The 52427-nt window shown below is 33.1% G+C and overlaps 1 long non-coding RNA gene across 1 annotated transcript; it reads left to right on the forward strand.

Annotated features, from left to right (window-relative positions):
• The first annotated feature begins 14868 nt into the window (after nucleotides 1–14868).
• LOC140443329 (uncharacterized) lies at nucleotides 14869–52009 on the forward strand. Its single transcript, XR_011951195.1, has 2 exons — nucleotides 14869–15181; nucleotides 51737–52009. It is a non-coding gene; the product is annotated as an uncharacterized lncRNA (long non-coding RNA).
• The last annotated feature ends 418 nt before the right edge of the window (nucleotides 52010–52427 follow it).

A 52427-nucleotide genomic window follows, 5' to 3' on the forward strand; every position in this document is an offset into this window, starting at 1 on the left:
AACAACAGTCGTTAGCTATATTAGCAGATATATTTAAAAAAAAATGGTAAAATGGGTATAATAAAGAAAATTAGTGGTGGGATACCCTTCATGTGTTGAGAAAGCAAAGTTTGGTGTGAAAGATATGAATTACTCCAAATCATATTGGAAGGTAAAGTGCAGAGCAAAAGATCAGTTGGAAGGCGCCAGAACTCGTGGCTGAAACACCTGAAGAGATAGTTTGACCGCTCATCCACAGAAATCTTTCGTGCGCAGTTTCCAAAGCTACAATTGCCATTTGAATCGCCAACCTTCGAAAGGAGACGGCGCAATAAGAAGAAGGGATAACCTTTGGTTTTGGCATATACTCGATTCTGCCAGGCACGGAGTTCACGAGACGAGCCAAATCTTCTGGTATAAAGGTAAGGTAGTTAATCTTCCAAACGGTTATGTCATGCATGCGTAATGTACAAATTTAAGCTTCGCCCGTACAAATTTTAATAATTTTGGACGAACCGGAGCGCAGATATTTTCAAGGTCATGGATGCTTAGAAAATCCACAAGCTCTAAAACTCTAAACCAGTTTTGAATAATGGCTTCTATCAATTATCTCTTGCTACTTGGGTTTCGGCGTGATATTAATACTTTCAGCTTTGACCATAGATTTTCTGTAGGATTATGTCAGGACTATTACCAGGCCAAGGCAGGACAGTAAAGTCATAGTTTCTCGACCATTCCATGGAAGTTTTAGCCATACGACAGGGCTCTCTATCCTGCTGGAAACTAACTAGTTTTTTTTTATAGATTTCCTTTTGACAATGAAAAAAACTCATTATAAAATAAACGAAATCACGCCAGTGATTTAGTAAATATTATACCTTCAACCAGTTCTTTACGACAACAACACCCGATTGTATAACAAGTATACAAGGATGCGGGGTCTGTTTATCATAGGTCATTGTTTAGAGCACCCAACATAACCAAACTTATGTTTAACATTTAATATAAGCTTAGGTAGGCATCAGACTGCCGGACCGACCACAACCACGACCGTCAAAACGTCAGTAGGGTGTAACAACATAACCACATTTTTGTAATATTATTTTACTGGGCTTTTTGTAGAAAATTAAATTATTAGCAGCGATAATTTTACTGATAAATTGTTTGTCACTTATTTGATGTGGAGACGTCTTCGCAGGCGTATGACATTTTGGGGTGCGTGACATTTTTGAAGTTATACTTCTATACGCGTGCTCGACGTTGGAAATTTGTATGGGAGTGAATCGGTGAAATCATTACATATGTAAGATAATGAGTAAGAGAGAGACAGAAGATATATTTTCTCTCTCTTCCTCTCTCGAGAATAAAAATGTTCCTTTTGTATATATATATTTAATATATATATATATATATATATATATATATATATATATATATATATATATATATATATATATAATATTGTATATATAATATAATATTTATTAATATTATTATTTATGTGATATGTTTTGTATTATTTATTAAATGTTCGTAATTATTTTAGTCTTTTGTATTTCAAAATAATAATCTCAATAAATCACTGTATGACCGAGAACTGTCAATTTTGAAATACGTTTGTGTCATGTCTAATTTGCAAATATTTTACGTGTTTGGTTCATACGCTGGTGTATGTGAGTTCGAATCCCAAAATGAATTTCCTTTTTTATTTTTGAAATATTTAAAAACCCCACGTTAATTTTATTAAATATATGTAATATGCGCAAAAATGCTAAATTTTAAAATAAATAGAAAATTTACAACATAATCCTAGTTGTTGGTTTTTCAAGTTATACTTCTATACGCGCGTTTGACTTTGAAAATTTGCACGGGAGTGAATCGGAAATTTGCACGGGAGTAACAAGCCTCGGTAGACATGCTAAATTATAAATTAAAACTTGTAAATATCTCAAGAAAGTTCAAATGTGCACTTATATACAGAACGAACAACAATTAAATATTGTATTTGTCATTGTCAGATAAATTGACAGTTGTATCACCAAACAATATTTTTTAATCTTTGTGATATCTTAGGTTATGTTTTGTCAAAAGTAAGGAAATCAATCAATCCTATCGTGACACGTCATTTTTATAGAAAGTTTTAAAGATCATTAATGTAGTCCTCGGTAGTATAGTAGTCAGTATCCCCGCCTCTCACGCGGAAGACCGGGGTTCGATTCCCAGTCGGGGAGGACTTCTTTATTAATATTATTATTATGGTAAATTAAACATATGCGTAAGTAGAAAAGTTATATTTGTATTGTATTATTATATTAATAACAAAATAAACAATGAATTTTACTGCAGAGTATGTGTAAAAAAATTTTTGCATTTAACTCCTTTCATACATATATGAAAATAAAAATATACATTTTCATCAAAATATTGATTCAATCCTTCATTTACTATACTCCTATTACAGGTCAAAGGTTTATATACAGCAAACGATGCACCATATATCTGTATACCTATTTATTTTTCTCTTTCTGCTCTCTCTTACCTATAGCATTACATATGTAATGATTGTGCAGATTGACTCCCATATAAATTTGTAACGGCGAATGCGTATATAGAAGTGTAACTTCTACCGGCAGTCTCACTGGACTGCATTGTATTATATTCCATTATATTAAATTTCAAAATTGTTATCGTATGAGCAAGCCCAAATTTTATAGGATAATTACAAATTTTGAAATGTCGATGGTCCATGTCATTGCTCAAAATAGTATAAATGAATGCGAAATGTTTCATATTCATCGACCAAACGATCAAAAATTCCAACAAGTCCGAATTTCAAAACTGGACGATCGCGGTCGGTCCTGTAAGTGATGGACGGTCCACCAGTCTGACTCTGCGCATACATTTTCATAAACTCGTAATGTTGATCGATCGTGGACGGTTGCTTTGGTCGAGCAGTCTGATTCCTCCCTAAATCATCGAGTTAGAAGCTATGAGCATTAAGCGTTGATATTGACGCATCGAGCAAAAAGACAGAAGAGGGAATGTAAAGGTAGTGGGGGCAAAAATATTGTTAGACGTTGGAAGTGCTATTTTGAGAGGCCACATTAAACAAGGAAAGAATCACTTTCCTTGTTTAAGAAATCAAACTTAGTTGGGTTATGTTATTGTTTGTCCCAACTACCACATGAAAGCTTATTTATGTTGAAGTTTTTTAACAATTGTGTCACATTTTAGACTATTATCGTTATTATTAAATTAAAACTTTCTCGTCTAAGACTCATTCTGAAAAATATTTTATAGCTACTTTAAATTTGGCGCCTTTGCATTCCCGGATATGACCTCCATATTAAGAGGCCACTTTTGTGAATTTTGGTCTCCTTTTCATAACTATTAGATTCCCTCTTTTGTCTTTTTGCTCGATGTATTAACGTGTATATTAAAAACGGCGTCAGAAGGTGTGGTTAACGATCATACCAATATGGCGGTCAGATCAGAGCCGGACTCAATAATACTAAAACTACTATACAATTATGACTAGTTATTCAGAAAATTTAAACATAATCTAAAACAGTGCAATATTGTTTGTATTAAGTGATTTATTCACTTAAAATTAAAGGGGTTGTCATTGAGTAGCTATTAAAAAATCATGTGATGTACACTAAATTCACTAACTACGCGAGTATAAAAAATGTAGGAGACAAATTGATTAAAACGTAGGAATACAAGATGAACATAGATTAAAAGTGTAGCATTTAGCAAAAGTGTGCTTAATGGAAGATGGAAAATGCTCTGATCATTGGCAACACGGTACATAAATAAGAGTACTACGGCATGTGCTTCAGTCTGGTAGAGGTGTCTTGGTTGGGGTTCAATAGAGCTAGACTACAAGAGATTCGCGAGCGAGGAAAATACACGTAAGAGAAGAAACTTTTGGGCCCCACCCTATTTTTTAAAGAAGACGGAAGGAATCCTTGTAAATACGAAAATGTATAGAAAATTAGATGAGAGCGATAACTTGAAAGATATAAAGTGACGAGAACGGAAGGAAAATAAGATAAAAACAATACAAGAAACATACAGATGGTTACTAGACGGAAACAAAAAGAGTATGAAAGAATAATTATATACCGCTGTAAACACTGAAAATACGATATATATATATATATATATATATATATATATATATATATATATATATATATATATATATATATATATATATACATAATAAATAAAGAATAATTAATACAATTAAATAAAAAGTTGTACATGCAAGAGATAATAATATAAATAATATTTTAAAGGGTAAACTAAATATACGGTATGAAATAAAAGAAATACGTTCGTTTTACAACTTATATATTTGATCAAGTTCAAATTAACTGAACGCTGTGCAAAGTTCGTTACATGCTTGACAAAAAATTAGTTGAATTAACAAAGTTCTTCTTCTTCTTCAGGTGCCATTTCCGCTACAGAGGTTGGCAATCATCATAGCTATTTTAATTTTTGCGGCAGTAGCTCTAAATAGTTGTTTTGAGCTGCATCCAAACCATTTTCTCAGATTCTTAAGCCATGAAATTCGTCTTCTTCCGATGCTTCTTCTGCCATCTATCTTTTCTTGCATTATGAGTAGCAGGATGCCATACTTCTCGCCCCGCATCACATGTCCGATATACTGTAGCTTTCTTTCTTTAATTGTAAGTTTAACTTCCTTCTCTTTACCTATTCTTCTCAGTACTTCATTATTCGTAACTCTATCTACCCAGGTAACCCTCATAATTTTTCTATAGGTCCACATTTCAAAGGCGTTAAGTCGTCTCATTGTGTCTAGATTTAATGTCCATGATTCCACTCCATAGTATAGTATGCTGTATACGTAACATTTTGTTAGGCGTACTTTAAGGGCTAAATGTTAAATCTTTGCCACATAAGACCTTTTTCATTTTCATAAAATTAAAACGTGCCTTTCGATTCTGACTTTGATTTCTGCAGTGTAGTCATTATTTTCTGTTATAAGTGTTCCTAGGTAAGCGTACTTTTTTACTCTTTCGATCTGCTGGCCCTCTACTATCAAGATTTCGTTAGTATTATGGTTGTTTTTACAAATTTTCATAAATTTCGTCTTTTTGATATTGAGCGAGAGTCCGTACTCCCTACTACACATTACTATTTTACTTATGAGTCTTTCCAGGTCTTGTAAACTATCGGCTATTATTACTGTATCATCTGCATATCTGATGTTGTTAACTAAGTCTCCATTTACTCTTATGCCAACTGTTTCATCTTCCAGAGTTCCTCGAATTACCTCTTAGGAATAAGCGTTAAATAATATAGGTCTCCTCTCTTTATTTCCATTTCTTCAGATGTCTCTTTTTTAATTCGTACTATTGCTTGCTGATTATAATAAAGGTTTGTTATTAGCCTTAAATCTCTTTCATCTAGGTTTTTATTTTTTAGAATTTCCATGAGTCGGTCATGTTTTCAAACATGTCGGTCAAACAAAGTTAGAAAAGTTATTATTAAACAAACAACAATGAATATCTGCCAAATATCACAATCGAAATACTATGTAGAAATAAAAAAAATATGTTACCGTATTTAATATTGAAATTTTAAGATATTTAGATTTAAGATATTTGAGTACTCTCAAGAATAGCATGAAAAAAATATCTCGAAATTTGATTCTGTTAAATCTATCTATCTTATCGTTTTTAAATTTCCAACTTTTTCCTATTAACATATTACAACAATACCATTAACTCTTCAAAGGACATTGAATAAAGTCAAGATAAACAGCAGTAAACAGAAATCTTTGAGGTCCATTATCATCTAAAATGTTTAGCACAATAATAGAAAAGGTTATACAGGAAGCAGACATTAATAGAACAGGTCTGATCTACCACAAAAAAACATCACTGCTTAGCGTTTGCGAACGACTTGGTAATCTTGTCTAGAAGGAAAATAGAGCTAATGGAAACATTCATGAAACTGAAAGAGAGAGTAGAAACAAAGCTAATGTATATAAATGAAGTACAAAAAAATGTATATGGAATGCACAAATAAGTAATTCGTTCGGGGCCAGTACATAACAATGTAACCAAGAAATACTCACGACGGACCTGTATATACAACGTAAAAAGACGATTTATCAGTTTTGCATATTTAAATAGAAAATGTGAAATGATTCTTTGTTGGTGACGAATTTATCGTTTCCGATAGAGAATGAATAATTAGTCAGTCTGAAATAAATCTTTGTTGAAAAAGTTCTCGCTTTTAATTTAAGTTTATACAATGATAACTGCAAAGGTAACACAATATAAATTCAAAGAAGTTAAAAGATTTGAGTACTTACTTAAGGACATAAAAGACTGTAATAACGAAATAGTGATTCTGAAAAAACACCAGTTTTTTTTATTAGTTTGAGAGCACAACATCTTGTGGCAACATATTAGCGGTAATGAAGGTTCAAAGACTTAGATGTGCGGAAAATGATTCCATCTAGAATTCCCAAAATGGTACTACCTAGGGCATTGGCAGGCAAAAGGCAAAGAGGAAGACCGAGGTCAAGATGGAGCAACGAAGATATGAGAAGACTTAACGCAACGAACTGATCATTAAACGATAATTAAAACTTGTTTTATAAAGGATAGACATCCTATAACAATACAGCGTGAACAAAATAACTGTCCAAAAATCAATAAGATTAAATTAACTTAACAAAATATTATTTATGGTTAAATATTATAATAACATAATTTTATCAGCTCTTTATAATTACTATAATTAAATTAGCTAAATTATATAAAAAAAAACTTAAAATGAAAAGTCTTTCCTGTACAACTACATTCAAATGTTGCGTGAAGAAGCTTTCTTGGCAAGTCATGCGCGAAGCGAACCGATTTTGGCATTTTGGAACATTATGTATCATACCTTGTTTTCATTGTACCATGCATGTATACTAACTAACCCCTACCAGATTCTAACTCGATGACCCCTACTAACCCAATCGTCCTACTCTGTACTAACCCATGGTACAAAAATGAATACAAGGATGTACAAGGTATGATCAAAGTATGATATTGCGCATGACATTTGACAGCTGGCCCAGGAGTCTGACGTAGTAAAGACCGCTCGAACCCATTATCACAGCTTAACGTACACATTCATTTTGAAATTATGGTCAAAAAATGATCGTTTTTTTTAAATGTTTTGTTTTGGTTATAATAATTGAATAAAAAATATATTTTCAGTAGCGTAAAACCTTTACCTTTCCTGGTGGTTCAGGCGAAATATTTATTTTTGTTTTCATACATATACTAATAATATACGCACTCTTTTTGTGTAGGTAAATAGTAGTAGATTTGTGTATTTTGATTCACTGTCACTCATTTCCAAGCAGTTTTACTTAAATAAAAACAAAATAGATTACAATAAAGAAAAATCTGATTTATAATTCAATATGGTATTTTAGATTTATTTATTTTTAAATTTATTAAAATAAAAAATATACACATTACTATAACCCACCAATTATTATACAGATTGAACGAATTTAAAACGGAACATACGAAATCAATGTATTTCGGCTCAACTCCGCTCTAGGTGGTTGGCCAACAAAAGGTTGTCAAATAATTATATTATAAAAATCCAATACTTCAGCGGGCTGCTGGATTCGGAACTCATTCAAGAACAAGTCAAAACTCCACCCAAATAGGTTGCCTAGAATCACTGAAAAACTAGACTAAACAAGCAGTTATTATGCTGTCAAACCACTTATCGCTTCCTTATAGTCCAAGAGATAGAGCCGAAATTTTGAACTGATCAGTAATATGACATTTCTCTATTGGAATATATTCATTGTAACTGGGTTAAGACTTTGCCTTACAGGCGGACGCCCTTCGTGGTACAGGGGGTGGCTATACAGGGATAAAGTTGTCATTTTTTTCGGAAAAATTTACGATCGATAATATGGCTGAAAATTTGCCCAGAGTAAAATCTTGGTATAACTAGAAACTAGACGAAATCCCAAAGGCCGGACGCGAGAGTAGATACATAAGGTGTGGCGGACAGGGGTGAAATTGCAATTTTTTGAGGAAAAATTAACGATAAGTAATATGTCCGCCATTTTCATGGCTCATTATTTAGCCCCTAAAAACTTTAAATCCAAAAGGGCGGACAGCTGGGTTGGTACAGAGAGCCACAAAACGGGGTCAAATGTACCACTTGCCTGCGCATTTTAGGTCTCGGTAACAATTTTCAAACTGATTTTATTATGATATTTTTATACCGATTGATTTGAAAATTTGTATGCTCACTTCTGTTACTATTCTGAGAAGCGTCAAGTAGAGTTTTCCTCAAAATTTTCCAAAAAAATTTCCGTAAATGAAAATTTTCGTAATTTTTTTAGGTAAAATCTAATTTGTAGAAGAAAAAAATGTGTATAAGAAAAAAAAATTTAGAAAAACTTTTCTAAAACATTTGATAAAACTCTACGTCATCGTCTTAATCTTTTATAGAATATTTTGTAGTATTAAAATGATATTATGATAATGTTTTTTTTCCAAACTAAAGTCATATTTACTTTACAAATCACATTTTTTTCTTAAATATAAATATTTTACGAATTAATTTTTAATTGAATAAATGTTTGATATTTGATATTTTATTAAATTAAAGTAATTTTATAATGTTAATTATTAAATATTTTTGGTATAACAAATAGTAATTTAACTTATTTTTTATTACAATAAAAAGGTTTTTAAATTTATATTGCATAAATAATGATTGTTCAGATATAGGAAAAATTTGATTTATTATTACATTAATAATCAAATACAAAATATATTATTTCTATTTATCAATAGATAAAATTCAATTTTGTGGCTCTCTTCAATTTGTAGAATTCCTTTAACATTTTACAAATAATTATTAATAAAAATCAATTTAATAGTGGAATTATCAATTTTTTAAGTTTTGAAATTTAATTTGTAGATATTTTCAATATTTTTTTTAACTTTCAAATTGATTGAATTTTTTTTCATTAGTTAATTATAATTTTACAAATTCTGTTTGGACATTAATTTTGCATCATTATTATTGTAAAATATTAAAATAATAATGATGCGCGTTCATTTAGATCAGTAATTCTAGACGCATGCGCTAAATGTTATAAGTATCAAGATGCTTTTATTCAACTTGGTGAAACTGACTTCGATTGTAATGAAGTTTTTGAAACCTTAAAAACTTTCGTATGTCACTTATATGGAACAGGACTGACGAGAACAATTCCAAAAAGAAAAGTAAACGATGTCAGATTTTCACTATTTAACCGGCAGTATAAGCTGCATGATGTGAACGAACCTTTAAAAAAAACTAAAAAATTTCGATGCTTCAAGCTTACCACCATGTCAAGATGAATTACACCAACATCTACTGCGAGCTCATTATATTTCAAATATTTGGACAAATGCTCATAAAAAAGTACCAACAGAATTGATTGTTGAAGAACATGGTTGGGAGTTTGAAGATGAAACATATAAATTCAAATGGTTTAGTGGACTTCAGATGCCAGAATCAGTTCGAGAAGTAGTGATTGAAAATGAAGCAGATAATGAATGTGATATTATTGAAAGTGAAAGTGACGAAGATGATGAATGTAATGACATCAATGAGAATGAGAAAAATGACGAAATTTTTAAAGTTTTTCTAATTTTTTTTTTCTTATCGGAAAAATCGTTTGAAAATTTTTGGAAAAAAATCATGGTATAACTGACAGAAAATCGAAAGAATTCTACAAATTAGATTTTACCTCAAAAAATTACGAAAATTTTCAATTACGGAAATTTTTTTGGAAAATTTTGAGGAAAACTCTACTTGACGCTTTTCAGTATAGTAACAGAAGTGAGCATACAAATTTTCAAATCAATCGGTATAAAAATATCATAATAAAATTAGTTTGAAAATTGTTGCCGAGACCTAAAATGCGCAGGCAAGTGGTACATTTGACCCCGTTTTATGGCTCTCTGTACCAACCCAGCTGTCCGCCCTTTTGGATTTATAGTTTTTAGGGGCTAAATAATAAGCCATGAAAATGGCGGACATATTACTTATCGTTAATTTTTCTCCAAAAAATTGCAACTTCACCCCTGTCCGCCACCCCTTATGTATCCACTCTCGCGTCAGCCCTTTGGGATTTCGTCTAGTTATACCAAGATCTTACTCTGGGCAAATTTTTAGCCATATTATCGATCGTTAATTTTTCCGAAAAAAATTACAACTTCATCCCTGTATAGCCACCCCCTGTACCACGAGGGGCGTCCTCCTGTAAGGCAAAGTCTTAACCCAGTTACAATGAATATATTCCAATAAAGAAATGTCATATTACTGATCAGTTCAAAATTTCGGCTCTATCTCTCCGACTATTAGGCAAGCTCCTCTTTCCTTTAAAGGAGACTGATAGTTGAACAATATTTTATACAATCTCTATCACCGGGTATGGATTTATTTTTGTCCAAGTTTTATATTGGTCCACTATTTCAAATGCAGTTCAAACCGATATATATTAAATTGTATGTTCCGTTTTAAATTGGTTCAATCTGTATGCAAAATTTACTTACCAAACAATATAAAAATAAGGCACAAATTAGTTCAAACGCAAAACACAATAAATATCGACTTCAGACGACTTTACACCGACAAGACAGAAGGCTTGTATAAAAACAAAAGTTCGACAATAATACGGTTATCAATGGGGACGACTGCAAATTATGAGATAATAAATATATTTAAAAGTAACTTAATACTGACTGAGTCATCTATTTTATAACAGAAAAATAATTTAGATATATGCCTACATATTATTATGTCTCTTTATACAAATATCCAATTCGCCAGGGCTTAAAAACTTTGATGGGTAAAATGTTGAATACTTTGCTTCACCACTTCCTGATGTTTATGGTTTGAAGATCTTCCTCTATATCCTCTATCCACCTTTTATTGGGCCTACCTCTTGTCCTATTTGCTTGGGGTTTTAATCTCTGGATTACTTGTACAGCTGGATTATCTGGCATTCTTTTTAAGTGGCCAAGTCAGTTTAATCTTTGTAACTTTACAAATCTAACGATATCTGCGCTCTGCAGTAATTCATTCAGCTCTGCATTAATTCATTTTTATTCTTCATGAACCATCGCTATTTTTGAATGTTTGTTATGTGTTAAAAATAGGTGCTTTTAAAAACATTTGGATAAACTGAGTGATGTGCATAGTTATGCAACTAGAAAAAACTCCATTATAATATCTTTCATTTTGTACATTAACGAAGACCCAGAATTCATATGAATATATCAGTTTAAAGCTTTTTAATATGTTTGCTGTAAAATACCAAGATAATTTTATGTGTGAAAATTACAAAAGATGTCATTTAAAATATTATGCAATATTGTGTGACCTCACTACTACTATTCACTATTATATTCGATGGCCAGCTAGCTCATGCGATCTAAATAAAGTTGACTTTATCATTATTTATTTTGATTTTGTGTTTAGTTCAGTATATACGTACAAATTTTGTGTACCCTCATTACCACTTTTTTGTATCTCTTTAAACATCTGAAATATCAAACTCTGGAGTATAAGCTGATTAACCTGTACCTACGTGTAATTCAAAATTTTATTTATGATTAAATATTAAAATAACATAATTTTATTATCTCTTATATATATATATATATATATATATATATATATATATATATATATATATATATATATATATATATTAATAAATTTATATATATATATATATATATATATATATATATATATATATATATATATTCAGGGATTCTACAGTATTCACTGCCTTCCCTCGCTCAACCGTTTCCATCTCTCTCTGTTGTCCCATTCTCCATCGTTTAGGCCTCTCTTACTCATGGCGTCGTCTACTTCGTTTCTCCAGGATTTTCGGGGTCGTCGTCTTTTCCTCCTACCTATGGGGTTCCATTCAGTTATTCTCCACTATTCTACCACTTTAGTCTTTTTTGTTCTATATATGTTAGTATGTTTGTTTCTATTGATGTTCTTTGCTTTATTTCGTCATTACTTCTCCTATCCATTCTTGTTACTTTGCAGCATCTTCGTAGGCATTCCATCTCTGTTGCTACTATCTTACTGCTGTTTTTCTTGTTTATGACCCAATTTTCAGCCCCATATGTCATAATACTTCGCACTAATGTTTTATAAATCTGTGTTTTTGTCTTCATATTTAGGTGTATATTCTACCATACTGAGTTAAGTTGTCGGATTGCTGTTCTTGTTTGTCATAATCTTTGTGTAATTTCTTCCTCTGTTGTTGCCTTTTTCGTGATTATAAATCCCAAGCATTTGAATTTATCCTTTCCTTTGATTGTTACGTTGTCATCAATCTGTAGATCTTCCATGTCTTCTTCACTTGTAAATAGGTACATACTGTTTTCGCGAGGTTAATATCTAGGCCAGCCTTGGTATATTCTCATCTCTTTATAATTACTATAATTAAATTAGTCAAATTGTATAAAAACACTTAAAATTAAGTCTTTCCTATACAACTACATTCAAATGTTGCGCGAAGAAGTGCTCTTGACTACGTCATGCGTGACGCGAACCGATTTTGGAACATTGTAGTAAGTCTACTAACCGTGATACAACCAAAGAATATAGACGCTTAGCGTCTATATTCTTTGATACAACTAAAGGTCATCATAGCTCATAGAAAAACCGATCCGATCGGTTGTTCTCTGGTCTGGTATAGGAATAACAGAGACACAGGTCAGAGAACAACCCAACACAGAGAAGCGACAGTTCTTTGAAGTTACGTGGCCAAGCCGCCAATGACAGCTAACAACCAGAAAATTAATAGTCAGTGGGCATATCGCACAATATAAATTCTTCGAGCGTAGGCGCAAAATTTCGGGCCAATGTTTTTTAAATGCATTCATTTTTTCCGAATCCTGAAAAAACTAATAAGTATTTTTGAAAAATTTAAACGCAGAGTGAAAGACTACATTATTACTGAGGGCCGAAAGTCCCTGAAAACTTCTATAATGTTTATTCTATAATGTATATGAAAATATTGAAGGTACTGCGTCATGCGCCAATGTTTTTCTTCTATTTCCTTTTACAATAACATTATCTTCAAAATGCAGTTCACAAATCCTATAATTATTATAAAGTGAATCCATTTTGAATAACAAATCTTCTCGTCTGCAAGCTTCTATCCACACTTTGGCACTACAAATTTTTAACAGAACAAATTTTAAACAAAGAACTTTTTCTGTATTTATAAATAATACTTTATTACTTACAATTATAAGAGTATTAGCACTGTTATTCTATGGTATTAGTATATTCTAAGTATATTGTAAGTAATGAAATATTTAACTTTTTTCAATATCTAATCTTAATAAATTTTCAGTTTTCTCCTGATGAAGTCACAAAAGTGTCACTAAATATTGAGATATACAACAAATAAAGTTTTAATATTTTTTATTTGTAATTCCCATTTAAAACTCCTAAATATTTTATGTATTTCGATCCATATATTTGATCTTTTTTATTTATATTTAACGAATTAAAAATTGGCAGACAACTTTTGTATATAGCAAAAAGTAGATGAGTACCTATTTAGTTTTTTCATAATTTAATGTAAGTTTGTTTATTTGCAACCATGTTTTTGCAATTTTGAAGTCTTGTTCTGTTGGAATTTTAAGATTTTCCCAATTATCGGTCTAATTATGTTTCCAACAATTTTTAGTTTGAGCATTTTAGTAATTTCTTTGTCTCGTTTAAGAGCGTAGACGCAAAATTTCAGGCCAATGCTTTTTAACATTTTTTTGGAATCCTGAGAAAACTAACAAATATTTTTGTAAAATTTAAACACAGAATGAAAGATTACATTATTACCGAGGGCCGAAAGTCCCTTAGAATAAACAAAAAGTTTTTTTGAATGAGATATTTGAAATTAAAAATCACACTAAATTTTCTCTTTTTTTTTCACCCCTGTAACTTATTAAAATAAACATTATAAAAGTTTTCGGGGACTTTTGGCCCTCAGTAATAATGTGATCTTTCATTCTGCGTTTAAATTTTTCAAAAATACTTATTAGTTTTTTCAGGATTCGAAAAAAATGAATACATTTAAAAAACATTTGCCCCAAATTTTGCGCCTACGCTCTTAAATCAAATATTCCCGTGTATAAAACCCTCTATATATTTTTATTTCTTAAAAATACTATATTCGTATTGTTGTCTTCGAGCGCGCCGACATTTGGCCACCATCTGTTGATTTTATGACCTGAGCCTTCGGAGACTTGCGTCTTTCAATAAAAGAAATAGCACTGTCACCAAATTTAATGTTTTCAGTTTGAACTAGGTATCCTTTGGCAGACCAAAGTTTATTTTTTTATAGCTCGGACACACACGTCGGCGTCGGCTTACTGTTCGAAAGTCAAACCAATACTATTATGTAATTAGTAATAACTAATAATAATTACAAAGCAATAGTAATTACCTGTTATTATTCTTAGGAAATCTAAATAAACTTATTCCTTTTCCTGTCACAGATGAACATCCGCGAATCGCACAAATATATCCAGCCATTTTAAATATAAATTAAACTTTTAACTATAAACTATAACTATAAACTTATATATTTAACTATAAACTATAACTATAACCTTTTAACTATAAATAAATTATATAAATGGTCAAATGCACTTGTTGTGTCGAGTATTTACCATAGATGCCTACGGACTATCGAAAACAACCAGAATTAAAGAATAAGCACGTGTTTTTGACAGTAATACAACCAGAATCGGGCATGCGTATACAAAAATGGTACACGCTTTTCGACCGCTATGTCGCTTCTATGTGTTCGGTTTTTCTATGCACAGGTCTCTGTGTTGGTTCTTGGTGACAACAAGTTGTTATTTATACTGTGTTTGTTTGGTTTAGGTTGGTTATGTTCACTAGTTCACTCTTAGACAATACTAATCATTATCCAACAAAAGATTTTAAAGTGTATACAAGTGAAAAATAGAAAAATACACCCACCAAAAGCAGTTGACAAAATGCCATGTCGAGGTCATTGCAGTTACCAAGGATGCACAAACTCAAAGTCGAAAAATAAAGAAAAAAGTTATCACCGTTTTCCTAAAAATGAGCACAGGTAAAATTATACTTTTTTGCTATTCATACATCTGTGTTGCTTGGAATATAAAGGGCGGATATTCATTTTTTCGTATTTTAGGTTAATATCATTTTTATAGTAAGGACACAGTATAGTTGTTGTCTATACTGTGGTAAGGACATGAAATTGATATCTTTACGGCTTTTAACTTTTGCAAAATAAAAAGGCGTACATAAATACTTCAATTTACGTAAAAGGGACTAATGTGAGGCACCTATCCATTCTTGTACCAAAGAATATAGACGCTTACAGCGTCTTTGGTTAACATAAAGCTTTTTATGCTTTAGCACGTGCAGTTTAAAAAATGCTGTAGTCCAACTGAAATTTTTCTCAAAACCTAACCTATCAAAGTGATTCTTTTGGTACAGTAAGCCCAACATGTGCGTTGGGACTTACAAGAATGGAGTTGTCTATTATTCACAGATGAAGCAAGGTTTTATCTACCCTGATACAAGAAGAGTAAGAGTTTGAAAAGGATTTGGTGGACAAAAATGGCTCGGGCATGTATAAGGTGTTCGTCCATATAGTGATCTTCAAGCTATGATCTTCTTCAAGCATTGGCTATGCTCATATTAAAAAGCTGATAAAATGTTTCTCAGTCGGCAGCTAGATGAAACAATTCCTGGGCCGTTTGACGTGTTCATTGTCTAATGTTATGTAGCCAGAACAGTTATTTTCGTTTTCGCCCTGATCAACTGGAGTAGGCGTTATTTATTATTCATTATAAGGCCGAAATAATCAACTTTTCTCATTTTGATGATATTGATCAATTCTCACTCTTTGTGCATGGTATGTAGCATACATTTGTTAGATATGTGCTGTCCATGGGATTCTGAGCATGCGACGGTAACACAACAACTTTAACACTTCTAATTTATTAATATTTTTTATTTTTGTTGTCCAAGTTTCACATCCTTAGAATAAAGCGGACCAGATGTAGCACTTCAATACTCTCAGACATGTGGTCAATGACAGACTTCTCCAGCCCAATACAGAACATCAGTTAATAAAGCTTTTTTATGCAAGTTCTATTCTGGTCAAGATTTCCTCGTCACTTTCAATGCTGCAGTCAATCCAGATATCTGAAGTGTTCCACACTTTTCAGGATTTTGTTATCTAATTTTAGTAGTGAGTCTTTGATATTAATCTTTCTGACCACCATCCATTTTGTTTTCTTTGCATTGATTGTTGCCCTTTTCAGTGGATACGTTGTTTACAGTATATAACAGGGTTTGAAGGTCTTCTAGTCTAGGCTCTCTGCCTAGACTGTATCTGATGTTGTTAATGATTTTACCACTGATTTTAACACCTTCGCGACGATTATTTAACGCAATCTCAAAAACTAGTTCAGTGTAAGCATTAAACAACATCAGTGACATAACACATCCCTGTCATGACACTATGCTTAATAGAAACTTAGCTGAAATCTCTTGATAATATAAGTGGTCTGATTGTAGTAAAAATTTTTGAGCAATCTAATGTCATATCTGTCCAGACTAACTGAGTCCAAGCTTCGAAATAGTAGTGTATGTGGTACTATATCAAATTTTATCAAGCTGTGATGTGGACTAGAATAATTTTTCATCATGGCACTGTTATCGTTTTTGTAGAAGCACTTTGAATCAATACCAATATATTGATCATATCTTAGAATCTGTTGTTCTTCCATTTGCCACTGCTACAGGTCCTAATTTGTGTTACATAGCTTCATAATGAGGATATTACATTTTTACTGCAAAAAAGATACAAAAAATTTTGTATCTTTGAAGCTGAGTCTTCCTACTGCTGCCCAAGTCATTCAACTTCATCTAGTTAGGTATATACTGAACAATATATATAGGAACTGAACAAAATGAAGTTAGAACCTTCATATTATATGGAATGTTGGGTCTTGTGGTGCTTAAAATAAAATCAAAATAAGCGATCAGTTAAATAATTTAAAAGTTATTTTATTTGTTTATCCAAAATTAATTTTTTTGCAACAATAGAAGTCAGAAAATAATGAATTTACAGTAATTCTATGGGAAACCCATGAAAGAAGATTTATTATATCAACATTATTAAACAAAAATAAAGAAAAAGAATTTTAAGTACATATTGCAAAATCATTTTGCAAAAACATGTCGATTTCTGCTTATAAACAATTATAATAACTTTTTAACCATTGCCTGCAAGAAAATTATTTTTTCATAATTGGATAGCCTGCATTTTTTACAAATTCAAAAAAAAAAGAAAAAATTTTCCTAGGACTATTTGGGACATATAGTCAGTTCACAATTTGTCGATAGCTCACTACAAGTTTAACCCTAACTAAAGAACTGAAATACAGAGAGGATAGGTAATACGATATAATAGTAAAAACCAACCTGAAACTGACGGCTTAAGATGTTTTCAACTAACCCACCTTGTATCTGAAGGAATAAAATACACCAGTCAACCTTATAATCCGATTACGAAGGTATTTTGCTTACAGATGACCGACCAGTGTCGTACAGTATATGATTGAAACATTTATTTGTTTTAATAAAACTTCTTCAACAATGAGCAGTGCTGATTGCAACAACAGGGCAGTAAAATGTTATTCATAAAGGTACTGTAAAATATATCGCCACTTGTCTAGTCTGCTAGTAATAAAGTTACCAGCATTTAATTGTAAAGCGGTCTTCTTAGGTGGAAAATACATTATTTGGTCGATTTCTTTGAAATTTCGATTTTGATAATTTTGATCACCACAAGAATCAACATTAATATGAAGGTTTTAAGTTCATTTTTTAAAAAGATAACATTTATAAAAATCCGAAATTCTGATTTATTTTGCAAATTTTTAAGCAACAAATAAGAAATATTTTAAAAACGCTATTTTGAAAGTTTTTATATGACATAAGTTTCTTACTCCCATATTTTGTCAAATGCTTCATATTTTGCTGATAGACGAGAAAAAGCGAAAATTCTCCGTTTTTTGACCTTAAATTTTTATTAACTAATTAACTCCAAAAAATCGACGGCATGAGACATATAGATTCTTGTTATAAAAGTCCATACAACTTACACATCTAACTGTCGTTTGCCTGGAAGGCCAGTGTCAAAAATTGTTTTTGCTTATTTCCCTGCACTATATATTTTCAGAAATTCACCTTTTTATCAATCCATTCTATAAAATTTAAGTATATATATATATATATATATATATATATATATATATATATATATATATATCTTTAAGGAATATGACCGTTTAATTTAATATAAAAAAATGTGCGCTCGTAAGTGAATGGGATATTTTCGGTCAATTTGGAGATAAAAAAGATAAGAGTTGTGCTACTTTATCTATTTATTGAAGACGTTTCGCCCAATGTTCATTGGGCATCATCAGTTCATCTAAAAGAGTATTATAAGCGATACATCTATATGAAAAACAATTAAGTAAATGATCTTACCTTTAAAAGATCTGTAGCATTAAGATGTTATTATTGTGAAGAAACATCAAAAATTAATCTATTAAATAAATCAGCAAAAACACAGAAACATAGAACGCCGGAAGATTCCCAATTGAAGTAATTTTATATTATTTTTTTTATTAATTTAACTTTTGAAAACATTGATTGATTCTAAAATCTATCAAAAAATGTAATTGTCAATTTTGAAATGTTATATTAACAAAGGCAAGGTTACTGATCTTGACTGTTATGATTAGACTTCGGCAAATATGCAAATAAAAATGTAGAAAATATGCGCATAAATATGCACGTGTTTACCCGAAAATATGCAAATATTTTACAAAATATGCATACAAATAAATAAAAAAATCGTAAAATAGTAACAATTTTATTTAAAAAAAAAAGTGTACATAACTAAATATTTCCTACTATTCATTAAGATTTACATTTATTTTAAGTAACTACATCATTTTTAAGTATGAATAAATTAGAATTATGGTAACAATAAATGACCAAGTGGTGTTCAAAATTTTCTAACAAAAACTTGTGGCTTCTGTCTGAGTACATATATTTATATATGGAAAAACTTCGTTCAACATCAACTGATGTAACGGGAGCATTTTTCAAACTAACCAAAACATTTGGTTCTAAATTAATTGTTTCCGAAATATTTCTAGCTAGAACACTGACTACTTCAGAAAGAATATGGTAACCTTTATTTTTTTCCATAGTAGCTTCAAATTTTTGTAAAATATCTTTTCCAATATTACCTCTAACGTTCCGACAACATGACGCAAATTCTTTTATTAATGCTGTACTTTCGAACAATGACAGTTTTGGTGATTCTAACTGAGTAATTGTTTTTTGAACAAAACTAAAATTTGATTTTATAAATGAAAGTTCTTGTTGAAGCAAGTTACTCTGAAAAGTTTGTTTATAATCCAAAAGAGATTGGGAACTTTCATCTGTTAACGTTCTATGTTCTTTATTTTAACAAAATGATCTGCATAAAAATTAGCTGCTTCTAACCATGTTCCCCATCGCGTTAAAATAGGTTGTGGTGGAAGAGGAATGTTAGGTAGCATTTCTTTATAAAGTTGAATTCTTATAGGAGATTTAAGAAATACTTTTTTGACACTGGATATCATGGTATTTACAAGAGGAAACTTTTTTCGTATTTCCTCTGCAACTCTGTTTAATCCATGCGCTACACAAGTAACATGTATTAAATCTGGGAAAAATATTTTTAAATTTTGTCCTGCTTTCACCATATAAGGAGCAGCATCCGATAAAATAAGCAGTAATTTATTAGAAGGAATAGTTGTCGGAAGAAAAAAAGTTGCTAATGTTTCTTGTATAAAACGCGAAATTGTTAAAGCATTTGTTTTCTCAAGTTGCTGGCATGAAATAAGATGAGATTTTGGTAAGGTATCTTCTTTAAGAACACCAATCAATAAATGAGCAATATACTTTCCTGAGGAATCAGTGGTTTCGTCTACAGATATGTAAAAATAATTATCTGCAATTTCTTCCTTAATATTAAATAACACCGACGAGTATAGCCCGTTCACATTATTTCTTCTTAGAGACCGATCACTTGGAACATTAAGTTTGCAATATTTTTTTAGAAACGAACTAAAATTTACATTTGCTAATTTTGAAAGCGGTATGTTTGCAGACACTAATGCGCGACACAAGTCTTCATTAAAAGTTTCTTGCTCATCTAATTTTTTTTGAAGTAGATTGGAAACATTTAGCCATTGAAGTTTGATGTTTTCCTCCTATTTTTCCTTTTTTTTTTGCAATGTGTGAAGCAGTTCTCACATGTTGGTCTATCTGAAATTTCTTCTCACATGCTATCTATAAATAAAAATAAAAACCTTTATTTTAACCCAACCTTTAAAATATAAAAATATACAAGGTGTTTTTGGTTAATCAAATAACTGGTTTGGAAAAAAAAACACTCGCTAAGTGTTTTAAATGCAGTATTAATCCACAAATTAGTTTTTGTTACTAACCATTAGTATATCATATAACTTATTTTAAAATTCAACAAAAGTTTTTTTTTGTTAATTCAATTACAATAAAAATAATTGTGTTTTAGAATAGCTGACTTCATAAAAAAAAGTAAAGGTGAAAAATTTTTCTAAATACACACCATTGTATTGTACCATGGACAATTTTTTCTCACTAAAGGAAGCTATTTTTCATTTAAAAACAACCTACGAGTACTAAATTTCAAGTAAATACGTTTATTGGTTTTAAAGTTATTGTTGTTATTAACTAAAAGAATTTAATTTTTTTTAATTTTAACACCCTGTATCTCGAAAAGTAAATAAGTTTGACCCCTCATTAACTATATCGTTTTGTTCAATTTTTCGAGAAGTATCTACAGTCAAACGTTGTAAGTGTCATTTGGAAACACCCTGTATGTATGAAATATTAGATATTTAATAGAAAATATTAGATACTTACAATTTTGCCACAGACTGAACAGTAGATTTTTCCCATATCCATAGACAGCTCTTTATAAGGTTTAATCCAAGTTGAAGCACTGGTTGTTTTAGGCATTATAAAATCACAATCTTCCTTTTTGTTACGCACAACGAGTGTTTACGCTTTGAATATCAAAACAAAAATGATTTACAAATCTGAGCATCAAATTAGAAATGTTTAGGTACCTAATTCAATAAACTGGGAGATTTTGGAAAATCCCTAAATTAGGAACAAAACTATTAGCCGTTTACCTGCTGTTAAGATACAATAAATTGTAGATAGATTTGGGGATTAGATCATAAAATGCAAATGAGCGAACCCTTAGCGATTATCCAATAACTGAATGCCTCAGTGACCGAGACTTTCTAAGAATGTTGAGGGCTACTTAAATTGATCTTCTTTGAAATTGTAAATGTTTTGTACCTGTAGAGATTACGTACTTAGATCATTTCTTGATTAAAATGACTACAAAATTTTATACAAGAATTGAAATAAATTGGTATGTTTAAAAATTTTCAAATACAGTATAAAAATCTGAACTTTTATGCACTTTATGCAAACTTTTATACAAATATGCCAAAATATGAAATATTTGCATAAAATATGCACAATATGCAAAATATGCAATATGCATATTTGCCGAAGTCTAGTTATGATCATATCATGCAAAATAAAGTATTTGAAAGCTTGAATGTCAGAACTGACAATCAGCTGGTGAGATTTAAGGAAAAGTTTTGTAGATGCCAACATAAATGTTATGATATAGTAGTATTGTAGTATTAGTGCATGGTAAATTTGGCTTAAGTTGCTGATATCAGTTCTCTTATTTAATGCATTAGGTTGTTTTAAAATATGACACATCTCCATAAACTGTCTCTTATTAAGGTTACGTTCTCTACAGAGAATTCTAACTTCATCAAAATTCACAGTATGTTTGGTGTTGATTGCATGTTCCGGAATTATCTTCCCTTTTCCAACTGAAACCTCCTTAGAGGTATTATTTACTTTAGCACTCTGCTGCTTTTGTCTTTCAGCGAATAGTTCCTTAGTTACTACTTGCGCCTGATAGTTTAGTGCTTTCCGTCTTTCTTTCTCAGCTCTGGAGTTTTCAAAATTTCTTGGAAGGAACAGTCTAGATCGTCATGGTTGTAGCTATCGTCATCATCGCCATTAAGACTGACATCACATGAACTATCTCTCACAGAAAATAGCTCACTTTTCGAAGAACTAGAAGTGCTGGATTGGCGTCTCCTTTTTCAGGAACTCCTTTGTTCGGAAACTGTTGGAATCTTTGATGCTTCAGCAGGTTCGGAACCCATTCGCATGTTTTCTTCTGGATCAGGACACTGTGAAGGATGGGAAGGAGCGAATGCACAGTCAGGAATAGATTCTGGATCAAAAGGATAAATCCCAGTAGCTCAGAATCCAGACATGACATTAACTGGGGACGCAGCTTTTGGCCATACCTTGCTTAAGATTTTTCAAAATACCCGTCTATTAATTGCTCTGTTTTCTTCCCCTTTATTTGTCGACCAATGTAATTAAACTTCATCGTTCCAATACGACTCAAATGGTTTAAATACTGACTTGTCAATAGGCCTTGTTCATGAGTCGTATTGCTAGGCAAGCAGTACAGTCTAATAATCTGACCTTCAGCATCGTCACAAATATCTGGATCTAAATGTGACGATGCTCCATCAAAAATCAAAAGAACTTCTCCTGCAGGTTTGTATTTAGAAAAATGAAGCAGTCACTTGATAAAGGTCGATGTAGTCATTGAGCCCTTGTCTGTCATTTCTACCACTGTTCCAGGTGGCAAATAATCTTCCCATTCTGGCTTGCGTCGCTTTCTTTTGAAAATGATCATTGGAGGAATAACCTGCCCAATTGCATTTCCACATGACACGATACATACATTTTCCCCATGTTCAGGAGCAACAAAGTGTAGCCGTTTTTCACCTTTCTTTGCTAAAACTTAAGGAGACTTGTGAAGAGACAGACGACAACCCGTTTCATGCATATTATAGATGAGTTGTGGTTTGCCAAATGCCTCTAGTTCGGTCATGATATTTTTTAATTCCTCGAAATGATCATCGACAATAAACTTATTCAATTTTGCAGCTCTTCCTGGATTCAGATGTTGCGCCTTCCTTCTGGCAACCTCTGGGTTCCTCAATAGGATTAACTTGAGCCATTTGCGCCCAGCCAAACCTTTTCCCTCATTAAACGGATTCTGCAAATTATTTTTTTCGCAGAACTCAAATACACTGCGTCGGAGAACTTTAGCTGTAAGTGGATACCCGACTTCAGCAAGCCGAAAAATTCTTTGAGTAAGTTCTCTTTCTTGAGCTTCCTCTTAGCAAGGTTTCCGTCCTAACTTCTTAATTGCTACACCGCTACTTACGTGGTTGCGTAACGTACGCCTAGGTATACCATAAGTTTTAGATGCAGTTTTGACTGACATCCCTTTATTAACAGCTCCCATCGCTTTTTTTAAATCATTCTCACTCCAGGTAGCACGTTTTTTCTTTGAATCTATCTTAAAATAAAAAAATTCAATAAATAAATACACTCATACTTCTAAATTGTAGGCTTATATTTTTATAGTTTTTGAAAAATTATTTAGATGTACAAGTAAAATGCCGGATAAACAGAACGAAATTATATAACTTCCATCATAGATTAAAAAAAATGTGTTTTAATATTGCTTAGTCAATGTAATTTTTTTTTATTAGTCTACTTGTATTATTGAATGTATTTGCTTATCTGTTTTTTCCTTTCATAATTATTATTCTCTGTATTTAAAACTGTAAGTGATCCCTTGTAGCACAATAAATATTATTTTTTTCACAATAAATATTTTTTTACACAATAAGTATTTGGCTTTTGCCGAAGTGTTACCAAGTAGCACATCCGATTAGTAATTTGAATTGCACACTTGATCTTAATTTCCAAACTGTATTCAATAGTACAGAAAACAGGAGTATGCCGAATAAGGCCCACCCGGGCCTTGTTTGGAGCACTACGGGTGGGCCTTATTAGGAGCCACCGGCTTAACAGTAATTGAAACTCAAGATCTGTTAATAACTCTGTAAATATACGCCGTTTGAGAAAACTACCATATTAAAACACACAATTTCCTGTTCATAAATACAAATTCACAGTACAAAATTATTTATAACAAGATGGATGTAAACAGATGTAACATACCTTGCAAATACGAACACAGCTCTGCTTCCTTGGTTGCGGCAACACAAATGAACATAAAAAGCCTAACACAACAATGGCTGCCGAAGTAGTTATTGTCTCGTTCGCTAAATACCACTACCTAATTGATTGCAAGAGAATTTAGTATGTACTTTTTCAAATTATTTGTGAGAACATGAGGGTGGGCCTTGTTCGGAACTGGGCCATTTGGTACATGTACCTTATATATATATGTATATATATATATATATATATATATATATATATATATATATATATATATATATGTATATATATATGTATATATATATGTATATATTTTGGATGGGTTGGAGTCAATAAAAGGGCTATTGGTTAACTATTTTTTTATATCTCGAGCTTTCAATTGTGTTTACAATTATTATCAAGAACTAAAAAAAAATATCTTACAAGGTTGAACTAGAAAAAAAACAATTTTTGTTAACTAACCAAATAAAAATTAGTTTAGTAAATAAAAATTGCTGCTAATACATCTTAAAAATAATTAATATAAAAATGTCCTAATCTAATAAATGCTTCCCTGAAAATTTTTAGTATAATTTTGAAAACATTTTTTTTAATACAAAAATAATTGAATTTATAAATAAGTTAAAATAGCAACCAATTACAAATAAGCCTCAATGTCATAAATACCAACTTATAATTTTTATTTTTGACAATTATATTGCCAAAAATAAAATTTCGTTTAAACATTCTTTTTTTTTTGTTTAGTAACAAAAAAGAAGAAGATTTATTCACCGTTGACAGATGTCTGAAAAAATGTAACAGATATATGGGGAATTAAATATGACATTTTACAAGTTTTATATATAAATCATAAAGAAAGAAAATAAATTTTGCTTAGATTTTGAATTTCTGATCTTTTGTTTAAATTATTATCACTTTTGCTAATACAAACCATTTCCAAAAAAGTCCTTTTAAATTTATTACTTTCACTTTAAATTTATACTTAAACTTTACTTCTTTTTTCTTATTCTTATATATATATATATATATATATATATATATATATATATATATATATATATATATATGTATATACACTTCTCCAAGAAATTAACGCACCACTTCAATAAATCAATTTTATTTGTAAACAGGCAAAGAATAAAAAATAAAACTTCACCAGATTTATTCTACATTTTATTAGTAATTATAACAATTTGTGTCTAATCATCGGAAAATGTTAAAGTACAGGAGAAAAAAAAATAAAACGGAAAATTCTAAAAAATAATGATAAGAAAAGTAAACTAAAATTTAAAAAGTCTTAATAACAAGTGTTTCCATCTCTACTACGTATAACAGCCTCACATCGTTTTCCCATACTTAAAATTAATTGCCGTATTTCATTTTGGTCTAGTTCTCTCCAAATCTGGATCAATCTCTCTCCCACTTCCTGTAAGTTGTTTGGTTGGATCGGTGTCGCTCTTAATCGCCTACCAAGGATATCCCAGAGATTTTCAATCGGATTTAAATTCGGACTATGTGATGGCCATTCCATAGTGTTAATTTCTACCTCTTCTAGATAATTTCTGACGATCTGTGCAGCGTGAGGTCTGACATTATCTTGCATTATTAATAAATTTTCACCTATATAAGGAGCGAATGGTACTACATGTTGCTCCAGGATCTCCAATATGTACCTTTCAGCTGTAACAGTTTCATTTTGTATGACCAATAGGTCCATACGTGCGGTCAAAGAAATACCACCCCACACCATAACGGATCCTCAACCAAAAAATGTGGTGTGTGAGAAGTTACACTGAGCATATCGATCATCGCAACACACGAACACGTCTACGTTATTGTACAAACAAAATCGGGATTCATCAGTAAATAGCACTCGTTCCCAGTCTGGCATTAGCTGGCGAACAGTTTCAGTACTAATTTGTATAGCATGCACGTCTTGAAGCTAAATTTGTAGACTTCGATGTGTTACAAAACGTTGTCGAAGAGCAGAAATTCTTAAAAATCGATCTTGAATAGGGGTAGTTACCCGGTTTCGTCCTTGCCCTGGTCTGCGAGTATGATCCCCTGTTTCGAGACGACGGTTTCGAGTGAGACGAATGTGTGGGACACATTAAACCGACGACCAATTCTTCGGTAACTCCAACCTTCTTCCGACAGTATCACTGCTTGGACACATTCATCTCGGGTTAAATTACGTGATTGAAGCTCCATAATAAACACAATTAACAATAATCAACAATTAAACAGTAGCGGAATAAAATTCGTTAACACTTGGAAATTAGTATATTTATGGAATTAGTACATTTTTTGCTTCCTTTTGTTTTTTTGCAAAAAAAACTATAGCGATAAAACACAGTCAATAAATATAGAGTGTACGAATAGCATATACAAGGGGCTTGCAAAATATAACATTACAATGGAAATTTAACGCTAATAAAATTTCTTGGAGGTATATATATATATATATATATATATATATATATATATATGTTCGAATAGATTTTCGCGATCAGATAAATGAAAATCACTAAGTTCTGAATTTACACGCGGTTAAATTCTCAACGCGGTACTTCCCGAGAACTTAGTGATGTTCATATATATATATATATATATATATTGTTACGAACATGCTCTCGGCATGGCCCAGGTAACGGTTGCATTGCATCTCTAATACTCTTCTAGAAGCTTCGAGGTGTATCGAGTGCGAGAGAGAATAACCGGTCACGTAGGCGAATTAGAGGTGGGACAACGCCAGAATATTCTCGAACCTTGTAACTGTAGTATATATATCTCACGAGTGGAGTTGGTTGTTAAGATACTACCGAACTGTAAAGTTATAAATAAATATATGTATATAAATTCGAACCGCTCGTTTTATTTAATCTCCCTACAGTGGTGTCACGGTGTGAGGATAATTGATTTATTTAAAAATAAATTCAGCAGTGACTTTTGAAAAAGACTTTTGAACATTTTAAAAAAGTACGCGTGCCTGACCAAAGATGCTGCTAGTACAACTCTCAATAAAACAGTTGCGTGAGCAGCTAGAAGAACGCGATGAAGATTGCAGCGGGTCCAAGAAGATCCTCCAAGAACGACTGAAGAATGTTCTTAACAAGAATGGAGATGACCCAGAGACATTCCATTTTCAGTCAACAGAAGAAGCAGTTTTAATGAAGATCGAAGAGAGTTTCGGAAAAAATGATAAGAAATTTGAAAACGTCTCTCAAATGATAGAAGAATCTTCTAAAAGAGATGATAATAAATTAGAGAATGTTCCCAAAAGATTCGATTAAACATTCGAAAATGTATTTAGAAGATTCGACGAGACTTACAAATAATTGAAGAAATATGTATTCAAAACAATGAGAAATTTGAAGAAGTCTCGAGAAAATTCGATAAGATACAGAAAAATGTAAACGACAAGATAGGAGAAGTAGAAGAGAAGATAAAAAAATTAGAGACCATGATAACTAACACGAAAGTGCTACCACCAGTTAATACAGTAGCCTTAGATCCGGTAGTGAAAGAAGAATCACCGAGAGACGAAATGACAAATCATATGAGATTCAAATTGCCACCATTTGATGGAAAGTCCTCTTGGTCCATATACCTTAGACAATTTGAAGCTATTGCGACAGCCAATCATTGGACAGAACAAGAAAAAGCTGTTTCCTTGACTGCCGCTTTACGAGGTGATGCTGCGGATATCCTAAGATCAATTCCTAAGGGTCAAGAAAAATGTTACCAGACCTTGTTCACTCGACTAGATAAACGTTACGGAGATGCCCATCTACAACCAGTCTACAAAGTACAAATAAGAAGTAGAATCCAACGAGCAAGTGAGAGTTTGCAAGAATTTGAAGCAGATATTGCTCGTATAGCGTTGTTGGCATATCCAGAGGCACCAGACAACATTTTGGAAGAAATTGCTGTAGATGCCTTCGTCAATGGGTTAAGAGACAGTGAACTACAGAAATCTTTACGACTAGCAAGACCGAAAGTTTTAGATGAAGCGCTCGCTATTGCCTTGGAACATGAAACAGCTAGTCAAGTTTCACGGAGCTATCGAGTACGAACCTCTGAAGAAAGCGACGAACAAAACGAGAAACGTCTGGAGGAAATCGTACGGAAAGTAGTTCGTAACATGATGCCGAAGAGACACGAAACCAGATGTTCGAATGATGGCGACGTAGGTCACATTCGCCGTAAATTGCAAGAAAATAATACAACAGTCAGAAAGCTAGAACAAATGGAACACAGGGCTGGAAAGAGTCATTCAAATGCTGATGCTCAGTCAATACGGGCATACAGTGCAAATCGTAATCATTGTCTTGAATTAGAAGAACGACTTTGCCCCGTGAGACGAACCGCCGTCATTAATGATCAATGGCAGCCTCAACAGCTACAAGACGCTCAAGCAGATGATCCATGTATAAAAAGAGTATTGGATTGGATGCGTCGAAGTAAAAGACCTTCTTGGCAAGACATTAGTGCATGTAGTCCAGAATTCAAGTGTTACTGGAGCCAATGGAATTGCCTAGTGCTGAAAGATGATCTTCTGTATAGAACCTTTGAGAACGATGATGGTACAGAAACTAAGCTTCAGTTGATTGTACCTAAAAGTAAAGTGTCCGAAGTTTTACGTCAGTTGCATGACGGTTCATCAGGTGGACACTTTGGTATTACGAAGACTCTGCAAAAGGTTCGAGAACGGTTCTATTGGGTGAACTGTAAAGATGATGTAAGAAGATGGTGCCGGAAATGTGAACTGTGTGCAACCAGTAATGGTCCAGTTGGTAAAAAGAGGGCACCCATGAAACAGTACAATGTTGGTAGTCCTATGGAAAGAGTAGCAATCGACATTGCAGGTCCACTTCCAGAGACGAATGATGGAAATAAATATATCCTGGTAGCCATGGATTATTTTACGAAATGGACTGAGGCCTATGCGATACCAAATCAAGAAGCTGCTACCGTTGCAGAGGTACTGGTTAAAGAATTCTTTAGCCGATTTGGTGTTCCGTTGGAGATCCACTCAGACCAAGGGCGAAACTTCGAGTCAAACCTTTTCCAAAACGTTTGTAAATTGATTGGTGTCAATAAGACCAGAACGACACCCCTGCATCCGCAATCAGATGGAATGGTCGAGAGAATGAACCGAACAATGGGTAAACACCTGTCCAAAGTTGTATCAGAACATCAAAGAGATTGGGACCAGCACATTCATTTATTCCTAATGGCCTACTGCTCGGCCGTGAATGAAACTACAGGCCAGACTCCAACCTGCCTGATGTTAGGTCGTGAAGTTCGTTTACCCTGTGACCTAGAGTTTGACTGCAGACCTTCCGAAGAACATGTTGCAAGCGAAGATTATGTGGACCGTCTGAAGTTAAGAATGAAAACATTCATGAACTTGCCCGACAACACATCCAGATAGCCAGTGACAGAATGAAAGATCAATATGATTCTCGATGCAAGAGTGAAAGCTATGAAGTAGGTGATCTTGTTTGGCTTTATAATCCACAACGTCATCGAGGCTTGTCTCCCAAACTGCAAAGACAATGGGAAGGTCCATATGAAATTAAAAAGAAAATAAATGACGTAATATACCGAATTAAGAAGTTGCCGAAAGGTAAACCAAAAGTAGTTCACATAAATCGTCTTGCACCATATGCTGGCTCAAATGAAACACAAGAAGCACGAACCCTTCAACATGAGTTCAAAGATGACCGGCGACCAAGCTTTAATGAATTTATGTCAAATTACGCAGAGAGAAAGAGTGCTAGATTTGGCGTGACCACAGAAGTTCAGCAGGATCTTTTTAGTGTTCCGCATAACGTCTCTCTAGCCCACTGAGTTGCCCAAGATCTTGAGAGGACTAAAGGAATCTCATCCGTATTTTATAAGAAATTCGGTCGTTTGGACGAGTTAAAAAACCAGCAACCTAAAGTTGGAAGAGTACCGAGATTAGAAGATGGTTCTCGATCTTTGCTGTATATTGTGACTAGGAAGTCGTATACAGACAGGGCAAGCTACGAGGATATATGGCGTGCTCTAACTAATTTGAAGAAAATTGTGTGCAATTACGACATTAAGAATTTGGCCTTACCCAAGATAGGCCATGCACTAGATAAACTGGACTGGAAGATTGTCAGAAGCATGCTTGAAGTGATCTTCCGAGAGACCGGCGTACGAATTACTGTGTGTTGCATTAACCCGATGAGATCGTATCCTTCAAAGTCAGTAGACTGTTATTTCTTTCTAAAGGGTTCATGCAGAGCTGGAGAGTCCTGTAGATTCCGCCATCCTGTGCCTACATATAGAGTTGCTGATCGGGACGATCAGATTTAAGAGGGGAGCAGTGTTACGAACATGCTCTCGGCATGGCCCAGGTAACGGTTGCATTGCATCTCTAATACTCTTCTAGAAGCTTCGAGGTGTATCGAGTGCGAGAGAGAATAACCGGTCACGTAGGCGAATTAGAGGTGGGACAACGCCAGAATATTCTCGAACCTTGTAACTGTAGTATATATATCTCACGAGTGGAGTTGGTTGTTAAGATACTACCGAACTGTAAAGTTATAAATAAATATATGTATATAAATTCGAACCGCTCGTTTTATTTAATCTCGCTACAATATATATATATATATATATATATATATATATATATATATATATATATATATATATATATATATATATATATCTCATAATTGTACATTAAACTAAAATTAATTTTATATAAATATATATACAGTGTAGGTAAAAGTTTATGGTCGGTATTGACCTTACGTGAGATGGAGTGAGAAACATATGTTTAAAGAGGTCCGCCCTTTAAATATTGCCGAAAATACATGAGTGGAAATAATAGAAAAGGGGAAATTCAACGTTGCCAAGTTTATTGGTTTTATTTGACCTGTTGTCTTTTTAGCATTTGAACAATGTTCTAAGATAACAAAATTTGGGCGAAATGGATTTAAATGGCAGCTTACTGTTTTTTATTGGGAATATGCCACAATTTTACTTTACAATAAGTGTAATATAACATTTTGATTTCCACTTTCGAAATCGTTTTATATAAATAAAATTTATTAATGATTCGTATTTTAAGTACGATTTCCGAATTAAAAATCTAAACATCAAAATAAGCTTATTTTAAAGTCAGATTGTGCCTTATTTTCAATAAAAATAATTAACTGCATATAACGCCACAAACTACATAGAAAATTATTTGGCAACATCTCGTGTCGCGTGGTCAAAGCCTCGAATCAAAGTAGGGACACAGGTAACGAGAACGAGTAGAGATGGGTCAATGCTTTTTAAATGCATTCTTTTTTTTTTCGAATCCTGAGAAAACTAATAAATATTTTTGAAAAATTAAAACGCAGAATAAAAGAATACATTATTACCGAGGGCCGAAAGTGCCTGAAAACTTCTATAATGTTTATTTTAATAAGTTACAGGGGTGAAAAATAGAGAAAATTTAGTGATTTTGAATTTCAAATATCTCATTCAAAAAAACTTCTTGTTTATTCTAAGGGACTTTCGGCTCTCGGTAATAATGTAATCTTTCATTCTGCGTTTAAATTTTTCAGAAATATTTGTTAGTTTTCTCAGGATTCGAAAAAATGATTTTCGTAAACAAGTAACTATGATTGTTTAACAGTAGTTTCAAGTAAGAGAATACCTACATAAACAAACATAATAACTATTATCGTTTATGTGTATATTTATTGAAGTGAAAGAAACTATTGAAGGATATATTTATTATAACTTAAAAATAAACTCTTCTTCTCTTCTTCTACTTCTTGGAGATCTTTAGATCTATTAAATCTGAAGCAGCCTCTGGTTAATTTCCTGGGAGGTAGATTGCCAACTATCCCTCCATCTTTTAAGTGGTCTTCCTGGAGGTCTTGAACCGGGCGGTTTATTTTCTAGGGCAATTTTTGGGAGTCTATTCTCATCCATTCGTTTTATATCACTGTACCACATCCTTTTACGCTGCCTTCCCCATCTTACAATATCTTGAATTTTGCACTGCTCTCTAACATTTGATTTTGATTTGATTTTGAACATGTGTTCACATTTACAATACTTTATGAATATAGTGGTTAAGTTAGGATATACATGGCGATGGTTTTTCCACCATTGTAATGGACTCTCGATACAGGTGTACGTTTAGATGAGTCATGTCCAATTAATTACACCATGGACTTAAGTCATCTTTATCGGTTTCTTTTTCTTGTACTGGTTGATTTTCAATAGTACAATCTTCTTTTTCTTTTTTTATAGAAATATCCAGCTTCTTAACTCTTTCTTTTGTTTTTTTTATCTATATTTTTTTTTAGAAAATCCCTGCACTTTAAATCGTAAATCCATAAATGTACATAATGACAATGTGCCACTCTGTTCTATCCCTCTAAATCTTTTTGCTAAACCCGATATTAGTAATTGTACTACGTCGGATACTATGGATGTAAGGTTACCGTCTGCTAAAATTTTATTGCAAGATTCTTGCAGGCGCGTACCATAACAATCACTGAACTACCCTTCAAGTATTTTTGGCCACTCATTGTACTTGTTATTTCTTTAAAAGGCCGTAAAATTTGGGAAAGGTGAGAACAAATAATCCAGTCTTCATTATTTAGATTTGGTCTAAGTCTAAGACTGTATTAACTAATACCAATGTGGAACGGATTGCCTCTTTTAATTCGGTCATTCTTTTTAACATGTAATAGGTGAAGTTCTACCTAGTTTCCACGTCTTGGATTGGCCGTTTGGAAACTTTGTTATGTTGTAATTGATACCTTATAAGCCTTTCTGACGATAAGGTACTTTTTTTGAAATGTGTTTTTGCCGAATTGTCGAAAAAAGACTTTTTATTTTATCTATTTGTACACGACAGCATTCAAGTACGTCCTCCACCAATAAATTTAACGTATGAGCAAAACAATTTAAATGTTTTCATTCCAAAACATCTTTAATAGCTTTGACCATATTTGAGGCATTATCAGTTACTGCAAAATTTACTTTTCGTTTTAGACCCCACTGATAATAATTTCACTAATTTCAAAAGCGATGTTTTCTGAATTATGGTTTCCAGAAAAATGGCAGCAGCCTAATAAAACCGTTTTAAATTCCAAATTTTCGGTTAAATATTGTCCTGTTAATGCGATATAACTCTCAGTTACTCCATATGTCCAGAGGCCAGTAGTAATACAGATATTTTCTACTTCTTTAACAACTTGTGATCTAATAATTTGCTCAGTTTTGATATAACATTCCTAAAGTAATGAACCTGACGTAATGAACAAGTTTTTCTTGTTGGCGGTTTATATCCAGGAATCCAACCTGCAAACTTTTTAAAAGCTCGTTCTTCAACTATGAAAAACGGATGAAACGAGTCTTTGCATAGGTTTAGTAAATCCATATCTATTTGTTTCTTTTGTTCTAAACTAAACGCTTGGGTGGCGGTGGCAGTATGTCAGTTCTTGTAGTAGAAGTAGTCAAAACGGACAGAAATGCGTCAGGAGAAGTTTCAATCATTGCAATATTCAGAAAGTGGACCAAAAAAGCTGCATCTTCTACAAATGTGCATTTTTTGAAAATAAAATTATTATTCTTATACTAGGTCAATAATTTTGACTAAGAAAAATAATTCTTAATTGAATATTTACAATAACTAAATCCTTTAACGAACTATCAATAAAGATTTGAAATCGAAAATGCAGATCAATCGTAAATCGAAACTCATTCATTAATAAGAATACCTGGTTATAAAAAACAAAGGAAAGAGTTAAGAAGCTGGTTATTTCTATAAAAAAAGAAAAAGAAGATTGTACTAGTGAAAATCAACCAGCACAAGAAAAAGAAACTGATAAAGATGACTTAAGTCCATGGTGTATTTTTGATGAATTAATTGGACATGACTCATCTAAACATACACCTGTATCGAGAGATATAAAAGAAGTCGACATGTATTTGTCTGATGATATTACCCACAAAAAATTTCGAACGGAGATTGGAACTGTCCATTACAGTGGCGGAAAAACCATCGCCATGTATATCCTAACTTAACCACTATATTCATAAAATATTGTAATATTGTAACAAAATCTGTTCCTTATGAACACATATTCAAAACCTAGTTTAATTTTAAATAAAAGAAGAACACGTTTAATAAGAAAAGTGGAAAAACTTGTTTTTAAAATGTCAATTTAGACGATTCGCGATTTAATAATGTGTAATGTAAATGATAACACTATTTGTATTGTTTAATTTATTTTTCAAGTTATAATAAATATATCCTTCGTTAGTTTCTTTCAATATAATAGCCAATATGTTTGTTTGTGTACTCGCTTATTTGAGACTACTGCTAAACAATCAACTAGTTACAGTTTACAAAAAACGGTTCCGATAAAAATGTCAACGACCCACCTCTAGTTTCATGGGTATATTAGGATCGGAAGCAGAGATATGTAAAATATCTCTGATCGGAACGAATCGTCTCACTAATGGCCAATGGGTGTCAATAAGAAATATGGAGGGGAGACCAAGGGGAAATATGATTGTTATCTTTGTCTATTCGCTGAAAATATCATTTTATATCTGTGTTAGATATGCTAAATTTTACCATACCGACCATAAACTTTTACCTACACTGGATATATATATATATATATATATATATATATATATATATATATATATTGCTATATATATTTATATATTTATTTTAGTTTAATGTACAAATATGAGATACGTAATTAAAAAAAAAAAAATACCAAAAAAAGTTTATTCTAAATTTTTTACTAATTAAAAGTTTTACCTTTTCTAGACGAAATCTTTGGGTTCTACGTTCAGGAAATTTAGCTCTTCAAACTTGCACAGAGAAGACTCTTTCATATAAATTTCTTTGCAGCGATCATTTTACTGATAGCGACATATTATCAGTAACAAAACGCGGTAAGAACTCATTAAAATCTACCGCTGTTCCTAAAGATATCGCAACCACTGACGTATTCGAAGCTTTGCAAAATAGTACTCGTAATTCTGATTCAACGGTTAACAATAAAGATTTATTCAGTAAAGACTCTCAATTAAATAAAAAAGTTCCTATATCAAAAAGTGAACCATGTCTTCAAAATGGTGACCACACTTACGCTTCATTCGCTAATAACAACCTTAATTTAAATGGTGATCGTATTCAGGAAAATTCGATCCAAATTCAATTAAATAAAAAAAATGAGGAACTGAAAATCGCACAAGATGCATTAAAACGATCAGCTTTAATGATTGATTTTATTAGAAGCAAATATGAGCAAAAAATTAAAACTAAAGATAAAACGATTATTAAACATAAAAATAAAGTATATAACTTAAGTCGTAAATTAAATAGACATACCAGATATTCAAAAGAAGCAATAGAGTTTAAAAAGTCAGTTGATAAGCTTGATGAAGAAACAAAAGAATTTTTAGATATGCAAATTAACCATATTAAGAAAAATCAATGGACTGAAAAAGAGAAACAATTTGCTATATCTTTATTTTATCAATCTACAAAAGCTTATTGCTATCTTCGAGAAAAACAAAAATTTAAATTACCATGCGTATCACAAATTAGAATTTGGATTAAGGAGTTAAATTCGACAGCTGCGACCATTGAAAAGACACATGCCGTAGAAGAAGAAGAGTTAGATTCGACACATAGTCCAGTGGTCCCAGACGAAATTGACACTTTATTTCAAAATATACTAACAAGCGAATTTTGCTGAGAATGTCAATTTTGGGACCGTAAAAAAGATGCAAAAAAGTTTGCCACTCCTTCTGTCATCGCTTACCTTAGTCTGTTGACCAATGAGCACGTCGGTGGACATCGCCCCGCCTTTTACCTCCTATTCAATTTACGATTGGCCGATGGACTTGGCACACTTGCACATATCGATACGAAAGAAAGATTCTTATCGATCTCCTATACCCTTCATGGGGCTGAGATCCCCACTCGTCCTTTGCTAAAACCTTGTTTATACCAATTTGCGTTTTATTTGTGAGAAACTACCTAACCCACTAAATTGGGATAGAAACGCAGAGGAAACTTCGATTGGACACAGTAGAAGCCCTCTGTAGAGCACCTAGGGAGCTGATATGAAGTTATTTCTTTCTGAAGACCCTAACCTCCATATGGTGACACTACCCTGAGGCTTGCCCATAACACCTCCCCTCGTACGGTGGAAAAACGGAAAACATCGATTTACCAAGTTGAAAAAAATGTTTCAAACAAGAAATGTAGCTGAAATAATTTAGAACAAAAGTGTTTGTTTGTAATATTTATGTAGAATGAACCGTTCTCTCAGAAACATGCTTGAAGCGACCGGTGATTTTGAATGTCAGTTCAAAAATCAAAATTCACTTTAAACTTGAAGATCGTAGCTTTCGTTTGCATTTTTTACGATTCTCATGAGATCAATAAAATTTATCACTTCCATTTACCGCTCGCTAACAACAAATCTTGAAATATCTTGACTAATAATGAAAACTCTAAAAGTATATATTTGTGAAAAAGATAACATATTTTAACACAATATAACATTTTAATTTATTGAACACTTTTTGCTAAAACGATTTACCAAAATGTAAGTTTAAAATAACAAATCATAATTACCTAATCCGGTTGAAAATAAAATTGCAAAATAGATTTTATTTTAACATTGTACTGTCCAATTTTTTTAACTGCAAAACAAATTTCTACTGTTATATACTTCCAGGGTAGGATCAAATTAAAACATTTTTGAAGATTTTTTTTAATTCTTTATTTCCTTTGTTTTAATAGGGTTTGTGACTCTCAAGTTACAATGGGAAAAAAGTTAATTTTTATGAAAGTCCACAAAGCAATTAGAATTAGGCGTAAAGCACAAATGTACATTACATTTTTCACATACATATCACTTTTGGCACTCCTATGCATACCGGTTTCTTGCAATGATCGCGCTTTTCTGAAAATTTAGGCCAGTGGCCTATTCCGTTTTTCCGTATGTTTTTCTCCGGTAGAGAAGCGATAGGTCTTCTTTTCCGTTTCTGCTCTATTTCTTGTTCTATTATAGATAGACTGGGCCTTCCCCCCTTCTTGAGTCTCTCTTTACCCTATTGACAAAGAAAAGCGGCAATAGATGCTTTGAAATCTAAAACACTTAGTTCATCGTTTTTTCTTATACCAAGTAACCGGGTGTCTCTTCTATAAAGTAACCATTTACAACTGCTAAATCGAATATATGGAACACAATGCGGAGGTACCACTTTTTTTTTATATAAAGCCATCAAAGAGTCCATTAAGTCCACTCCGTCCATACATTTATTGTAAAACGTTACAATGTAAGGACATTCCACAAGAATGGTTTCTTTCTTTGCTTTGTCCCATCTTTGAACTTGACTTGTAGGATACGTGCCTACAAACGATCTCAGTAAATGCACCGGCTTGTTGTACCATTTGACTGCTCTAAGGGTTATTCTTTCTTTCTTATAGACAAGTTCTTTGAAACTCACTCTTCCTTTCTTTTTCATTTCTTTGTCGGTAGAGAAATTACATCCTTTCAATCTGTTAGGATGCACCGTACCTGCAGAGGGAATACCGAACTTGTCTAGTTCAATTTTCAATTGCATACTTGTAAACCAGTTATCAAAATATATCTTATGGTAAGCATTTCTTGGAATTATTGTGGCCAATAGAAGAACCACATTTCCACTGACTCGCAACATTTGGTAAATACTTTGGATGCCTTTCTTTATCAGCATATATAATTTAAAAATTTATATACAATTCCGTTGGTATCGCATAGGAGAAACGCATTAGACAAAAAGTTATCGTCATTTTCTTTACACAACTGCGCAAATAACCGCGTATTCAACGCATTGTTTCGGATTCGGTTTACTGGATCAATGACAAATTGGAGAGATCCATACAATATTAAATTCAAACTTTTAGCAACTAAATGTTGTCTCTGGATGACAAAGTGCAGAAAACGATCATGTGCCAATAATAATGCTTCATTATCAGGTAAAATTAAGTCGTCCAGCTGTATAGAGAAATGAGTCGTTTGAAAATAATTACATAAGTTTTCAATATCATAACTCATTTCATCAATACATCTTCAACCTGTGTTGTTACTTAAAGAAATTATTTTAATGATATCAGATGCAGCTTTGTGCAGAACAGTTTTCCGGATTTTGATATAAGCAACAAGATATTGTAAGACGCTCTAAAACCATCATCGTTTCTTTGTGACGTCGAAGCGAAAATTATGTCCAGCGTGGGTCTCGTTTAAACTTTTTCTTTAAAATTTTGAAAATATTTCAAATCTTTATCTGTCTTAACAGAGTGACATATTATCAGATGATCTTCCAGCTTAGATGGCTTCATAGCGTCATTGCTAAAAACTTCGTTGCATAAAAGGGATAAACGCATTTATTGTTTGTACGACAATGACTGATAATTGAAATTTCTTGCCATTGACCCCCATTTTTATTTTATAGACCCCCAATTTTTTTTCTCCCACGTAGACCACTTGTGGATGCTCATCGACCTCTGGGGTTCGTTATAGACCACTTTGGGAATCACTGATCTATATCAAATTCTTTATCTTCTTTTTTAGGACTAAGTTCTGGCTCTCTAGTTAGCTTTAAATATTTCTTCAAAATTTTGTACTGCCTCTGATTATAGAAGTTTCCCCAAGATGAAGAGGAAGATGCCTCTACTTTATGCCGAGGATCCAAAATAAGAACTATACAGTATATCTATGCAATTAGTTTTGGTATAGTGTTTCAGTATTTTATCTCTCGCAGATTGAATGCAGTAAATTAATTGCTCAGCGGTAACGTCTCTATCAATTTTATTATCAAGTTCATGAGCCCATATTTCCAGTTTGTCTAAAAGTAAGTTAAAAGTCACAGAATTTTTTTCCGCCTGTACCCTGTAGTGCCAGTATCGCCTCTAGTACTACTACTACCACTATCCTGTGTTGGTAAATGCTGCTGCTTTTTTTCTTTTGCTGCCACTATCGCATACAGCTAGTCTAACTGGTTTCAGTTTTGTCATTCTCAGTATTCACACTCGTACTAGTAGTCGCGTTAGTCTTACTGATTATTTCATGTTTATTTAAACCGTAAAGCTTTCGTTTCTGTCTATTGCTTTTTGGTAAATATCCTGAGCCAGAGTCGGAACCAAATTGCTCAGCAGACATACTATTTACGGAAGAGTCACTATCACTCATGGTAAAATAAGAGATAATTTTAATATAATGTACTTTTTATCACCAATGTTCACAAACTCACATCAAAAATATAACGAAACCGGTACAGAACCACTTTGTGATATTAACCTTACTTAATTAAACGGGATAAAGCATGCACATCAATTTGGCGATTGTCAGTCAACAAATGCAGATCTGGAACTCTCCGGAACCGGGAGCCAGTGGCAGTGGAGGCCCCAGATGGCCGTATTAGCACGTAAAGCAATAAAAAAGATCGGCGGGGAACCACCGGACCGGGTAATCAAGAAATTTCAAGATCCTGAAATTTCTTGAGTCAAGACAAAATGTCAAGTACACGTCAAGACAAGATTTTTTTAAATTTCTTGACTTTTTTCTCAAGACAAGACAAGAATTCTTGTCTTTTCTACCCTTAAAACTTTCACATCAGAAACGGTCTCATGTCGCGGGAAATGCTTCCACGAAGACGACATTGTGTGGAATTGTCTAGTTTTGATACACGTACTTGTTCAATCGAAAGTAAGTAGTTTTAAACGTTTTATTTGAAGTATAAGGCCGCTGCGAGAATTGTAACCCGCCAGTAGTACTCGAGCGGAGCGCCAGTTACCTGTTTTCGAAGGTCTCCCTTGAAATTGCAAGTCTCACCTATATTCTGATAAGAAATTAAGGAGGGTGGCTAATAAATTAATACGAATACTATTTTTATTGGAAGTAAGCCATAATTTAAGTTCAAAATAATAAGTCAGTTCACGATCGAACGTAGGTCCTTTACTGGAGCTGTCAGAAATCTCCATCAAAGATTGTGCTAAAACAAATTCGTTGTTGTATTTTTTATCAGTAATGTTAAATTTTATGTTAAAAGCAGTGCATTATAGTTTGTTCTCTAAAACCGTTGGACATTAATTATAGAAAAAAAAATAAAAATAGAAAAATAAAAAAAACGTACATTAGTGAAACCAATTTGGCTTTTCAAATACTAAAAAAAATCGAACTTTATAGTTAAACTAGTTGCCAAATGGATGGCTAAAGTGCAGTACCTCGTAAAAGTTTTGCAGAAAACTCAAAACACTAATTTTATTACGCATTACATTTGTTTTGCAACCGGAACTTGTAAAACGATTTTTTATGCGATTGCCCTCGAAATGATAGATTCGAAATGCTATTTCTATAATCCAATCACCAAAATGTTATTATAAAAATGGCAAACATCATGCAACGTTTATTTATTGAACAGCTTTATAGAAACTTACTTTATTTGTGGCAAAATCCAAAAGTTGCAAACGAAAGATGCAATTTTTACCTTTAAACTACATTTTGATTTTTGTCGTTAGGGCATTCTGATCAAAAGATATCGAATTTTAACCGTCGAGTTGATACACATTTTATTTAACATTTATTTCGCACGCGCAACTGACATTCAAAACCGCCGGTCGCTTCAATCGTTGTTTCTGAGAGAACGGTTCATTCTACGCAAAAAGTGCTAGAACATATTTTTGTCCAAAATTATCTCAGCTACATTTTTTGTTTAAAACATTTTTTTCTAAGACGTACAGATTCTTGGTAAATCGATGCTTTCCGTTTTTCCACCTGCTAGGGGAGGTTTTGGGGGAAGTTCGGGGATAGGAGTGGCAAACTTTTTTCATTTTTTTTTTGGTCATAAAATTGATCCACGGCAAAATTTAACTTGTTCATATCGTTTTTAGAGATCAAATCTCTGCGGACTGGACTATATCCTCCATTTGAAATCCTCCATATCCATTTGAAATGATGAACGCTTGTCCATCCACTCAAAATTTTAGTCCCTTTCAGCAGCTGTATTGCCGGTAAACATTCAAATGTAAACCCTCGTAAACACGAACACTGCATTTCAACCCTGAAATTGTAAAAAAGATTAACGATCTCTTTGTTTGTTGAAATAGTAGATCGACTAAAGATTGAAATCCCCTACGTAAACCACTATCTCCTTTTAATATTCAAGTTGAAAACTAAAGAATCATTTCAATTGAAATAAATTATGGAAATGTAAAGATAGTGAAACTAATTCAGCCTTTTTGAGGCTGGGTTAATGAATAGTGAAACTAATTCAGCCTTTTTTGAGGCTGAGTTAATGAGGGAAATCAATACTTATTAACTTCGCGACTTAATCAAGATCGTTTAGAAAATTTATTTGGAACTCTTAGAAATAGATCTGGTCACAATTCAAATTCAACTGCGATGCAATTCGGGCAAAATTTACAATCAAGCTAATTTAACATCTATTTCAAAATTAACTAATTGCAAAGCTGACGAAACAATAGCGCTACTAGCAATTTCGGATTTAATTGATGTACAAAAATCCGTTGATCAATTAAATAAAGATATTGGAAAAAAAATGATAGACAAGTATATTAACCCAGTCACTGTCAGGTACGCCTGAACAGTTATGCGGGTTAGGTATGAGGAGCACACACACTCTTCAGGTATACCTGACAAGTTTGTCAGCTCACCATGGATTGTATTTTACACAGTCTCTTCATTTTTTTTTGTAATTGTTGCGCAACGTAAAAACAGACGGAAAAAACGCAAACAATGATATAAGGAATGGTTGCAGAGAATAAATAAATTTACCCGTATCAATCTCTTTAATGAATCAACACATGAACCATCTGACAATTTTGTACGCATTAACGAATCAGTATACAACGAGTTGCTATCACTTATCTATCTTGATTAAGAAGAAATATACAGAATGACAGCTACTTTGAGATTCTTAGCAACTGGATGACCGTATGAGTATCTCAAATATTCTACTAGGATTTGACCACACAATCTCTTGGACAAATTATTCCTGATACATCTATGACCCTGTCAAAAGTTCTGCAGAAATACATTAAGGTATGTTCTCTATTTTTTCCTTTATATTAAGTTTTTAAACTATCAAATATAATGTTTAACAATAAGACACCTTATAATAAATAATACGGAAGGAAACACTGAAAGTAAACTTTTAATATAGGGGAGCGTAGTCTATAGTGGGACATTTTTGAATATTTAAGTCATTCAGGTGCATCTCTTATTTTTTTTAAGTTTTGAATGTATAAAATCAATGCTTTGGGTATCCTCGATTATGTGTTAATTGAAGTTTTAGATAGAGTTAACAGAAAGGACTGCATTATCATTGACCCAGTAAGAACCATTGGTCCCAGTATGGACCAATATTGGTTCATAGTGGGACTCCTATTTGTTTATATCGTGACACATATGGTCCATACTGACTCTGTTATAGTTGAAGCAAGAGATAAGTAGGTACTGATGGGGAATCAATATTAAAAAATTTATTTGTATCAAAATTAACATTACAAAAAGCATTTAAAACATTTTATATGGAGTAAAATCAAACTAGAACTGTAGCTGATTTGCTGAACGTTCCGTTGAACCTATTGCGCTAGGTTTTGGTAAAATCCTAACATTTATTATCTTGTTCTATGGTGTCAATATTTTCTTTTTCGGGATATGTAAATGTATTACCCAATGTTTTACGAAGGAAGGATATCACATATTTACCGTTAATAATATCTTCGCCACATCCAGTATAATGACGAACAGTTTTCTTGGTAGGGTATTTCACAATAACAAAATCGCCAATATGAATATCTGGCTCTAAATCATTGTCCTCGTCATCACAACGTACGTTTGATTCCATGTCATCGTCTGTTTCGGACTCTTTAGAGCTTGATTGTCCCGTTTTATATCTTTTTTTTGGTAATAAATCGACACCATATATGTTCTTATTTTTTTTTAGTTTCAATTTTTTGTAATGCTCCAAACACTTGTTTTGTGACTTTCTATTTCTGATTTTCTTTTAACAGGTTGACTGCCAAGCTGAAAATTCTAATTTTTCCTGTTGCGCCAAAGTAATTTATACTAGAAAGGTGTATTAAAAAACAGTTCGGCACAAACTAAATTTTGTTATAAATTAAAAGAAAAAAAATACGGCCAAAATTTAAAATCGGCTAAAATGACCGCTCTGGCGTAGGCGGACAAAATAACCTGTCTACGCCAGAGCGGTCAGCTGTAGCGGCCACCTCTATCCTTATGCTAAGGTAATAGTTCGCGCGTTTTAGCTAGTTAGTTAGTGTAGACTATTATTGCAAGGGTGTGGCTCGTTGTTTTTTATTGTGTGTGTACTTGTATTGCAAAACTACATTATGTTTACAAATCGGCGTACTTTACGTCTATTGAAATTAGCTGGAGAAATGCCTCAAACAGATGGTAATACGTGCATTATTTTATTGTTTTTCTGTAAATATAGGTTAGATTGTTTTATTTCAGAAGAGTCAGAAACAGATGACGACTTTGGTTCATTTAATTCTACAGATTTATATGTACCCTCAAGTTCGGAAGAAATGGACATATCATCTAATTCAGACGATGATGAAAATATTAGTCCAAATAAAAAGAAAATGCGGTTTGATATAAACAAAACCACTGATACTTGTGAAGCTCAAGCAGGTCCATCAGGTATTGGTAATGGGGTAAATATCAATCCACTGACAACCGAGCCGCTTAGAGATGTCACCAATATGTCCGACGATGAGTTACTACCAGAAAATAATGAGATTGGAAATGATCCAATGGTTGATAGAGGCGATTTTGTGATTGATCAACCAATTAGTAGCCCAGTTCCAACAGAATGGACAAATCCTGTTAGTAATCACCAACAATTCGATTTTACTGAGACATGGGGGCTCAACCCAATTTATGCAGCAGCTATTTCTTTAGAACAAGTTTCACCGTCAACCTGTTTTTACGCATTTCTTGATAATGAAATAGTGGATATGATAGTCAATCAAACCAATTTATATGCAACACAGCAAGTGTTAGGAAATGATGTTTCACTGAATTCGAGGTTACACGCCTGGCAACCAACGAATAAAAAGGAGATGTATCAGTTCATCGGTCTTCTGGGTTACATGGGATTAGTTCAAATGCCTTCACTATCACATTACTGGAGCAGAAAACCCTTATTTCGTAATGATATTGCTTCAACTGCTATGAGTCGAAATCGCTTTGAGCTGTTGCTCAGAATGTGGCACTTTTCAAATAATGAAGAAAGCGAAGAGGGAGATAGACTGCACAAAATTCAACCACTTGTCGACCTACTCTTAAGAAAATATCAAGACACATATACTACAGGAGAAGTATTTTGTATCGATGAAAGTATTGTTCCCTTTCAAGGAAGATTAGTGATGAAGCAATACATGCCTCAAAAAACTCATAAATATGGTGTTAAAGTAATTAAGTTATGCTGTGGTAAAGGCTATACTTGAAATTTACAAATTTATGCTGGCAAAGAAAGAGACAGAGGAGCTTCAGTTCCTACCAAAGTCGTGATGAATTTGTCAAGAAACCTCCTGAATGCAGGTCGAACTGCCATTACTGATAATTATTACACCAGCCTTGAACTGGCTAATCGTCTACTAGACAACCGTACACATTTGATTGGAACTTTGAGATCAAATCGTAGAGGTAACCCAAAGGAGGTTTTGGATAAGACATTGAAGAAGGGCGAAACATTTTGCAAAGCAAATTCAAGAGGTGAATGTGTGATAAAGTGGCATGATAAACGCGATGTTCTTATTTTGTCTACTAAGCACACTGATACTTGCCAACTTATTGAACGTCATTCAGGACCCATAAGAACACCGGATGCTATAATTGATTACAACGCTGGGAAATCATCAATCGATTTGTCAGACCAGATGTCCAGCTATAATTCCGCTTTGCGTCTATTGTAACTATTGTAAACGCTTATATAGTATTCAAGACACTTTCTAATTCAAACATCATCATCATCATTTTGGCTTTACAACCCTGTGTGGGTCCTAGCCTCCCCAAGAATTTTTCTCCAGTCGTCCCTATCCATCGCCTTCCTCCGCCAAGCACGTATTTCCATATTTCTCATATCTTGATCTATGTTATCTAGGAATCTTGTTCTGGGTCTTCCTCTTCTTCTTTGACCAATAGGTCTATCAAGGAGCGTTTTTCTAGCTGGGTCGGTTTGCTCCATCCGCATTACATGGCCTACCCACCTCAGACGTCCTATCTTTGTGTTTTACGATATCTGGTTCCTGGTATATCCTATAGAGTTCGAAGTTGTATCGTCTTCTCCAGACACCATTTTCATTTACCGCTCCATAGATGCGCCTTAGTATTTTTCTTTCGAAACATCCTAACATGCTTTCATTGCTTTTTGTTAGTCCAGGTTTCTGAACCATATGTTAGGACTGGGCGTATTATTGTTTTGTAGATTTTTACTTTTGTATTTCTTGATATAACTGTAGATTTAAAAAGGAGATTAAGCCCAAAATAGCATCTATTAGCCGTGCAAATTCTGCGGTTTATCTCTGCGGTAGTGTCATTTTCAGTATTGACGAGCGTTCCCAGGTATACAAATTCGTTAACTGCTTCGATGACGTCATTTTCTATAACAAGTGGCCGTAGTGTTTGTGGTTGCGTACCTATTTTCATGTATTTTGTTTTATTGGTGTTTATTATTAAACCCATTTTTGTAGCCGCTTCCTTTAATGCTACGTACGCCTCTCGTGCTGCGTTTTCCGTTCTCCCAACAATATTGATATCATCAGCATATGCTAAAATTTGCACAGATTTGTTATATATTGAACCGCCAATTCAAACATGACGATTACTAAATTCAGAGAAGAAATTGTATCTGACTTAGTCAAAGGTGGGCCCATTTATGATCAAGTCAAACAAGCTGAAGATGAACCACTGCCACCAGCAACTACAAGAAAGACTTTACGAAATCATACATTGCTAAAAAAAGATGGAATTGCTACTTCTGTAAGGAAATACTGCAGAGGTTGCTACAAGAAAAAAACTACAGGAGAAATATCTAAAAACAAAGTAAAAAAAGTTACTACATATTGCACAGACTGCCAGGGGTATCCTCATTTTTGTCTGCCTTGTTTTAATTTCAAACATTTAAAAATGTAATGACTTTTAAAACCATGTTATTTTTCAATTATTTCAATAAAAACTTACTTATTTCTATCTAAAATCATTGATTTTTTACTTATAATGTACAATTTTTTTTGTGGTATACACATATAATACATAGCGCATATGTAAGTAAATATATTTACTCATATATCCATACAGGCCAGGCGGTCATGTTGCCTATGCATTTTTAACGAAATCGGCGGTCATATACCCTTTACAGACACTTTTGTTAAACAATGCACGGCGGACAATATGATTGCCATGGCGTGAGTTACTAGTACTATGAGCGGGCATAATGACCGCTGTGGCAGTCAACCTGTTAACTGTTTTTTTCTTGTATTTGTCGATCCTCTTCTTCTATTTTATCTTTTATAGGAGTGTCTGTAAGTACTAGTGATTTCCCCTTCTTTCTTTTGGTGGTATTTTTTCTAGGAGGTGCTTTTAGATGAGGCCTAATGACTTCAGGTGTTAATAATATTGATGCTCTAGAATGAGAAGGTCCAGCTACTGGAAGTACATCAGAAGGTTCAAAATAGGCAGTATTAATTTTATTTGAATCAACTGATATTCTTTCTATGGAAACAACATGAACTTCAGTGGACGACTTGGGCGGAGTGTTTGCCCAAGTTCAGACGGTCGATCTGTGTCGTAAGACATCACGAAATCTTGGTGCGTAAAAATGTTGGAATCCAGCGGACAAATTCCAGTTTTCTGAAAACCTTTTAAAATATTAGTTGGGGTAAAGACTAAAGGAAATGCTTTTTACCAACAATTTCACTAATGTTATAAATTGTTAAAGGTGTACCCGGGTGATTAATCATCCATTCGTCACATGCTGTATTGTAATATGATTTGAAGGGTTCACAGCAGGAAATATCTAAAAGCTGCAGCCGATGACTGCTGTGGGGTGGTAAGGTTAATAGTACTATGCCATTATCTTTTACTTTCTTTAAAACATTAACAACTGTATAATGGCTTTCATGATTGTCCAATATAATCAATATCTTTTTCGCAGGAAAGCAGTTGGTATGTTTAATAATATGATTCAAACATTCTGAAAATGTGTTCGAAGTCATCCAACCTGTAAAGAATATGGAACTACCAGAACCAGGAGGAGCGTGTTGTAACGTTTTTGGAATAAATTATTTTCTTGGGAAAACCATAAATGGGGAAATAAAAGTACCATTTGCAGATATTACACAACACACAGTTATTAAAATACCCTGAGGCTTGTGCACAGTCGTAACTCCTGTCTCGTCTAAATTATAAATGTCACTTGCACAAAATTTATACTTTTGAAGCACACTTGTCAGATTTTTAAAAAACTCACTAACATTGTGTTTGTTAAAGCTTGTCGCACGAGACAAACTGGTAGCTTTCAGCGGCACCATTTAAATTCCAAGTGTCTGGTAAACCGATTGAATTTGTAACGGTAAAAGAATAAGCCAAAATTCTAGTCTCTCTTTCAGTTGGATCATAGCACATATAAGAGGCATCAAGTAAATACTGTGCCAACATAGCTTCCTCCGCTTCAGTAAATAAGGATTTATACCCATGTTTTTGTGCAAAATCATACTTTTCTTTTTCATCATCTGAGAGAGCCTTATATTTTGAAACATGACGCTGTAAAGCCGACTTTGATATAGAGTGTATTGCTGCTGCTTCTCTTATAGTTTTGTGACCGCTGATTACTTGTAGGACTGCTTTCTTCATCTGGTTTGATCTTTCCAAGTGAAGTATAGCACTATCTTCGAAATGATCGTGTAGCTTTCCCCTCGCCCACTTAGGCATTGTTAAAAAATCTGTAACAAAATTAAACAAACTATAAAAATTACCATCCTTAATTGTTTTTTATCCAATTTGGAAACATTTATATGTTTTAGATGTACAAAATGTTAAAAATATTTAATCAGAAACCTACTTTTAAATAAAAACTATCAAAAAACGCATATAACATGCACTATTTACATGCGTCCAAGTATAGACCACTTTTTTAGATGTCCCAGTATGCACCACATAGATATTTCCCAGTGAACCATTCCACGAAAAAATAAATTTTAACTGATTACTTAAAATAGGCAACACACAAACAAATATTCACTTTCCCATCTATTATCTAATGCCATAACCTCAAAACATATTAAATATGGTTTTAAAATGTTTACTAATAAAAAAGTTATAAACTTACCTTTTTATTGAAAATATTAAATATTTTTCTTATTATTGATCGAAAACTGCAAATTAATCACAAACACAACGTGTATGAACAGATCACTCAACACAAGTGATTTGATGTGTTATACGCAACTTACAAGGTTGCCAGATCATTTGTCCCACTAAGAACCATCTCCCAGCGTAGACCACTCTCCTCTACTTTTTACTTCCAAATCTTTTATTTTCATATTGACTAACGGAGTGTTTTTAAAATAAAACGAATGGTTCTAATTTATTTAAAACTATAATTTAATTTATAAGTTTAGAGCACGATATAGTATCTTATCAACTGACTCCTAATAACAGAGTTCATATATATATATATATATATATATATATATATATATATATATATATATATATATATATATATATATATATATAGCAAATACATTATTTCTAGAATTATCTGGAGTAGTCGATCTCTATTCGCTGCTATTATGAACGCTTCGCTTCTCCATACCTTAATTGTCACACCTCGAAGGTTCTGGCATATGCGTCATTATTCGCGAAGTTGCAACCGTTATAGGAGTACGTCGAAATTATGTAGCTTTTTCGTTACACTGCTCCCTTTTAGATCTGGGCGTCCCGATCGGCAACTCTATATGTAGGCCGGATGCCGGAACCTACAGGACTCTCCAGCTCTGCATAAACCCTTCAAGAAATAACAGTATACTGACTTTGAAAGGCACGACAGACTTTGGTATAATTGTCATAAATGTCATAATTGCATACCATTTCTTCAAATTAGTTAAAGCACGCCATATGTCCCCTTAGCTTGCCTTGTCTACATAAGAGTTCCTGATCACCATATACAGCAAAGATCGAGAACCATCTTCTAATCGCAGTACTCTTCCAACTTTGGGCTGCTGATTTTTTAACTCGTTCAGGAGACCGAACTTCTTATTGAATATGGACGAGATTTCTTTAGTTATCTCGAGATCTTGGGCAACACAGTGGGCTAGAGACACGTTCTTGGAAACACTAAAAAGATCCTGCTGAACTGCTGTGTCACGCCGAATTTAGCACATTTTCTTTCTGCATAATTTGACATAAACTGATTAAAACTTGACCGTCGGTCATGTTGAAGAATTCCTTCTTCCGTTTCATTTGAACCAGCATGTGGTGCAAGACGATTTATATGAACAACTTTTGGTTTACCTTTTGGCAACTTCTTTATTCGGTATATTACGTCATGTATTCTCCTTTTAATTTGATACGGACCTCTCCATTGTTTTTATTCTTGCATCGAGAATCATATTGATCTTTCATTCTATCACTGTCTACCTGGATGTATTGCCGGGCAAGTTCGTGAATGTTGTTCATTCTTAACTTCAGACGTCGACATATTTTACGCTTGCAACATTTTCTTCGGAAGGTCTCCAGCCGAACTCTAGCTCGCAGGGCAAACGAACTTTACGACTTAACATCAGGCAGTTTTATTCACGGCCTAGCGGTAGGACATTAGGAATAAATGAATGTACTGGTCCCAATTTCTTTGATGTTCGGTTACCCTCTCTTTCGGTGAATCCTCTCGACAATTATATCTGATTGAGGATGCAGGGGTCTCGTTCTGGTCTTATTGACACCAATCAATGGACAAACGTTCTGGAAAAGGGTTGACTCAAAGTTTCGCCCTTGGTGGGCGTGGATCTCCAAAGGAACAACGAATCAGCTGAAGAATGTTTTAACAAGTACCTCTGCAACGGTAGCAGCTTCTTGATTGGGTATCGCATAGTCTTCAGTCCACCAGATGCATCATCATGTAACTGACGCAATACTTCTGACACTTTACTTTTAGGTACAATCAGCTGAAGTTTAGATTCTGTACCATCATCGTTCTTAAAGGTTCTGTACAAAGATCATCTTTTAGCACTAGGCAATTCCATTAGCCGTAGTAGGACTTGACTTCTGGACTACATGCACTGATGTCTTGCCAAGAAGGTCTCTCACCTCGACGCATCAAATGCAATATTTTTATACATGGATCATCTGCTTCGGCGTCTTGTAGCTGTTAATGCTGCCATTGATAATTGATGACGGTGGTTCTTTTCACGGGGGATGAGTTTTTCGTTACACTAATTCAAAAGTTTCAATGTTTTGATATTCCTGCCGTTTCTGTATTGTTGTGGGAAGTTGGATGTTCTTCTTGTTGCGTGAATGGTGCGTGATGTGGACTTCGTGTGGGACCTGGTGTGTACTATTGTGGACTTGATGTGGTAGATGTTTAATATTCTGGACTTGTGAAAGTGGAATTTGGATAGTTAAGGGCGGACATTTTTGCTTCATATAGTATGTCGTTAATTTTTTTTTCGAACATTATGGGTAGGCGTTTATCTTTAATGCCTCTCATTTTCATAACTACTATTCGTCCTAACAACTCGCAACAGATTTCCTCTTTATACTGAGCTTAGGTCGTGAAATCGTAGTGGACGCTGTAAGTTGATTTGATTCCTGCCGCTCTTCTTGAGAGACAGTTGGTGTGAATTGTTCCCCTGGAGATAGGTCATCGTTTTTTATCTAAAATCAAAATACAGTTTAATTTTGATTTCTTCTTCATGTGTCATATCAGAATTATCCGACTTTGGCGATCACCGTTGCGAAGGCTTCTCGATCTTCTGCCACATGGAGTAATTATCCTGCATTTGATATCTGAGTCCATTCACGAATGTTTTTTTTTTAATGAAGTTTTCTTCGTACACCTGTACTATGTCTACTGTAGTACGGCTTTCTATTTTGCCTTTAAGGATCAGTAGTTGTATTCTATATTAATTTCCTCTCACTATATGCCCCAGATAAGATATTTTCCGTTGTCTTTAACAGTTTTTGTAACAGTCTTTAGCAGTTCTCTATCTTTGTTGACCCTCCCTAGTAATTTTGGCTATTAAATCATTATTTTTATTTTTTAGTTTCCGAACTCTACAGAAAAATTGAAAGAAATATCAAAGGATTTTGAGAGTCGATGGAGACAATTAAAGATGAAGAAACAGAACAATTCATGGATTACTTTATGTACGAGGGGAAAGTGCCATATTGAGGAATAAACAGAACTAATGAACTGAAGCGTTGTAGTTATAAGTGGGGGAAGGCTATCTAAACTTTTTAATTTACTTTTACCTGTGTAAAAATAAATTCAACCAAATTAATTATATATAGATTTAAATAAACATTGTCAGAAAGAATATTTATGTTTTCCTTACTTCATTATTGTCACTCTCTGGAGATAAATTTGAAACCGATGGTCTAAGGGAAGGTTTGTATATTTGTTATTATGCTATAGTATGTAGTAGTTATAAGAGTGTTATGGAATTAATAAACATCTTCTACAATGGCGAGTTTTTACAAGAATGAAGTACTGGTTTGACGTATAGGGAATGTAGAATCATCTGTTTAACAATTTCGGCACTAAATTATGCTACTATCAAGATTTCTATCGTTTAAATATAAAAATAGGAAATTTGTTAGATGGTCATATTACCGTTCATGGCCATATTGCCTGCACATACCCTAAATTATCAGTTAAAACCATATTTTTGCTTTTCTTTGACAGCGCTTCAAATACTGGGAGGATTTTGCTATCAACTTTTATGAAATCAATTT

Source organism: Diabrotica undecimpunctata, chromosome 6 (genome assembly GCF_040954645.1).
Source record: "Diabrotica undecimpunctata isolate CICGRU chromosome 6, icDiaUnde3, whole genome shotgun sequence".
Classification (NCBI taxonomy): Eukaryota; Metazoa; Arthropoda; class Insecta; order Coleoptera; family Chrysomelidae; genus Diabrotica; species Diabrotica undecimpunctata.